The sequence below is a fragment of the Carcharodon carcharias genome, chromosome 6 (genome assembly GCF_017639515.1).
Source record: "Carcharodon carcharias isolate sCarCar2 chromosome 6, sCarCar2.pri, whole genome shotgun sequence".
NCBI classification, from domain to species: Eukaryota; Metazoa; Chordata; class Chondrichthyes; order Lamniformes; family Lamnidae; genus Carcharodon; species Carcharodon carcharias.
The window spans coordinates 78,362,471-78,434,559 of NC_054472.1; the positions used below are offsets into that span (position 1 = coordinate 78,362,471).

Here is a 72,089-nt window from a genome sequence, read left to right on the forward strand (position 1 = left end):
ACCTCTAAGTTTGCCTTTTCAACTCTCTCAGTCTCAATGGGTCTTACAGGTGCTTCCAAAGCAAGAGGAGTTCCTTCTACCTGGGGTGTAGACTCCAAGGGGAATGTTTGGCACACCTTTTCTTGTGGATAATGGAGCCAGTACTGTTGACAAATTTGGGAGAAAATGACCGTAGTAGTTAACCATTCCCAAGAAGGACTTGAGTTCTATGGCATTTTTTAGGGCTCACACCTCACGAGAAGCTCTCACCTTGTCTTCTACTGGGTGAAGGCCCTGCCAGTCAACCTTATGACCCAGGTAAGTCATTCTTTTGTTTGGAAGATACATTTTCCCCTTTTTAAGTAGATCTGGCTTGTGAGAAATGCTTCAATGCCTCTTCCAAGTTAGCTAGGTGCTCTTCATCAATTAGTCCTGTTACTAGGACATCATCGAAATAAACCACCACATGGGGTAGACGTTGGAGCAAATTCTCCATAGTCCTTTGGAAAATGGCACAAGCTGATGAGACTCCGAAGGATAACCTGATATAGTGATATAACCCACTATGTGTATAGATAGACACAAAATCCCGATGGGCCTTTTCTAGCTCGACTTGCTGATAAGCGTGGCTCATGTCGAGTTTCGTAAACATGGTTCCCCCTGCCAGCTTGGAGCACGATTCATCAATTTTTGGTATAGGGTGCCTATCAAGTCTGGCAACTTTGTTAATGGTCAACTTGTAGTCCCTGCATATTCGTACACTCTGGTCAGGCTTTACTATTGGGGCTATGGGCGCTGCCCATTCGGGCAGGTTATGGACAGGAGGAGGCCCCACTAACCTTCTAATCCTAACCACATTCGAGCAGGACGCCTTGGAGCTGGAGAAGCACCACATACCTCGGTCAGCCGGTTACAGAGAGGCTGGGGTGTCAGACAAAGGTAAGAGTGCAGTGCACAGAGGTGAGAGTTTTGGATAGTGCAAACACTCTTGTGTAGTCTCTTCATTGATGGGAGTCTCAAAACTGGAGCCCCCACTGATCATTGAAAGACGATGGCACCATGATGCAGACCTCCATTGTCTCACCAGGGTGCCTGGCATGCACAGTGACTGTGTGATGACTTTAACTAATGACGTGTCATTGTTCTGCCTTAGATTTGCCAGCACACACTTAATTGCAGGACCCCAAAGAGCCATCCCTGATGCTAGAGGATTGCTGAGTTTCACATGAACCGGTTTCACACCCGCTCTTAGAACCAAGTACCAGTGCAGATATCAGCACCTCAGTGGGCATTAGATCGTTAGCTAGAATATGGGAGCACAGTGATGAGGCCAGTCCACACTTACTTGAGGCGCAAGCGGAGTTAGAGAGTGCCCAGGGCACTGGCAGTGGGAGGACTGCTGGAGACCAGGACAATGCTGAGTCGAAGGCAGATGATGGGTCTCTGGAGTCGTCCGTTAGGTGGCAGATGCTGCATGTCTAGCGAGATGTGTGGGAGGATCTAGCAGAGATCCATGAGGGTCTGCGTGCCATGGTCTCTGTTGTGGAGGAGTCTATGCAGAGCATGAGCACTGCGTTGACCCTCATGGCCGAGCGCAATGCCTCCTCCATTGAGAGAGTGGTGACTCTCATGGAGGGACAGCTTGAGGCACAGAATCAGGGGCTCCTGGGGTTGCGCTCGACCTGCAAACCCTCACACAAGCAATGACCTCAGGTGGTTATATAAATTTTGCTTTTGACTTAATGGCCTGAGTAAGCGTCACCTTTTTTTTTTGCTGCAGGTTACGCCAATATCTGATGCTGGACATGAGTGGCTCTAAATTTTATTGCACAGGCACTGAGTGGACTTTGGGTTCAAATGAAAGTGTCATTTCAGACATCTGAGATGGAGCCAGCAGCCCTGGCATGAGGTGGAAGCAGGTCTTTGGCAGCTTAGATGAAGGAGCATTGGATCAAGGCATCCCTGGTGACCCTGTTTGAGGTTACTGAAGTCTGCCACCAAGCGCTCAGCATTCTCCTCACCATGCTCTTCTCCTGACTCACTACTGGATTCATCCTCTGTGGCCTGTGCAGCTGCGCCAACATCCTCTTCCTCCAGTGGGTACCCCCTTGCCAGTGCCAGATTGTGGAGAGTGCAGCGTGCAACCACTATCACTGACACCTGCTCTGAGGGGCATTGTAGTGCTCCCCCTGAGCAGTCCAGGCATCAGAAGCACATCTTTAGAAGACCTATGGTCCTCTCTACCACTGCCCTTGTGGAGGCATGACTCCTATTTTCACACTGCTCTGCCTCTTGGGTGGTGGAGAGGTGTCATAAGCCACCTTTTCAACAGATAGCCCTTGTCAACCAGCAGCCATCCATCCAGCTGGGCTGGAGCACTGAATAGCCTCGGAACCTGGGAGTGTCTGAGGATGTAGGTGCCATGGGAGCTGCCAGGCTACCATGCTCAGACTTGCAGAATCTGTATCCTGTGGTCACACAATAACTGGAAGTTCATGGAATGGAAGCCCTTCCTGTTGACCAAGGTACCCGACTGATCCGCTGATGCCTTGACGGCCACATGTGTGCAGTCAACTATACCCTGGACATGGGGGAACCCAGCAATCGGTGCAAAGCCTCTGGCTAACACAGCCTGGCTGGCCTCGTCCATACAGTAAAGAATAAATGCCATTACACGCCTTTGAATGGAGCTTCTGTCACCAGCTTGTTGCAACTGTGGATAGCTGATTAGGAGACTCCATAAAGATCCCCCACTGAGCCCTGGAAAGAGCCAGAGGCATAGAAGTTGAGAGCCGCTGTGACCTTCAGAGCCACTGGCATGGTGTGTCCACCCACACAGTCGAAGCTGATCTCAGGCCCAAACATCTGACAAATGGAGGTCATGGTCTCCCTGAAGAGGCGGAGCCTCCTTTGGCATTGCACCTCATACGTATCGAGGTAGCTGCATCGCTGCCTGTAAACCCTGGCAGCAGGATAGTGGCATCTTCTGCTAGCCCTTCCACCTGGCACTACCTACTGGCCCTGAGCCCCTTGTGCCTGCACCTCTCCTCCCACAAGTCGCTCCCCTTGAAGCTGCATTGGGACACCTGGCCTCCTCTCCCTTCTGCTCCTCTCTTCATCCTCAGAGGAAGTGCCTCCAGCAGACAGCACAATCCCCATTACCAGGCAGTAAACCAGCAATACCAGATATAGCCTTGTGCAACACTCTGCTTGATTTTCCTTCTCATTGAAGACAGTAGCGAGGATACTCCGGTGACACGTATAACAGTTATTTGATGTGCTACCATCAGCTAAATGCCTGCCAATAGAAGTTAAAAGGTATCCCAAGATGTTCCAACTTACTGTTAGGAATGCCATGGGAGATTCAACAGTAATTTACAAAAACTATGATGGGTCAGTTACATTTTTAAAATAATTGATGCTTTTTAAACCATGTAAGGCACAGAAATTTGAGAATTGTTTTTCAGAAACTTTTATTTACCACTTATGGAGAACAGTTGACATACAAGATCACTATTTTAATATCAAAACAACCAGCTTTTCCATCTATATTAGCTTGTGGATTTCAAGATGAATGATGTGTATACAGGGTTGCAGTTTAAGTACAAATCTTTCAAAAGTAATTTAAATAGAAACACAATCAACAATATGAGTATGTTTGGCACAGTTCAATGCAATGTAAAATGAAATAGAATTAACCAGTATATGATATTATTGCTTCGGAAAGTGTACCAGTTTTCCAGGTTATTTACTTTGTTGAGGAAAGAACCCAGCTTTGTTAGTTAACTAATGCTACATGGATCGGGACCTATTTTCTCACTTCTGACTATTGCTTTGGAGTTATACAGTGGGATAACAAATACAGGCGTAATTTCAACTTTGGTGAGAATGTAAGTAGGGAGGTATCGCATGCGGCTATCGGTTCTACACCTTGTTTAATTTTGTCTATTGCGCTGACCCCGGTTCACCCGTAATATTCAACCCTGACATTATTTTCCTATTTTAATTGAGAAATTAATGTGTTTAAAATAAATTAAGTGGAAAAGGAATTGTAGACAAATGCGTTAAATGCTCATATGATATCACATGACGTAATTTTAAGGCTAATTTTTAAGTTTTGTGTAAACTAGGTGAAATGGTAGATTAGTTCAAAATTTCTATACTGACTACTTGCATCTGTTTTAAATTTTGTATTTAAAAATAGAATTGTACCTCTTTATGCTTCCTAATTAGATGCCCTGTTTAAATTTGAAAATATTAGGGCTTCGAAAACCAGAGGGCCGGAAGTGATCATGATCAAGAGTGGGAAACTAGACTAGGGGAGACCCAAGTTTCCTTGTGGAATCCACACACTTTTGCTCCTCCTGGTCCACAAGGAAGCTGAAAGAAAATGTTAAAAGAACCAATGGTGCTGCTAATCTGACCCAACTCCTGATACCAGCAAGTTTGACTTCGCAACACTGTCCTAGGGTTAATATTGCATCATTGGAACCCAATTTGAATATTTACAAAAGAAATCTGTTAGTTTTGGCAGGTAACCTTGGATCTTGCAGAACGAGGGCAGGAAGTTGAGGGTTAAGTCCGCTATTCCATTCTAACTGCCTCTAGCCATGTTTCAGGTTGGCAGATTTGGGACTTAAAATTCCCCCCACCGTATCTGTGAAATATAATGAATGAAACCTGTAAATAATAATGTCTCATTCTGTGACTGTCAACAAAAATATGTCCAACCATATCAACAAAAAGCGTGAATTAGCCAGGGCAAAGATGTGAAGGCTCTTCCAAGCAAACACTTTCATTTCCTTTCACTCACTGCCCCTAAAAATTCTTAACATTTCACAAAGTAATTATTTTTTGGCAATCTGTAGCTTCAAAGTATGAAATTGGCAAAATAATTACTCTCCAATGGTGTACGGCCACTTACCCACCCTGCCTGGTTTTAATTATTCCATTCAAATGTGTGAGGTACTAATTTGTGCTAGCAAATATTAAAAAGCTAATTTGAGCAGATTCCAACATTTTTCAAAGTGTATCAAAATCCCAGAAAAATAAGAAACAACCTTGCTTGAAGCAACACAAGGGACCATGGCTGTTTTCTTCATTCTTTAGACAGGGAAGTAAAAAAAATCAAATTCCTAGACCTTCAAAATCCAATTCTCATTAGTGGATTTTGTTACTGCATGTTTCTGTTATAAATTGTCAGTATTCCACAGAACAGTGAAGGATTCTATAGTGCAATGGTTACAAATGTACCAGTGCCAGCTTCATATTAAAATTGCTTTGTCAGTGTATTTTCACTGTATTAAGTTATTCTCTTCTCCCTTTCATGGAGCACAGCAAAGGCAAGATATTGCAGCAAATGGAAGAATATTAAATGATTTATCCCATGAAGGAAATGTAGAGCAAAGGTATTTCTGTTACCATGCAGTTTTTAATTTTCATTTCATCAATTTTATCTGCTAACTTCTTCTCCTCTCCTGAAAGCATCGATTTTCAACTGGGAAACAATTCAATGTGTTTATTTGTATCTCCTCCTGATGCCAATTATGAATGAGCCTCACCAATAATCATTGTCAAGCTATTCTTCTATAGATAAGAGCCTTAACAGCTAAACCTGCTCCTGTTCCCACCTGAGGTTCATATATGCACACGTCCAGCTACTTTCCCCTCTGTTACCTAGTAATAATGAAGCTAAGTATAACTGCTGCCCTTATGAAGATCAGCTAACGTAGTACAAACTGAGGATCTAACCAGGGGCCTTCCTGGTATCTGTAGCTCAGCTGGAGGGAGACAAAATTGTTTTAAAGTATGGCCCATAATGTCACAATTGTATCAAGCTTTATCATCACAATTCCACAAGGTGATACCTTGGTCTTTGATATATCCTGCAGCTGCATAGAGTATTTGTGCAGAAAATCACAAATATGCTCACTTTGACAAAACACACTAATTTGCATCACCTATTTAGATTAATAACTACTGCACAATTTCAGTAATTCCCATCCAAAAAGGAGTATCTGTTTGCTTCATTAGGACTGGAATTGCACAGCCAGCAATAAAGCACACGTAATTAATGATCTGGGTGCAAATTGCACCCAAAATTGCACTGGTTTTGACATGTGTTCTTTTTTCTCACGTTTCTACTCAGTCATTTGCATTTCCACAAGTACAAAATCTGCCATCAACCAACACAATCAGGCAGCATTTTGGAACTTAAAAAAAAAATTGCTTTAAAAATATTCCTCAATATACTTAGGAGTGCAGTTTCATTAATGCAGCTGAAAATGGGCTAATCAAAAAACAGAATTTTAATAGGTGTCCAGTCCAAAATCTATGATGAAGCTGATTTTAAGTATCTGAAAATGAATTTTAAGAAACTTCACAGACCATTTGTCAGCTATGTTGTTGTACAGTAATTAGTTTCATAGTTAATTGGGGGAAAAGAAAGCTTTTAGAATGAGCTATTAATACCCTTGTGCCTAAGATAAGCTGACTTCTTAGGCCTTTTTTAAGGTCCACAGATGGTTGCAATTGGTGGACACTCACTAAGATCGTTAATTCAAGTCAGGGGTTTGGTTGGTTTAATGGGCAAGGCCTGATTGCAGACAAATGTCTTTAAACCAGCACAAAAGTTTGCAGAAACTCAAGTTGTGCTGAACAAAATTTGCACATAAATTCCACAAACTTTTGCACTGGGTTCGCCAACTTTGAACAAATTGCACTGAGCAAGTGGGTAAATGGGTAAGTAGAAAGTTAGGTGGGTGAATGGATAGTCTGGCGGTAGTCGAGTCTGATCCGGAGGGGTGGTCCATTTGGGGCTGGTTAATCGGGCCAGGTGAAGTAGTCAGGCCGAGTCAGTGGGATACTCGGATGGTAGTCAGGTCAGATCAGGGGGGTAGTCGGGATGTCAGGGGAGGTTATTCAGGTCAGGGTGGCTGTCAGGTCCGGTTGGGGGAGTAGTCAGGCGGTCAGGAGTTAGTCAAGTTGGGTCGGGGGCAGTGAGGTGGTCAGGGGAATAGTCAGGTTAGGTCGAGAGGGTAGTCGGGTCGGTCAGGGTGGTGTAGTCATGTCTGGTCAGGGGTTAGTTGGGTCTTGAGGGGGGAGGGGTTGGTCATGTCAAGTCCGGGGGTATTCGGCTGGTTGGGTGGTAGCCAGGTCCAGTCGGGGGAGGGGGGTAGTCAGGTAATTCTGGTGTAGTTGGGTCAGATCGGGGTGGGTGGGGGGGGAGGTAGACTGGTGGTCCAGGGGATAGTCGGGTCAGATCTGGGGAAAGTTGAGTGGGCCGGGTTTAGTCAAAGGGATCATGGGGTTGATGGGGGGGAGCGGTTAGTTGTGGAATTACCCAGGAGTTAGACCAGGTTTTAATCTGTCCAACATTTCCTGGGTAACTATCCAGGTGAGTACCGCAGATCTATCCCAAGTCTCCGATTCTAGTACAGTCAGAGACATTCGTGGAGGGTTCCATGGAGCAGGGGAATTGCCCATCATAAGTTTAGACTTCCTGGGCAATTCCCACACTGGTCAGTGTGTCAGGACCTCCACAGGGTCCTGAGGCGCATCTTCAGTCGAACGTCCAGTCTCCGACAATCCAGAAACCGGAAGATTTGAGCCTGTGTGTCTTATGGAATAGCAGGTTTCTTAAATAAAGTTTTTAGCACCATGTGAAGCTTTAATAGCTAGACTGCCTCAGTTATTCAGAGTGGAGATGATGAAATTATCATTTGCTATAATTACTGCTTTCTACAAGCACATCCTTTAGCTTATCTAACTGATCCTCAGATTTTAACAGTAACCAAGGTGCAAACCTATGCATACCCATATGGATAATCAATGAACAGCTTTTCTCAGTAATACTATACCATATCCATGCACAAAACCTGTGCTAAACTGCTTTCTATTCTCACCTGTATATCAAAAAGTAGCAACATTTTGCAGTATTATGCTGTTTTTCTTCATAAATACAGTGCCTTGTGTTGATATAATAATTTTTGCATTTCTACAAGAGCTAACTTGGTGAAAGTTAAAAGCAGTACAATGATAATATTAAGTGTTTTGTAAGATGATATCTTTTAAGACAAAACTTTCAGTGATAATAATGGGTATAGTAATGAAAATATGTTCTGCAAAGTTCCTTCAGCTGACTAGTAACTCTGTAGAGGAATCCTAACGTTGCGCTGCTAACATATTCTGCAAACCTAACCAATCATTTGAACCAGTATAAGTAGTTTGATGTTACTCGTGGAAAGCACTGATTGTTGCTACAGACTCCTCCGTAACTGGGTGGGCAGGCTGAGCATGGTACTCCGACTTTATATGGTGCTTCCCCAATCCAGTTTCCCCTAAAAAAAATCAAAATATGCTATGAGGTTGTGATAGTGCTTTAGCAATGAAGTTAAATAGAATGCTTTAAGGATACATAGCTAATTAAATGAACATTTGTTTTTGGATGAGGTTTTATCTTCTGGCGATACACTTCAGGAAACCATGAGCAGAGGCGGGGGGGGTGCCTTTAATCAGACAGGACTATGCTGGGTGGGTACTGTGCTGCCTTCCCACTTCTGCCCCGTTTACGTCTGGAGCAGGAAGGCTCATGGATAGCCTTCCCACCCCACTGCCAACTGAGGCCCTTAAGTGGACAACTAATGTCCATTTAAGGGCCTTATCCCAACGCTGCTGGTATTCAACCCTGTACAAAGGCCTGCTAGGTTTGCTTGTGGCTCAGGGTGGAGCACTGTCCCTCGTTGTTAGGCATTCAGTGCTTGACAACGAGGGATCTGGCATCAGGAATCCCCTGCTAAAAGCCACTCCACTGCTTTTGCTGACGGCCCCTCTCCCACGAGCTCCATCCACCCTCACTCACTTGTGGCCTTGGTCTTTGCTAATCCTAGACCTTTGTTGCGTGCGTTGCTGGTACCCACACAGGAAACCCAAAGAAGTAATTATTTCTCTGTACACTCTGTATGTTTAACATGCATCTTCATTAAAAGTTTTAAAGTGCCAGCTTGCTTCCCGGGAGTGTGTTAGAACGTAAGAATATAAGAAATAGAAGCAGGAGTAGGCCATTTGGCCTCTCATGCCTGCCCCACCATTCAATAAGATCATGGCTGATCTGCCCCAGGTCTCAACTCCTCTTTTGTGCCAGCTCCTCATAACCCTCAACTCTCCAATATTTCAACAATCTACCTACCTCCTCTTTAGATACTTTCAGCGATCTAGCCTCCAAAACTCTGGGGTAGAGAATTCCAGACATTCACTACTCTCTCAGAGAAGAAATTCCTTCCCATCTCAGTTTTAAATCAATGTCCCCTTATTCTGTAACTATGTTCCCTAGTTCGAGATTCCCCCACTGTTGGAAACATCTTCTCAACATCTATCCTGTCAAGCCCCCTCAGAATCTTGTACGTTTCAATAAGATCACCCCTCATTCTTCTAAACTCTGATGAATAAAGGCCTCACATGTTTAGCCATTCTTGATAAGTCAACCCCTTCATCCCAGGAATCAGCCTAGTGAATCTCTTTTGAACTGCCTCCAATGCCAGTATATATTTTCTTAAATACAGGGACCAAAACTGTACACAGTACTCCAGGTGCAGTCTCACCAACATCCTATACAGTTGTAACAAGACTTCCCTATTTTTAAACTCCAACCCATTAGCAATACAGGCCAATATTCCATTTGCCTTCTTAATTACTTGCTGCACCTGCATGCTAACTTTCTGTGTTTCATGCACAGGAACACCCAGATCCCTCTGTGCTGCACATTTTTGGAGTCTCTCCACATAAATAATAGTCTGCCTTTTAATTCTTCCTACCAAAGTGCATGACCTTACACTTTCCTACATTAAACTCCATCTGGCAAGTTTTCGCCCACTCACTCAAGCTATCTATATCCCCTTGTAGATTCCTTATGTCCTCATCACAACATGCCCTCCCACCTATTTTTGTATTGCCAGCAAATTTGGATACATTATACTCTGCCCCCTCCCCCAAGTCATTAGTATAGATAGTAAATAATTGAGGCATTGGAATGATCCTTGTGGCACTCCACTAGTTACGTCTTTCCAACTTAAAAAGACTCATTAATCCCGACTCTCTGTCTTCTGTGTGTTAACCAATCATCAGTCCATGCTAATACATTACCCCTAATGCCGTGAGCTCCTATCTTGTGCAATAACCTTTTATGTGGCACCTTATCAAAAGCTTCTGGAAATCCAAATACACTACATCTACTGGTTCCCCTTTATCAACTCTGCTTGTTACATCCTCAAAGAGCTCTAGCAAATTTGTCAAACACGACTTCCCTTTCACAAAACCATGTTGACTCTGTTTGATTGCGTTAAGCTTTTCTAAGTGTCCTGCTATTTCTCCCTTAATAATGGACTCTAGCATTTTCCCAATGACAGATGTTAGGCTGACTGGCCTGTAGTTTCCTGCTTTTTGTCTCCCTCCCTTCTTGAATAGGGGTGTCACATTAGCAGTTTTCCAATCCACTGGGACCCTTCCAGAATCCAGTGAGTTCTGGAATATTTCGACCAATGCCTCCACTATCTCTGCAGCCGCTTCCTTTAAAATCCTTGGATGCAGGCCATCAGGTCCTGGCAACTTGTCTGCCTTTAGTCCCATTAGTTTGTCAAATACTTTGTCCCTCATGATAGAGACTGTTGCAAGATCTTTCCTCCAATTAGCTCCTTGCTTATCTGATTTCTTTGGAATGTTTATCGTTACCTTTACCGTGAAAACCAATGCAAAATATTGGTTTAAATTATCTGCCATTTTCCTGTTCCCCAATACAAATTCTCCAGTCACATCCTCCAAGGGTCCCACAATCACTTTAGCTGCTCTCTTTCTTTTTATTTACCCATAGAAGCTCTTGCTGCTTGTTTTTATATTTCTTGCCAATTTACTTTCATAATCAATTTTCTTCCTCTTTATTAGCTTTTTAGTCATTCGCTGCTGGTTCCTAAAAAATTCCCAATCCTCTGGCCTACCACTAGTCTTTGCCACTTTGTATGCCTTAGTTTTTGATTGAATACTCTCCATGACTACCTTTGTTAACCATGAGTGGTCCTACTTTTTGACCGGGATAATTTTTGCTGAGCATTATGAAATATCTGCTTAAATGTCTGCCACTGCTCATCCACTGACCTACCCTTAATCTATTTTCCCAGCCTGCTTCAGACAACTCTTTCTTCATACCTCTGTAATTTACCTTATTTAAGTTGCGGACACTGGTTTGAGACCCAAGTTGCTCGCCCTCAAACTGAATTTGAAATTCTGCTATGTTGTGATCACTATCCCCTAGAGGATCCTTAACTATGATATCTCTTATTAATCCTACTCCATTACACATTATTAGATTTGAAATAGCCTGTTCTCAATTAGGTTCTGCAATGTATTGCTCTAAGAAACAATCCCCGATACACATCCCTGGTCACTCGTTCCCTGTACCGCCATCACCCCCACACCATTGTGTCATCTTCACTAAAACCGGAAGTGGGGTGAGGTTGGAGGTGGGTTGGGGTCAGGATTCAGACTTTAACCTCCTACCTGGCCCAAGCCCGCATGTTTTGGAGTTAAAGCTCGCCCTCCCCATAATGTATTTTGGAGGTATTTTATTTAGGAACCCATTTTCTCCAAATGAGAGGAGAGGCAGCTACTTACATCAAAGTCCCCGCAGTTGGTGAGTAAGAATAAAGTGAATGAAAACTAACATTCTGTACCTTAGCCTTCAGACCAATTAAGCTATAGCAGCAACATATGGCTGAGCAGGGATCATTCAAACATATAAATTTAGAACAGGATAGGAAGTGCAAATACAAAATGGTAATGTTTTGCCTTCACCACATGGGCACTAATCAGATAAAGTGAGCTTCCCACCAGTTTTAGAGCCTGTCCAGTTCTCATTTCTCCACCAGGTTGCTCTCCATGGAGTGTGAATAAAACTTACCCCAGAATGCAAATCGCTAGCCAATATCAACCAAATGATAAAAATCTGAATATCGCTACAGTTTGCAACTGCAGGCCAAGTTAAGTAATGCAAGTATTTGAAGCAAATCTGTACACCTACTTTGGAGAATAGTTGCATACGAGGTAAATAGCACGTCGCCATGTTGACCCCCAGACATGCATATTGTGGCAGGTATGGAGTGCACAGCCTATTCGGTTGGATGTTGCCCAAACCATCTAAAGAATAACCAGAATTGTACTCAGTTATTATACAGTATTGTTTGATAAAACCTTGTATTAAAAATAAGGCAGAAGAAATACTATAAAGATTTGTACCTGAGTGTAGTGTGTGCATACTGGTCCATAACATTTCAGGGGACACCTGGGGTTACAATCACGAGGATATGGAAAACTATAGCTCTTCACTTCATCATACCAAGGTTTTACTAGTTGTAGAATATTTCGATAACTACACAAAATAATAAACATTATCAAACTGTTAGATATGTGCTTCAAAGGCAGCAAGGTAGTAATTAAAGAAACATTTCCATTTATATAACATATTATTATATCCACTTGAGTATAACATACAGCATAAATCCCTTTGAAGTCCAGTGCCTGTTGCTATATAGAACAAAATTCCACAATAAGCAATTAGATGAATGAGCAGTTCAATTTGTTTTGATTGTTTTGGTTGAAACAGATGTTGATCAGGAAACATCCCGCTCTTCTTCAAATAGTCTCCTGGCATCGTTAATATCTATTTGAACTACTGGGACAGGCAGAGCCCTGGTTTGACAATTCAACTATAAGTGTTGTACCTTTGATAATACAGTACTCACTAAATACCTCGTTTATAGTCCTTTGGTAGTACAAAGTTGAATATTGCTGAAAAAAAAGACATGCTGTCGAAATTTTTTGTCTAACACTCATCAGGACTACTGTGTCCAGTATTAGTCTCCTTATTTAGGAAAGATGTGAAAGTGTTGGAAGCAGTTCAGAGAAGGTTTACTAAGCTAATACCAGGAATAGATGGGTTGTCTTATGAGGAAAAGTTGAGCAGGCTAGGCTTGTATTCACTAGAGTTTAGAAGAGTAAGACGTGACTTAATCGAAACCTTAATAGATCCTGAGGGGTCTTGACAGAGTGGATGTGGAGAGGATGTTTCCTCTTGTGGTAGAATGTAGAACTAGGGTTCACAGTTTTAAAATAAGGGGATGCTCATTTAAGACAGAGATGAGGAGAATTTTTTTCTCTCAGAGGGTCATGAGTCTTTGGAACTCTCTTCCTCAAAAGGTAGTGGAAGCAGGATCTTTGAATATTTTTAAGGCAGAGCGAGATAGATTCTTGATTAACAAGGGGGGGTGAAAGGTTATCGGGGGGTAGGCAGGATGTTACAATGTGATCAGCTATGATCTTATTGAATGACAGAGTAGGCTTGAAGGGCCGAGTGGCCTACTCCAACTCCTAGTTCATATGTTCGTATGTATGTAGGAGAGTAAAACCTTTACAACTTGTATTCTTGTGAACTGTCCTGATGAGTGCAAGGCAAAAAGCTTCAATAACATGTTTCTTTTTTCAGCAGTACTCAATTATTGCACTGTAGTGTCAGTTTAAAACTTTGAGCCAGGCTCCAATCTATAACTTCTGACTTGGGCAAGAGAATGACCTATTGAACTGAGTTGACAATTGGGAAATTAGACTGCAGGTCATCTATTATAAATTTCATTAAAGCAGTGCCCCATGCTTTGTTTATTAATCTGCTCTCCATGTGCCCAATGCTAATCAATTTGAAAGTAGTTCCAGATGATATTTTTCCCACTGCAAATATAAAAGATGTATTAAATGTGAATTATTATTATCTTGGCAATGTTTGCTTTTGGACGTATTTGCATGGTGCAGCCACAAAAATGCATGCAAACCTAAAGCAACTAGATCCCATTTTTTTCCCTCCCTTTGTAAAAGATCACATCATCCAAGTGTGAGCTGGTGTCCGAGATTATGGTGGCATAAGAACATAAGAAATAGGAGCAGGAGTAGGCCATTCAGCCCTTCAATCCCGCTCGGCCGTTCAGTGAGATCATGGCTGATTTTCAATGCCATTTTTCTGCATTATCCCCGTATCCCTTGACGTGTTTAATATGTAAAATCTATGCATTTCAGTGTTGAACATACTCAACAACTGAATCTGCCTTCTTAATTGCTTGCTGTGCCTGCACGTTAGCTTTCAGTGACTCATGAACAAGGACTCCCGAGGCCTTTGAACATCAACACTTCCCAGCCTCTCATCATTTAAGAAATACTCTGTATTTCTGTTTTTCCTACCAATGTGGATAACCTCACACATTGTATTCCATCCGCCAAATTTTTGCACACTCACTTAGCCTCTTCAAATCCCCTTGAAGCGTCTTTGCATCCCCCTCACAACTCACACTTCCACCTAGTTTTTTGTCATCAGCGAACTTGGAAATATTACATTTAATTCTCACATCCAAATCATTGATATAGATTGTGAATAGCTGGGGCTCAAGCACTAATCCTTGTGGTACCCCACTGGTCATGGCCTGCCAACCTAAAAATGACCCATTTATTCCTGCTCTGTTTTCTGTCCTTTAACCAGTTCCCAATTCTTGCCACTGTATTCCCCATAATTGCATGTGCTCTAATTTTGTTTACTAAGCTTTTGTGTGGAACCTGATCAAAAGCTTTATGAAAATCTAAAGTTCTGATATAGGAATACATGGGCTATAATTTTAATCCTTTTTCCTACTCTTATGGTACTGTTTTCTGCTGGCATACAGCTCCATGTGTGCCAACCATCTTCTAGTACCTCGGCCCAAGTGGCCATCTTTCAGATGAGATCCTAGATCATGTTAGGAAGCCATTCAGTCATAGAGAAGATCAAGGCTGATCCTGTTACCACATGTTGCATACATACACACCAGCTCACCAGCAGCTGTCACTGGAGATCTGTCACTGAGATCTGGGGCAGGATTTTCCCTGTGAGCTTCAGGCTTAACTGGGGGTCAGAAGACTGTACTGTATAGGAAACAGTCACTTTTTGTGATTTTTCCTGAATTGACCAATTAGTGCTTAGAAGACTGGCTCTCCATCCAAATAAGGAGGCCAGGAGGGCTCTCAAAACTGGAGGGCCAATTGGAGACCCTCCAGATTGGAAGCTGCAGCAGGATGGCATGGCATGGTATGCAGGTAAGTGAAAGAGAGGATGCCCAATGATGGAAGTGCCCTCTCTCCAATTTCTTTAAATCTTAAATATAAAAAGGCCTTAAGCAGGCCACCCCTGTGGAGGACAAACCCCTCTGCAGGGCAGGCTGTGGCTGGCCCAGGGTGGGTCTCTAAAGCCTGCACGAAGCTCTGGTTCACCGGTCTGCTGCAGGTCCACTTGTAGATAGTTGCCCTTTTCCCTACTACCTGCTGGGACCTGGAGGCTGACTGCAAAATCCTAGTCGGCTTTCAAGAATAGGCCTTAAGTGCCCATTAAATATTTGAACTGGCTACCCACTAGTTATGGGCACAAGCCCTGCTGCTACCCCATCCCGCTTTGGGAAAATGGCCTGGGAGTGGAGTGGAGCCAGGGAACTGGCACACTGGCTAGTCAGTGGCGCAAAATTCCACACCCACCTGCCTCCAGGCTCAGCTGCACTGAGGCCTTAAAAGCTCAGACCCTGAACTCAGAGCCCTGGCTGTTTTTTCCCCTTTCTCATCCAGGGGCCCTGAGCCCAATTGTGGAGTCCCTACTACCTTCTTGGCCTAGATCAACAAATGCATTGCAGAATGTGAATGAAAAACACTTTGCTCTATATGGCTCAGGATCTAGGAGGGAGTTAAATTAACTTGCATGCAAAAAGGAAAAACAAGCTTTCAGTTCAAGTTCCAAGAGGAACAACTTAAAGAGCAAACATTCACCGTCCAGAGCGAACTGATAGATTTTGCCCAAGAAATCGCAGTAAGTACGAGGGTCCATGGTCCCAGATACACATAGCAGCCCAAGACTCAGCAGACTTTGCCAGGTTGTCATCCCATACCTGTATTAACACAAAAGAAAATAATTCACTTCACAATATAAGCCTAAAAATGAATGCCATGATTTTTCCATCAATATGATATACCATTCCCTTTTGCTGAAATAGTTTTTATGTTTAATATTTTGTTTTCTGTTCTAATTTCAAATGAAGAATCACACTCATTATGTGCAAGAATAAGTTTCCTCATTTTGATAAACATCTTTGAAATTATGATAACTTTCCACTGGCTGCTGCATTTTATGATGAAGGAAGATTGAGGAACATTACGTTTAGGCCTGTTTTCATCTCGGGTGTCAGGATGTGCAATCACCCTGCGCCTGTCCAGTTGAGGTGGGCAGCATACAAATTTTGTGCTCACTCATCATCTAAATTATTTCCATTTGCAGTCCAAGAGATGGAAAAGAGGAGAGATGCAATGTTTTCACAGGGGGCCAAGTGGCCCTCGAGGCAAACAGTGAAAAAGCTGGCCACCAAAGGCAAATCCTGGAAGCTGGCCCTAAGGTTCTGCCTGCAGTGTTGCAAGAATTTCAATGACCTGACAATGTTTGTCAAGGTCAAGGAATATATCTTCACATGACATCCCTGCATCCATGACAACCTCTCATGCTGTTCAATCTACCACACAGCCATCACTCACCCATCAGCAATTGCTACCAATCAGCACTCGAGCGTGACATTCAGATACTCCACCTCACCTTTGCATATGTACCAATACTCACACCAGGGCTTGGCCTAAATAGCCAAGTGGTTATGGTACTGTGTTTGTAACCCCAAGATCAAGAGTTCAAATCTCACAATGGCAAACTATGGAACAATGTAACTTCATCTGAAACAGATGGAAATGTGTTTGTACTCAAAAGAGTTACTCACACCAGCCTCACACCCCCCTCTCATTGCCTCCACATACCTCTAGCTAATCAACTGTGGTAGGCACATTGCAAACACCTCTTTTGCAGGACAAGGTGATGCATAACAGGAAGAAGCAGACTAGAACTAGAGGGAGACAGGGTCAACCCTAGAGGGGTGTGGGGCCTGGGATAGATCACACTGTGTGGGCCGCCGTAACATTTTTAGACAAGTTTCCTCTGATGGCTGGGCCCCTGAGCGTGTGTGTGAAAAGGCGCATCAGCAGGGTTCCAGCGACCGAGCACTCGGTTACAAGCACATACTGCGCTGTTGACTGTGATAACTGTGTTGCACATAAAACTAACTACACCTTGCTTCCAAGGCTGAACTTAATTGTTAGCTCTCCTGTTGTTAAGGAAAAATTCATGATCTCTATGTGATTCCGTTATAACGTTTTTACTAGTACATCCCACATCCCAACTGGAGAAAGTTTTAAGATCAGAATTTTCCTGTCCCTCAAGCCGGCAGAATCTTCTGGTGCCACCGATGTGAATGGAGATTTCAATGGCTCGCTGGCCTTGCCATGGAGGTGGGGGCTGGTAAATTCCAGCCTAAACATTGGAGTGAGGACATTCACTACGTTCAACTTTAAAAAAAAACATTACAAACACGATGCAACAAATAATACGACTTTTAAAACAGAAGACTGTCCATCTTCCAATGTTAAACAAATGTTAGTTGCAAATGCGTACTGGAAGAAAATTAAAATAAGAAGCAGAGGGTTTCAATTGCCCCAGGGCCGAAGATAAACACAGCAAGTATGCTATGTGCTCTATGTCCACTTTAAAGATGTTAACTAGTTTGGAATAGTTCATTTGCCCCTCTGCGGTGAATGAGAGTTGGAATAAAAGTCACTCTACTGCTGCTGCCAGTACCACTCCCTTGAAAATCCAAAACATTAGCAAAACTCTCCAAATAAATTAACATAGCCCTTCAAATAACTTTGCACCAACAAAAGTAAGTCAAAAGCATCTCACCTGAAAGTTGGTCATTTAAATAATGCTATTGTGGAGAGGAGTGGGCCATGTGGTAATCCCTGAATGCATGCTCAGCTGGGAGTGCTTAAGAGAGGAGGTTGATTGTGCCTGCATGGTCCAAAATGGTGAACCACCACCAAATCAGCATTAGAAGCTGTTTGATGTCAGGATCCTCCCACTTGGCATGTTTTTAACTCAAGCACGCTGTCAGTCAAGGCACAGAGGTGGCTGGAAGCGATTTGCTGCCATCATTTCACTTCAGGGTTTCCTGAGTGCTGGCACCAGCGGTATTACAGAGCTCAATTTCATGTCCGATTTCTTTTGGTTGTTATTCCTGGTTACATCATTCTAATCATAAAGAGCATCTTAGGAATTCGCTAATAATAACAAACATAGGAAACCTTCCTACAGTGTTTATTGCCTCACAAACACATGATGGCTGGACAAAATCTTCCTCCAATATGCCTGATTTTCAAATAACAACACGAATTTGTGTTTATATAATACCTTTAACATAGTAAAGCATCCAAAAGCGCTTCACAGCAGTGTTACAAAGCAAACTTTGACACCAAGCCACATTAGGAGGTATTAGGACTGATGACCAAAAGCTTGGTTAAAGAGATGGATTTAAAAGGAGTGTCTTAAAGGAAAAAAAGAGAGGCAGATAGGATTAGGGAGGCAATTCCAGAGCTTAAGGCAGCTAAAGGCAAAGCCACCAATGTTGGACTGATTATAATTAGGGATGTTCAAGCAACCAGAATTAGAAGAGCACAGATATCCTGGAGGGTTGTAGGACTAGAGGGGAGTACAGAGATAGGGAGGGGAAAAACCATGGAGAGGTTTGAAGACAAGGAATTGAATTTAAAAATTGAAACATTGCTTAAGTGAGAGCCATTATACATCAGTAAGCACTGAAGTGATGGGTGAATGAGACTTGGTGTGAGTCAGGATATGGCAGGAGGATTTTGGAATGACCTCATGTTTATAGAGGATCAAACATGGGAGATGGGCCAGGAGTTCATTAGAATAGCCAAGTCTCGAGGTAAAAAATGCATAGATGAGGCACATATATATAAATTTTAGACTAATATCTAATGTACCTTTCTATACTGTCCATGATGAAGACCCATATTTACACTGATGATACATTCCATTATTTTGTGTGACACTACCACTGTGCAAAATGGGATAGGTTCAGAACAGATCTAATAGCTCAAAACTGGGCATCCATCAGCAGCAACAGAATTGTACACAACCACAATCTGTAATCTCATGGCCCGCCATATCCCCACTCTACCATTACCATCAAGCTCAATGAAGAGTCCAGGTAGGCATGCCAGGAGCAGCACCGGGCATACCTAAAAATGAGGTGTCAATGTGGTGAGGCCACAGCATGGGACTACATGCATTCCAAACAGTGGATTATGCATGCGATAGGCAGAGCTAAGCAATCCCACAACTAACAGGTCAGCTCAAAGCTCTGCAGTCCTGCTACAAACAGTCGTGAATGATGGTGGGCAATTAAACAACTCACTGGAGAAAGAGGCTCCACAAATATCTCCATCCTCAATAAAGGGGTAGGCTAGCAAATCAGTGCAAAAGACAAAGCTGAAGCATTTGCAAACATCTTCAGCCAGGAGTGCCAAGTGGATGATCCATCTCGGCCTCCACCGGAGGTGCACAGCAATACAGATGCCATCTCGGCCTCCACCAGAGGTCCCCAGCAATACAGATGCCAGGCTTCAGCTAATTCTATTCACTCTGTGTGACACCAGGAAACAACTGAAGGCACTGCAAATACAATGGGCCCTGACAACATACTGAAGACTTGTGCTCTGGAACTAGCTGCACCTCTAGCTAAGCTGTTCCAGTACAGCTACAACACTGACATCTACCTAACAATGTGGAAAATTGTCCAGGTATGTCCTGTCCAAAAAGCAGGACAAATCCAACCCAGCCATTAACCGCCCTATCAGCCTACTTTCAATCATCAGCAAAGATGGAAGATGTCATTGAAAGTGCTATCAAGTGATGCTTACACAGCAAGAACCTGCTCAGTTTGGGTTCCACCAGGGCTACTCAGTTCCTGCCCTCATTGCAGCCTTGGTTGAAACATGGACAACAGAGGTGAACTCAAGAAGGAATACAAGCAAAAATAGAAGCAAAACACTGTGGATTCTGGAGATCTTAAATAAAAACAGAAAGTGCTGGAAAATCTCAGCATGTCTGGCAGCATCAATGGAAAGAGAAACAGAGTTAACGTTTCAAGTCCAATATGATGCTTCTTTGGAACTCCGTCCTTCTTTGTCAGTTTGGAAGAAGAGTCATATTGGACTCAAAACAGTAACTCTGTTTCTCTCTCCACAGATGCTGCCAGATCTGCTGAGTTTTTCCAGCACTTTACATTTTTAAATCAAGAGGGGAGGTGAGTGTGTCTGCCCTTGACATCAAGGCAGCATTTGACAAAGTGTGGCATCAGGGAACGTTAGCAAAACTGGAGTCAATGGGAATCAGGGGGAAAACTCTACTGGTTGGAGTCATACCTAGCACAAAGGAAGATGGTTGTGGTTGTTGGAGGTCAATCATCTCAGCTGTAGGACATTACTGCAGGAATTCCTCAGGGAAGTGTCCTGACCCAATCATCTTCAGCTGCTTCATCAATGACCCTCCTTCCATCATAAGGTCAGAAGTGGGGATGTTCACTGATGATTGCACCATGTTCAGCACCATTCATAACTCCTCACACACTGATGCAGTCTGTGTCCATATGCAGCAAGACCTGGACAGTATTCAGCTTAGGCTGATAGGTGGCAAGTAACATTTGTGCCACACAAGTGCCAGGCAATTACCATCTCCAAAAAGAGAGAATCTAACCATCTCCCCTTGACATTTAATGGCATTACCATCACTGAATCCCCCACTATAAACATCCTGGGGGTTACCATTGACCAGAAATTGAACTGGACCAACCATATGAATACTGTGGCTACTAGAACAGGTCAGAGACTGGGAATTCTGAGGTGAGTGACTTACGTATGCTCTTGCCAAAACCTGTCTCCCATCAACAAGGCACAAATCAGGAGTTTGATAGAATACCACTTGCCTAGATGAATGCGGCTCCAACAACACAAGAAGCTCGACGTGTCCAAGAAAAAAAAGCCCACTTGATCAGCATGCCATCCACCACCTTAAATATTCACTCCCTCTGCCAGCAACACACAGCGGCAGCTGTGTGTATTATATACAAGATGTACTGCAACAAATTATCAAGGTTCCTTCGACAGCATCTTCCAAACCCCTAACTTCTACCACCTCAAAGGGTAAGGGCAGCAGATGCATAGGAACAACACCATCTACAGGTTTCCCTGCAGGCCACACGTTATCCTGACTTGGAGCTATACCATCGTTCCTTCGCTGTCACTGGTTGAAAACCTGGAACTCCCTCCCTAATAGCACTGTGGTTTACCTGTACCACATGGGCTGCAATGGTTCAAGAAGGTGGCTCACCTCCACCTTCTCAAGGGCAATTAAGGATGGGCAACAAAAGCTGGGCTTGTCAGTGATACCTACACCCCATGAAAGAATAAAAAAAATTGATGCATTTTGTATAATTGTAAAAATAGCAAAATTGATACATATATCATGTATTCCAGAATCCAATGAACATTTTTCTTATGGAGAATACCATTTCAAGTTCTTTGCACTTGACCTATTAGATTTCTATGTAATGCTATAGATGGCACTTTATTAGAATTCCCTAGGTGAAAAATTTGCTTGCATAGAAGTCTTATATTGATTCCCTAGGGGCATTAGCAGCCCACTGCTCCCCTGTCCTCTCACTGTTAATATGCCTATAGAAGACGTTTGGATTCCCTCTTATGTTAGTATCTTATGTTGAGATCTGGAACATACAACTTGAAAGTATGCTGGAAATAGATTCCTTAGGAACTTTTAAAAGACAATTGAACGTGTACTTGAAGAGGACTAATTTTCAGAGTTATAGGGAAAAAAACTGAGTTCTAAATCGGATAGTTCCTCCAAGAGCTGGCATGGGTGTGAATGGCCAAATGGCCTCTTTCGGCAATGCAAAATTCTATGGTTCCAGGCAATACACTTGCGAACATAGCCACAGGGGGAACTCGCGTTTTTCCTTACTGAACCAGGCTTGAAGCATTTGAATTTGGGCAAGGGAAATGAGCAAACTAGATTCATCCAAACACCATTCAATGGTAATGGAAAAGTCTGACATCCTACTCACAGCCTCAAATTTACAGTGCCAGAAGTGAGTGGCTAAAAAAAGATGATGGGTGGAATCCAAAGGAGGGTGTGTTAAATCTGTCTGCCAATGTTGATTTGGCCATAGAGTATTCCTATGAGTCAGTAGAAAACCCTGGAAAGTTCACAACCACACCAGTAATTGTACACTTGGCCTCAAAGGCTTTTGTCAGGCCATGGATTAGAAACACATTGTATTCCTGAAGATTTGTTCCTTGTCAGTCAGTCATCTGAGAGCCACACTTTCATCCCTTCAAAAATCTTGAATTTGGAAAACCTTACCTCACAGTGCTGCTGTGGGGGTCCTTCAAAAATACACCCTATTTGTTGTCATAACCAAAGCAAATGTTTCTTGTGTTACAAACTGGAACAAACATACCTGACCGTTAACTGCCATACCTCCAACTGAGGCTCAAAGTTATAAAAGTTCATTCACTACTCGGATTGGGTAGCCAATGCTGTTCTCAAAATTACATTTTGAATTTTCAAACATATTCACACTTAATGCTTGTTTAATGTTTGCCTACACATCACTTGAGGTTTTGGCCTAACTAGGAAAGGTGGCCCACATCCTGAAGTCCCTTTTCTTATAGTCGCCCTTCTTGGTCTACTGCCTGTGGTGTATACTGATGTATAAAGACATATTCATGAAGGAAATTCACAGAAAAAACAGATACACAGGTCCCTTTGAATGCTCAAAATCAGTGTTCAGCCAAGTGCGAGAACCTGGACCAACTTTTCTCTGCAATAGAGAAGCTCATGAACCACCCGCATTCACAAAATCTTATATGTAATCTTTGTTGCAAAATTATACAAAATCTATTAAGAAATATAAGTTTGCTCCTGCAAAAGCTTAGTAATTGGGAAGTACTTCCACTGGTGTAAAATTGGGCAGATGTTGAAGTAGGTGATGGTCCAACACTACATGCTTCCATTTCATTTCCTACCACTTGCTAATTGGTATAACAATTGCCAGAGGGTAATGAAAACTGAATGAGGGTGAATTTCTGACGGGATTCTTTTAACTGTATATCTCAACTCCAGTGACTGTCACAGAAGCCCCACTGGGAAATTTAAGTCCTTTGTTTCTATTTCTATTGATCTTCCCTGTGTTAGGATCTCTCTCTCTCTCTCCTTCTCTCTCTCTGTGCTACGTACACCTTCAAACAGTTATCTTTCTCTCCTCCTCCTTCCCAGAAAAATACTTTATTGTTCAACAATCTTGTTGAACTGTTCTTGAACTGGCCCTCTTCCCTTTCTCTCCCTAATCCAGTCTCTTCCCTCTTTTCCAACCAGTGAAGAAGACCATTCAAGTTATCCTTAGTAGCATCTAATAGGGTTTCTCTCAACATCTCTCCTTTGCAACAGGGCCCTTCTTTATCTTTAATGGGTGTGAGGTACGAAAAAAAGGAATGTCTTCTGCTTCTTTCTCACAACAAGTTCACTTTTGTCTCTACTGCTACACAGCATGGTCTTTTATTCAGAAGAGTCTCTCTCCCCCATGCCACCCTGCATCTGCTCCCAGCTCTTGCTTAGCAAGGTCTCCCTTCTTCCCCTCACCAGGTCCTCCCTCTTCTCATCAAGCTTGCTTTGGTTTTATCCCCCTTCAGAAAGCAATCTCTCCTTCTGTCTGTCAACCGGTCCCACCCACAGCAGGAATTTTCATGGGCAGGACAGAAAATTTGACAGACCAGCCAAAAGCCCATTGGCTTCTAGCGGGAATTTCTGGTCCCGCAGAGGGCAGGAATGGAAAATCCCAGCCAGTTTTAGCTCTCTGTCTCCACCCACCCACCCCTCCCCATGCACATCCTTAACAAATTATCTCTTTCTCTTTTAACCATTTGGCAATATCTCCCAATTTCTCTTTAATCACCCTCAGCGGGGCCATTTGCCTCCCTTTAAAATCTCGACAAAAGAAAAAACACATGTGCCTTTAAGCCTGAAGCTCATATTTTAACCATTAAGCAATTTAAATATGAGGAATTATCTGAGCCCTTTCACCAAATTATTTTCAAAAGCATCATTAAACTTTAAATTCTGAATCTGGCAGTAAATATTTGTAATGGAACTGAATCCTGAATACGTCAATCTACTTCATAAAGGCTCTAATTACATTTTAGGGAATAATCCTGAAAATTGACTAAATTGGAACAATGCAAGTTTAAAAGAATGCTTCCCTGGAATTTCTTTTACGTACATTTTTATTTTCTTGATTGCATCAGATTTGGGAGTCAGCCACACAGCTGTGCTGCAGACAACAGCCATGGGGTAAACGCATGTGTATAGGTCAATTCAGGTCATGTTGGGTTCAGAAGGGTAAAGAAGTTGAGTCTAGGCAACCCAGGAACACACTGAATGATTGCGGTCAGGAAGGTGTTGAGACACAGGTCAGATATAGACCTTGGGTTGGATACAGTGAAACTACAAACGTGGAAACAGAGCACACTGGGAGCTCTCTGGGTGGGCTATTATGTTTTTAAAAGCAAATTTGAGTAGATAGCTGTATGGTGAATTTGGAGTTTGTGAAGAATATGCTGCTGAGAAGCAAGACCTAGCAATGCTTATGAGACCTGGAGATCGGTGCTCAGTATCATTATTTTATGATTTTTTGTTATTCCTGTAATTCTTCACACCAAGGAAAAGTAGAGAAAAGAATGGAGTGTCTGAGAGGAAAAGAAGCAGATATTTTGTGTATAATCTTACAATTTCATACTTGCACTGGGAAACTTTGCTCTCCGTCAATGGAAATTGTAAACTTAGAACCACAGGACTATAGCAGTGAAGGAAGCCATTTGGTCCATTGTGTTTGTGTCATCTCACCTTTCAACACACTAAACCATGCTCTCTTCCAGTTTAACACGCTCGGCTTCTCATTATCTCCTCTACTATTCTTATGTTGGCTGTATTTATGTTGACCTTTATTTTCCCAGGTTTTCTTACTTATTTTGATATTCCTTCCTTATTCTTGCATAGTTTTTTCTTTCTCTTCTCGTAATATTGTCTGACATTTTATTTTAACAGCCTTCAATTTCAATTTCAAAATCTCTATATACCCTGCTCTCTCTCTAAACTCTTTTAAACCTGAAATCTCTCCATTCCCTATCATACCAGTGATAAATCCTTCCTCACTGCTCCAATTACCATTTCCATAAGGACATTGATGCCATTTCTGTTCAAGTGAAGAAATGACCCTTCAGTATAGCCTTTCCCTTTTTCACAATTGATCCAATGTCCTAAGACTTTGAAAGCTTGCCTCCTGCAACAGTCCAGCAGCCTCACACATTGGTCTTCTTAAACTTCATCTCCTTAACCTGTCCAGTACATGGTACAGGAAGCAAGTTGGAGTTTACCATCCTTGTGGTCTTGTTTTTGATCTAGCACCTAACTCTTCAAACTCCACATCCAAGACCTCAAATGTTTTACATTATGAGTACTAACATAGGCTGTGAATTCAGCTGCTTTGTATGCCAAAGAGATTTTCCACTTCTCCTGTGATATTTTTCACCCAGGCACCAGGGTGATAAGATACCATTCAGGTTCCTGATCACGAGTGTAGGAAAGTCTGTCTATAGTCCAAGTATAGAATCCTTCACTGTTACCATTCTCTTATTTTTTTAATCTATGTGGCTCATACTCCCTTGGTTAGACCATTACTTCACTGTATCACAGTGCTGCTCAGTCACTGTCCACCTCTTGTCCAACATTATATAATTATTAGTCAGTTTGAGTAAATAAGAAGTCCTCGGCACCCATGAGCTTTGTCTTTTTCTGCTGCCTCTGCAGATGGTTGATCCACACTATTCCTTTCTCCCTCTATCTTTTAGATGGCCATAGAGTACAATACAAAAGCTCCTCTGCCTCTCTGATACTGCAGAGAGTGAAGAATTGCTGTTTGAGAACAAAGACCCTCTACTGCAGAGAATCAATTTTCCTGCACTCAGTGTAAATGTACTTCCACTGAATACACAAAGCACTGTCCAGAATTTGGATCATACCCATTGCACAGCTTAATAAGGTTGGTGGTTGGAGCATGGCAAATTGGTCCACTGGCCTTGTTAGCATTGCACCAGTGAACTGAAGGCACCATCCATGGTCCACAGAGGCAGCTTGCCTGTTACAGGTGGTAGCAAGGTCATCCAGCTCGGAGGTCAGTCCAAGATGGAACTGAGAGGAACACTCCTGCATCTCTTGGTTCCATAATAAAGGTAAATTTTAAAAAACATTTAACTTATCTTTTATGTGGTCCCTTTGAGGGCTGCTGGTTTGATGTCAAGTGCCTGAAGAAACAGGCCACTGTTTCACAGACACAATACATGCTGCAGTCATTCAGTTCAGTTTGCAAAGAGACCTGAACAGCAGCAACAACAATTATATGTATTTAGCACCTCTAGCATAATTAAAATCCACAGGCACTTCACAGGAGCATACTAAAACAAAATAAGACAACAGGCCACATAAGGAAATATTGGCCGAGATATTCCAATGCCAGTAGTGGTAAATGTTGAAACATTCACCGCTGTTGCACACAACGTCCTTTCGGAGGTTCTGACATGCACACATGCACATTAATTGCCCAGGAAGATTAAACTTCCAATGGGCAGATTTATGCTGTTCAGACCCCTCTGAAAATGTCTCCGACTCTGACCTCAGTGTTGAAGACTTGGGCCTGTTGCACAATACTTACCTGGATACTTACCCTAGCATTGTCCTGCAGTGGAGAAATTTGAAAGCAAGAATGAGAATTTTGAAATCAACATATTGCTTGACTGGGAGACCATGTAGGTCATTAAGCACAGGGGTGATGGGTAAACAAAACTTGGTGTGAGCTAGAACATATCTGCAGAGTTTAGGTTGACCACAAGTTTACAAAGGGTGGACTGTGAGACCAGCCAGGAGTGCTTTGGAATGGTCAAGTCTAGATGTAACAAAAGTATCAATGAGCATTTCAGCAACAGATGAGCTGAGGTAAGGGTGGAGTCGGATGTTTCAATATTGGAAATAGGCTGCCCTAGGGAAGGCATGAATATGAGGTTGGAAGCTCACTATGAGGGTAAATATGACTCCAAGGTTACAGACAGTCAGGTTTAGTCTCAGGCTGTTGCCAGTGAGAAGGATGAAGTCAGTAGCTAGGGAACAAAGTTTGGAGCGTGGACCTCATAAAATGGTTTCAGTCTTTCCTCTATTTAATTGGAGGAAATTTCTGCTCATCCAATAATAGTTGTCGGATAAGCAGCCTGATAAGTTAGCAACAGTCGAAGAGTTGAGAGAGAGAGAGAGAGAGGCTGTGTTGAAGTAGAACTGGTTGTCATCAGCAGAAATGTGAAAATTAACACTGTGCATTTAGATGATGCCACAGAGGGCAGAGTGTAGTTGTGATAAAGGAGGGATCCAAGTGTGGATCCTTGGGGACACCAGAGGTAATAGTATGGCAGCAGGAAGAGAAACTAGGGCAAATGATGCTCTGGCCATGATTAGACAGCTAAGAATAGAACTAGGTGAGAGCTGTTGCATCCAGCAGGCCTATACTGGAGAGACAGTGAAGCGAGATGATGTCAACCATGTCAACAGATGCAGACAGGTCAAGAAGAATGAAAGGGGTAAAAGCAAAATACAGTGGGAGCTGGAAATCTGAAATAAAAATGGAAAATGCTGGAAAAGCTCAGCAGGTCTGGCAGCATCTGTGGAGAGATAAACAGTTAAAGTCCGTATGACTTCTTCAGAGCTAAAAGAAGTAGAAATATGATGGATTTTATGCTGTTTAAGAAGGAGTGGAGCAGGTGGAGCAAAATATAAGATAAGGTTCAGGTGGGAGCTAGGAGAGTTTGACAAGGATGTCATGCACACAACACAAAGGGAGTGTTAATGGTAGTGTTAGAGACTAAAGAAGGTGCTGACAGTGGCATTGAGGTAAGATAGCAGAATGTGTTAATAGCAGAACAAGGATCAGCACTTTGGAAAGCACAACATAAAAGCAAGTGTCAGATGGTCCTGTTGTGTATGTGTGTGGGGGCTGATGGTGCTGTGGTTGGGGAGAAAGGATAAAAAAATGTAAAAAGTGAATACATAAAAAATAAATTAAAAAAAAAAATTGAAATCTAAAAGGGGGTAAAGATGGAGGAGAGTTCATGGTCTGAAGTTGTTGAACTCAATGTTATATTTGGAAGGCTGTAAAGTGCCTAATCAGAAGATGAGGTGCTGTCCCTTTAGTTTGCATTGAGCTTCACTGGAACATTGCAGCAGGCCAAGGATGGACATGTGGGCATGAGAGCAAGGTGGTGTGTTGAAATGGCAAGTGACAGGAAGGTCTGGGTCATGCTTGTGAACTGAGTAAAGATGTTCCTCAAAGCGGTCACCCAGTCTGCACTTAGACTTCACAATGTCGAGGAGACTGCATTGGGAGCCGTGAATACAGTAGACCAAATTGCAGGAGGTGCAAGTGAAGCGCTGCTTCACCTGAAAGGAGGTTTGGGGCCTTGAACAGTGAGGAGGGAGGAAGTAAAGAGGCAGGTGTTGCGCCTTCTGCAATTGCATGGAAAGGTGCTGTGGGAAGGGGATGAGGTGTTGGGGGTGATGGAGGAGTGGGATGAGGTGTCACAAGGGAACAGTCCCTACAGAATACTGACAGGGAGGGGTGGGGTAAGGGTGGTGAGGGGAGGATGTGTTTGGTGGTGGCATCATGCTGGAGTTTTTGGAAATGGAGCTGGATGATCTGTTCAATGTGGAGACGGGTGGGGTGAAAAGTGAGGATGAGGGGGACCCTATCATGGTTCTGGGAGGGAGGGGAAGGAGTGGGGGCAGAGATGCAGGAGATGAGTCAGACACAGTTAAGGGCCCTGTCAACCACAGTTGGGGGAACCGTCAGTTAAGGAAAAAGGAAGACATGTCAGAAGTGCTGTTTTGGAAGAGAGCATCATCAGAACAGATGTGATGGAGGTGGAGGAACTGGGAGAATGGGATGGATTCCTTACAGGAAGCAGGGTGTGAGGAGCTGTAGTCGAGGTAGCTTTGGGAGTCAGTGAGCTTGTAATGAATATTGGTAGACAACCTATCACCAAAAATGGAGACAGGGATGTCAAGGAAGGGAAGGGAAGGGAAGTGTCGGAAAGGGACCATGTGACAGTGAGAGAGGGGTGGAAATTGGAAGCAAAATTGATAAATTTTTCCAGGTTCAGATGAGAGCATGAAGCAGCACCGATACAGTCATCAATGTACCACAAAAAGAGTTGTGGGAGGGGGCCTGAGTAGGGCTGGAACAAGGAGTTCCTGGAAATACAAGAACTGATTTGGGAGGCAACAACACATTCAAGCACTTTAGAGAGGAAGGGGAAGTTGGAGCTGGAACAACATAATTTGAGGACAGTGGGGTCAAGGATTTTTTTTTTTGTGGGAAGGGGGACAACAGCTGAAGAGAGAGAACTGTTAACAATAGCAACCACATAGAAACTGAGGAACCGGGGGTGGGGGGGCGGGGGGGTGTGTTGGTGTGGGGGCGGTGGGGGGTGGAAGTTGAAAGAGGGCTTAGGCCTCATATATACACATGTAATGGACCTGATTTCAGGCATGCACTCTGGATATATGCCAAACAGCTGCAACCAATGTTGGAGGCACTGTACCACAACATTGAAATGAGCACATTCATGCCACCCACTGTAAAAGAGGTGCAGTAGCATCGATTGGTAAGCTTGTGTTTGTGATTTTACTATTTTGGCAAAGGATTCACAAATACTCTCTCAAATCGTTCAAATTTCAATTTACGCATTCGTGCATGAACCTATGTAAACATTATGTTAACCCTCAGAACACAGACATTGTAGCTATGAAAATAAAAATTATCATTGAAGTGAACAGAAATCTTTGGTTAGATGGGCAAACCAACTTGTAACTTAGTTTTAATAATGAAGATCTAGTAATCATCATCCTGCATGATAGTGGTCAGTGTTTATTGATAATGCAGAATTAACTATTTGAATCTCTGTAATTCAATAGTTATTGCTTTCGTTGCATCTGATTTTTTGTTCTTTCTATTTCTCTCCTTGTTTCTGTGACCTTTTCTACTCAGTCACCTCTAAAGTCTGTTTTTGCTACCCTGTGTAAACATTTGAATCACTGCTAGAAATGGTTATAAATGATGCTGATGAAAGGCTGACATCCTTTTTACCATCTGTTTGTTGGTGGTCTGTAATTTGCTAAAGCTGCAAGCCAGCTGCTGTTGAATGGTCATCATTGGCAATGTCACGGGACTTAGAAACCTTCAACCAATCCAATCAAACCAAGTAATATGCATTTCACAGTTACTACTTTCAGTGCTCATTGTACGTAACATTTCCAATTGGCCTGTTTTCAACTGACATACGTAGTTCTGTTAGTTGCAGGCTATAGGCTGATAATACCATTGGTGATATGAGCATAGAACATTTCTCTGTACACAATTTTAACCTGTTTATTTTAAGTGAGTTAATATCTCAATTAAAATTGTGGACAGGGAAATCTCAACTAACATTCATCCACCAATAGCACCAACAGTTATTTATAACTTTATATTACTAAATATGGAAAGGACAAGTCTGTTCCAAAAAGCAAATTTTGAAAAACTAGTGCTGTATGTAGTTTAAAAAAACAAAACAAAATATAGAATTTGCATTCTCTTTAAAAATGCACCTGTCTTGGAGGAGATCTTATAGCACTTTGGGTAGGGGCCCTACCAGAAGCTCTGGGTTCAAGTCCCATCCCAGGACATGATGGCCAAAGAAGATGCATTCATAATGTGGCCAAACATATTGATTATTATCCTGTAAATCCTTCTGATATGCCAATGGCAGACGGTAAGAGTAGGAGAGTTTCCTGGTCAGCCAAAACTGTGTGGTAGCTGCAGCACAATAGCCTTCCCATGTTAAAAAACTCCACATGCAAGCTCTGTGACAGCATCCTCCTTGCTCTGATGCTCTGAGGGACTGCTAGAGGGAGATCCGTTCTGGACACATTTAACTGCATTGTGCTCTGAAACCGTGTGTAAGAAAATCCCAGTGTTATAAAAACCCACCTCAATCTACATAAAAAAAATGGTTAAAAATTAAACACCTACCTGTAATGCTTAATTCAGGTGAATTCTCAACAACTTCTTTGTCCTTTATTTTCTAAAGAAACATCATTAATGTTGACAGTACTAGAATGTGAAAGTAAAGCACTGGACTAACTCCAAGGAATTTGGCTGACCTAAAGACATCAACCCACAATGTTCATTCCAGAATCTTAAAATGACTGGAGGGAAGGCGGGGAAAAGCAAGAGAGACCGTTAAACAGAAACAGAGAGAGACAAAGGCACAGACACAATGACCTTGAACCTTCTCCATATTTTCAACATTTATGCTTTTATTATGCTAAAAAAAATTGTAAGGAAACTTGCATTTAGTATATTATGCCACTGCATATTATATTATTAATCTGCTCAGCTCAAGTTTCCAAGATCTTTTTGGTAACTATAACAATCTGCCCACAGAAATCCGATGGGAATCATTTGCATAGAAGCAACATTCGCCTGGTAATGCTATGCACAGGAATGTCCTACTTTTATGCCATTCCTGGAAGGCTGAGTTTTTTGATGCCACATCGGCAGAGGGCACGCTCCCCACACATATAGTTGCAATGCCAGTGACATCATTGCCAGCGACGCTCCAGACAGTTGCCTGGATCAAAGATGGCACAGATCAAACTCGGCCAAAAAAAAATTACAGCTTGAATTCGAAACTGCAAACAATGCTATATCCCCTTCTCTTAAAGCAAATGTTAGTTTTTTTTTAAAAATGAAGGTAATATTTAAGCATATTGAGTATTTGATAATTATTGCACGAGATTATGACGGATCCTGAGATAACTGTTTCAAGATGTGACTGTAATTCTCCAAAAAGCAGTGCTTTTCTGATCTGTTAGGTGCCTGGAGTCTTCTGGTAATTTAAACGGACAGTGTAGTTCTTTATATCTAACCTGTGCAGTATCTTTCCTGGGGAGTGTGTGATGAGACAATGTACAGGGCAGTTTCTTCTGTATCTAACCAGTGCTGCAAGTGCAGGAGAGGATCAGTGAGGGGTCAGGAGAGGGGGAGCAAGTAAGAGGTGGCGAGGGCTCAGGCCAGCAGTGGACTGAACAGCACAGGCACCAACCAGTACTGGCAACAGCTGAAGGACGCATACCATTGATGTCAGTGGTGGGAGAAACCAAGCAAGTACTGGTGGACACAGCTTGCACAACTGTTCCTGGCACGTGCTCAGTCACCATCAGGAGTTACAGTGTTTCTGAAATTCATTAGTTGTCTCAAATCACCACATCCAGGTGGAAGTGAAGAGTTTGACAGCTTTGAAGATTCCTCAAATTTTGCTTTCTGAATTCTGGCTTCACAGACTTACTTTTCAAACTGAAGCCCCCATCCTCCATGCACCTCCCCAGCCCGCACACATATGTAAGCACACACACACACAAGTAACACAATGTGTACTGCAGTTTTGCACCCCAAGCCACCCCGTATACTCAGAGTAATTCTGGAGAATTTATGACATTCCCCATGGCTATATGACTCTATGCCATCCTTAATGGTAGAAGAACAGCAGTCTGTGGAGGCAATAGGGCAACATGACAGAGGATGTTGGTGCTGAGCTACATCCCTCCAGGCAGCAAGGCTGATATTCCTAGATGGCTAGGAATATATCCCTTCTGTTTTCCACCTCTTCTAACAGTATTCTAAAGAGAAAAAAAATCAGGCCTCTTTAGGGAGATGGTGCAATGTTGTGATGTCCTGCTGTCTTGTTTCTAGAAACACAGGGACATAGGAACAGGAGGAGGCCATTTAGCTCTTCGAGTCTGTTCCAGCATTCAGTGAGATTATAGCTGATCTGTGGACTAAATACAAAGGCAGGTGGCATCTTTGCTCCATGTTCCTTAACATCTTTAGATAACAAAAATCTATCAATCCCAGATTTAAAATTTGCAATTAATTTAGCACCAAATGCCAATTGAGGAAGAGAGTTCAAAACATCGATCATTCTTTTTGTAAAAGAAGTGTTTCTTAACTTCTTTCCTGAAAGGTCATGTCTAATTTTTATCTCAGCGTCAGGCACGGTCGATAAAGCTGGGAGATGTCCTAAGTGGATGAAATGTAAAGAAACAAGGAAACAATATGCTTAAATTCAGCGGATTGCCACATCTGATCTGAGCTTTCAGTACCACTGGTGGAGGAAATGCGGCCGGCGACAGCCCTGCCCGCATGGAGGGCGGTCCCAACAGAGGAGATCTGCTGAGCCCCGACACGACTGACCCAAGCCATCCAGTTGAATCCTCCGGGCAGACTGCGTAGATCCCACCCATTTACCTCTTAACGGTTTCACACCTTCTTGAACTCTCTCTTCAAAGTTCATGGACTGCAGCGGTTCAAGAACCACCTCCAGCTTCTCAAGAACAACAAATGCTGGCCTAGCCAGTGATGCCCACCTCCCATGAATGAATAAAAAAAATCACCACAGCCTTCCCTTCCTCTCCCCAAGTCTTTACAGAGGCTCTGCCATTTCTGTACTCAAGTTTCCTAGAACCTAAACTGGTCACTACACTTTTTGGACTTTTTTTTCCCAAACTTGCATCGCCTCGTATGCGAACATGCAACAACAGCAATGTAAATTAACTTATCCAGAAAACCTGCAGGCAAACCCATCTTCTGGTAAATGGTGTAACTTCCTGATGCGACAACATGAGACAAACATCAAGACAATTCATGGCCCGTGAAAATGGGAGAAATACACAGGCACCAATACTGTTGGATCAAAACAAAAAACCGCGGATGCTGGAAATCCAAAACAAAAACAGAATTACCTGGAAAAACTCAGCAGGTCTGGCAGCATCGGCGGAGAAGAAAAGAGTTGACGTTTCGAGTCTTCATGACCCTTCAACAGGACAGTTCTGTTGAAGGGTCATGAGGACTCAAAACGTCAACTCTTTTCTTCTCCGCCGATGCTGCCAGACCTGCTGAGTTTTTCCAGGTAATTCTGTTTTTGTTTGTAATATTGTTGGATCAGTGGGTTCTCGAGGAATTGATGGTCAATGGACTAGGGTGCTATTCTCCCACTTCTAGAATGATTTGACTCTAGCACCAAAAGATCAAATAAAAGCCTGATCTCTGAAATCTTTAAGAGTTGTATTTTTTAATTCATTCATGGGATATGGGCTTCGGTGACTAGGCCAGCATTTATTGCCCATCCCTAATTGACCTTCAGAAGGTGGTGATGAGCTGCCTTCTTGAACCGCTGCAGCCCCTGTGTTGTAAGTACATCCACAGTGCTGTTATGGAGAGAGTTCCAGAATTTTTACCCAGCAATAGTGAAGGCATGACGATATATTTCCAAGTCAAATTGGTGAGTGGCTTGAGGGGAACTTCCAGGTGGTGAAGCGCCCTTGTATATGCTACCCTTATCTTTCTAGATGTTAGTGGTCATGGGTTTGGAAGGTGCTGTCTAAGGGGCCTTGGTGAGTTCCTGCAGTGCACCTTGTAGATGGTGTGCACTGTTGCTAATGCTGTCGGTGGTGGACGGAGTGAATGTTTGTGGATGTGGTGCCAACCAAGCGAGTTGCTTTGTCCTGAATGGTATCAAGCTTCTTGAGTGTTGTTGGAGACGCATTCATCCAGGCAAATGGAGAGTATTCCATCACACTCCTGACTTGTGCCTTGTAGATGGTGGACAGGCTTTGGAGAGTTGGGAGGTGGGTTACTCGCTGCAGGATTCCTAGCCCCTGAGCTGCTTTTGTAGCCACAGTATTTATATGGCTAGTCCAGTTCAGTTTCTGATCAATGGTAACCCCAGGAGGTTGATAGTATGCAAAATGAGTTCAAGAAGCTTCAATTCAGTCACAGTTGGTGGTAAAAATGCCTACCACAATTAAGCAATTTCTCTTAAAGAGACCACAGGGATGAGTGTATTTATAGGAAATGTCATACTGGTTCAATGGTAGGCTACCAGCTTGCCAAATTGACTGATTTTAAAGTGCAGAAGTGTTTATTTCACTTAAGTTGCTACATCAGAAACCCAGAATGCTGCAGTTATAGGTCAGTCCCCTTATAGCAACTGGCTCAGAAACTCCTCCTCTTTACTGATGGCAAGCAATCTTCCAGCAAGCAATAAAAGGTATTGTTAAAGCTAATTTTTCTTTCAATGAAGTGTTTTGCTCAAAGTGAGGTAGGTTACTGCTGGAGAACAGAGCATTTTCCATTTTGCAACACCAGATGAGTTTCAAGCACTTTTTGGCTCAGCATAGAGAATACAGAACCAGGGTAAAACTCAATTCGCTCCATCTCAGTAATGTATCAGGAAAGAATCTCCACCAGTGTGGAGTTGCACAATCCTAACACATATTGTGCATGTGCTGCCAACAGGCAGGAATTTGAATCCAAAGCAGGTTTGCTCTGTCCGCATTGGTTTGGGGCTGTCTAAACCTGCTTGACAAGGATCCTTGAGAGAAGAGCTTTGTCTCATGAGTCTAAATTTAATCTGAAGCCAGGTCCCAGAGATGTAAGGGAACTGTGCCAACCTCCTATATCCCTATTCCTAATTTGTTTTATCTGGTTAATTTTAAAGTGACACCACCTTCATGAAACTGTTGGAAGCTTTGTCTCTGTTTATTACAATAATAAACCAAAGGACCATCAATCATTTTGTATCTATCATGATGCAAGTGTCAGTGACAAAATGATGTATGTACTTTAACAGGATTTATCTTATAATATGTGCTTAAAAAGCAATAAAAAGCTATTTTAATCAGTGAATGCTCCTATCAAATAGATAACTATAAAGAAGATACATTCTATTCACATTCTCTTTTTGTCGGGCAAGCAAAAATTGATCTCACTCACTGATACTGAAGAAAATTTGAATAAACATCTTTTAAGCCCCTCAAAATTGCACATATTTGTTAGTGAAAAATAGAAGGATTTTAGTGCTCGGATTAGTTGCTTATATGTATATATATATTCTTTCACAGAGTGTGGGCCTTGCTGGCTAAGTTAGCATTTATTGCCCATCCCTAAATGCCCTTGAGAAGGTGGTGGTGAGCTGCCTTCTTGAACCACTGTAGTCCAAGTGGCACCCACCGTGCTGTTAGGAAGGGAGTTCCAGGATTTGGACCCAGGGTCAGAGAAGGGACGATAGTTCCAACACTTCATATTATTTTGATCAGTGCAGCTTACGTTCTACAAGGTGATATGAAATGTTTTAGTCCATCACTGCTACCCGTCCCTGGAGACAAGCTGATAGGTGCATTCTGAAATACTAGAATACATTTTCAAGAATTCCTGCGTCTCCTGCATCCCTTAACCCATAAAATGGCCAAGTTGGTGTATATGGTCTCAGAAAATTGAACTTGAAAAGCCCTTTCTGTAGAAATATTTTTTTTTCAGATAATGCATTATTTGTATTCATAGTGCAATCTCCTTTACGGACTTCACTGAAGAGAACTGAATTCTTAGACCAACCAATTCGAGCATTAACAATAATTCATGTTCTGTGTGGCCGTGATTCTACCGCATTTTTTTTTTACTTATTCCTTGGAAGTTTAAAATAAACCTAAAGAAAAAAGTAGAAAGAACGCTGTTTATTATTTTCTATATTCTGCTTTTTAAAATGTCTGTCCGGTAGGGGGTGGTGAAGCTACTAAGAACTTCAATCTGTGTTAGAAATATGAGTTACCGACTCTTGACTGAAACCCACCAATGATTTACTGTACTGACTGGTGAACATGTATTCCAGCAGAGGCGGGATTATGCTCAGAAATGGGACAATGAACTCACCATGTACTCCATGTTTGCAGCAGGTGGGTTGACTTGACTTCGAACCTTATTGTGGTAATCGAGAATAACTGACATGTCAGCCTGCGAGATGTATCGCCTCCGTCTGGCTTTCGGGACATTCCCAGGTGCCAGGTATTTTGTCCAAGACGATCCATTCTCGCTGAAATTTGATGAAAGGAGCGTGCTGGGGGCATCTGCTGAAACAAATGCACTTGTCCCTTGCAGAGCGCACAGTAACCTGATCAGACTCAGTGTAGAGCAGAGCTTCATGATTCCCAGTTGAAGATTGAAAAGCGGTACACTGCAAACCAGATGTTACACTTAATAAAGAACAATGTGTGCAGGTTGTTCAACATTAACGTCAAGCTTCAAATTGGTGATTCAGTGGGTAAACCCTGGTCCTTTGTTAATACGCTATCATTCCAGTATTATTCTTCGAAAGCAAATGACATGGGCACATTCAGATAATCATTTAGCACCTTTAAAATAATAATATTTACCTTGCTGGCCAATGCATATTTCGATAAACACGGCTTTTCCTCGAATCCCTTATTTTGATGTTAGAAATGTATTTAGCGTAAAATAAATTCAGCTCACCTCTTGCATGCAGTCACTGGCAAAATGTAGGTCGAGTCCTTCCAAAATTCAAAGTCCGTCTGGAAGGAAGCTTGAAAAGTATTTTACTCGTGCGATCAGTGAGGTAAGACTGGCAGTAACGTGGAGTGGAAGGCACCCTATAAGAGAGAGGGGTTTCTGCTGGTCTGTCCTTACTGTTCCTGGGCTTTTATATTCGGTAAAACGTTTCAGGAAGGCAAACTCATTCTCCTCGATGATGGTGTCTCTTTAACTCTTCACGGCCCCTGAATCAGTGCATTATCATCTGGAAACCCAATGCCTTCATTGTTGCTCTTTTCACTGTTGCCAGACTCTCATCATGAGCTTTTCCAAACCACATATGTGTGTAATTTGGAAAGCTGGCGGGGGAGGAGGACATGGTACTCCATGTCAGTACAAAGTGTGAATCGTGTGTCATTTTCTGGATCCTCTTTTTTTTCAGATTGCAGACACATTGAACAGCATTTTAAACACAGATCATTTGAAAATTGTCCAAACTTCAGCTGAAGTCTTATAGAAGTCTACACGTACACAAAACACATTCGTACCCCTTAAAAATATTTGGAATTAAATAATGTTTAGTGCAGCCCTCTCCAGGATGACGGTGTAGTTCGATTTCCAACGGTTACATTTAACGTATTAGTTATAGAAAACAAGACCATCTGTTTCAGCACCTGCCTTGGATGTTTTCAAACGTGGGAGGAAACGGATTGATAGACTGATGTCTCTGCTCGTATATTTTTGAATGGTGCGCTGTGGCGCCAACCGCACTGCAAAGCGGGACACAGATCTTATTCTTCGCAATGACAGTTTAAACCACGCGGAATATAACTGAATTCGGCAGCGACGCTCCACACACCCCTTTTATGCCGCTTGTGCAGTGGGCTGTAATATAACATTGCAGCAACAATAACAAGGGACCAACAAGAGAATGGCAAACTTTTATTACATGGCTACATTTAACATGCGTTTGAAGCCTCGATGGGAGATGAGCAGCCCATGTGCTAGATAAAATCCAACAGGGGACATGTTTCACACGAACCGGGGGTGGGGGGCCAGCGAAGGTGCAGTCAGTACATTACAACACCCGAGAAAGCAACACAGATGCAGGATTTGCAGCCTGCAGACCTAAGAAAAACGCTGGATCTAGAAATGCCAGACCCCGGCACAGTTAGCAACTTGTCATTTTTGCCAGAGAATGAGAGCTTCAAGCGGTTCATATTTCACGCTGCAAGTCAGAGAAAGTGCAGCAAAGTGACGCACCAGCCGGAGTTGAGAAACGAATGTCCTTTTACGCACAAAATGTTTTATATTTTCATATTCGCACTCCGTTGCGTAAAGGCACCAAAATAATGCAATCATGTTATCCCAAAACACAGAAGGGGGCCACTCAACCCATCGTCCCTGTACCCACTCTTCGAAAGAGCGACCCAATGAGCCTGAGCCTGCTCCTACCCCAGAGCCCTGCATAAGATAGAGCGCGTTTATTCAGCGGGCACATTCACCAAATCCAAGAGCTGATTTTGCGATGCACAACTAGAATGGAGGTGACCTCGTCCAAATAAAACATTTAACTTTTTCCTCCTATTGTGTTGTTTGAAATTTTGGAATCTTGGCCAGTTAATGCTCGACTAGATCAATGTTTTTCTCGACTGTTAATTCTCCATCTCAGTAAAAATTAAGACGAAAGAACATTTTAGACACCAGTGGAGGTTAGAAGCAGGTTATTGGTCACTTCCTAAAGCATTCTTGGGCTGAATTTTATCCGGACGGTGTGGGCCACGGGTTGAAACAATGGGCAGGATTTTTCATTTTAGAGGTTAAGCGCAGGGGTGGGCAGGTTTGGCGATGCCTACTCTGCTGCTCGGAATGGCAGGAAATCGTCTCCAATTCATGCTTGGAAGCCCATTAATTATGCACAGGCGAGTATGGAACCAAACCACCTGGCGGGTTGGGAGCTGATTCGCCCACTCCACCATTACCTGGCGGGTTCGAAGGTCCAGGCGCTATATTTAAATGCCGTCTGAACACACACATCTCATTCTCTTCAGCCCACCTGTCTCCAAGATATGCACAGAGAGGTCTTCGATCCAGAAGAGGAAGGCAGCAAGCCTCAAGAAGAAAGCAGCACCCCGCTTCAGACACCAGGCCCTCGAGGCCTTGATCAGAGGACTGCGGGCAGACAGGCAAGTCCTGCATCCCAGGGATGCATCCAGGAAGCACAACAGCATCGCAGTGGACACCACCATGGCTGGCAACCATGCCCAAAATGCCATCCAGTGCAGGAAGAGGATGAATGATCTCATCTGCTCTGCCAGGGTAATTCATCCTTCAACTCGCTCCAATATCAAACTTGCGTCATAGCATCATGCACTCAAATGGCCACTCTCTTCCCCATTAGCAGGGGACACATATCAACACCCATTCTCTCATGGAGACTTTCACATCACCATTGTCCCATCTATCATGTTGCTCATACTGTATCTTCTGGCTCTTCTGGGGAGGGCTCATCACACATAGGGGACATATATCTCACCCAACCTCTGCTCCATCCCTTCTCATCACATGTCTTTCTTTTGTCTTCATCCAGGGCAAGCTGGCCCACAGCAGAAAGGAAAGTTCGCAGGCTGAGGGAGGGATGGCCAACATTATTGCCCTCACGCAATTCGGGGAGGATGCTGTTGAGGTCCCTGGGGAGGGCAGAGATCACTCCTGTGGGGAAGAGGAGATTGGATTGTCCAAGCAACCTAGTACAGATCATGGTTCCTAGTACAGATCACACCTCCATCAGTTCACCACAGCCTGACAAACACACTGAATTACATGCAGTTTTATCTTCATCACCCTCATCAACTAAAACTCTATTCTCTAGCTTATAGGCACCACAAGGATGTCTACCATAATTCTCTGCCCCAGGCCACATCCAAAGATGAAGTTGAGGAAGAACAATCATTGCACTCCACCAGCACAGAGGCACACACCTCAATGGGGCATAACCCAAGATTAGGCTTGGGCTCACCTACTGGAGAACACCTCACTGACACGCCCCTGCAGCAGCTGGAGGCAAGGACAGCCCAGGTCTCTGGCACTCAGAGAGCTGATGGAGACCAGCCATTCTCTCAGTCCGAGTCAGATGATGAGCCTCTGCAAGCAGCCGCCAACTCAATGCTGGAGATGCAATAATGGGGAGCGGAACATCAGGCAGAGATTTGGCAGTCATTCAGCAGACTAGAGCAAAGGGTGGAGGAGTCAGTTTGCGTTCCGTCTGATGTCGTGGCCCTGACATGCGAGCACCTCGAGGTCACCACGGGAAGGTTGGCATCCACCATGGAGACCTTGCTCCAGCAGGTTTTGCTGGATTTGCACTCCATGGCCACACACCCTGGTAGGCACCATCAGGATGTAGGCAACATGGGGACAAGGCACCCTGACTTTCCTCCAGGTACAGCATCTGTACAGTATCTCAAGGAGTCAGGGTGGGGTCCTCAGGCACCCACAGGGAAGATGAGCATCAGCCGGACACCCCAGGGCCCTGCTCTCAGGACACTCCAAGTGTGTCCAGCTGCTCCAATTGTCCTTTGCTTGTGACACCATCCACTCCAGCTTCTCAGGCTGCCGAGGGCGCTTCTTGCCCCTCAGCATGTGACCCTTATCAGGCCGGGGCCCTCCAGGCCTCGGGCCACCAGAGGACATTTGCCAAGGCCAGCGCAGACATCAGGACATAGCAGTCAGCAGGCTGCTTCCAGCTCTGCTGTGGATGTTGGGGCTGCACCCAGGTATTGCATTAGAGTTAGGAGAAACTCTGAAGTCACTTTTGGGTCACGGGTGTGCTACCACTGCAAAAATATTGCACTTTTGTTAATATTTTTGATGTTTCTGTGAATGGCTTGGTCACCTGAAGACATTGATTATGTACATTTGAATCCTCTTATTTTGAGGTTTATCCATCCTCCCACTCAGTGATAATCTCCCTCTATGAGATTAACATTCATGTGATGTCAGCCTCACTGAAGATAGTCTCCGCACAATTGTGTGATGTCAGGGAGATGTGTTAAAATCTTTTATTAGAAGTGTGTGATTTATGTGCTTCTAACCCTCTTCCTGATGGGACACCATTGTGTGAGGGCAGCTCATCAGCCTTGAGGGAGTAGCAGCAGTTGTGACTCCTCAGTGGTAGACATGGACAGGAGGAGGAGATCCCCAGCCATGTCATCATCTCACTGGCCACTGTGTTTTCATCATTATCTGGTGGCGACTGCTTCAAGTCAGTTCTCACATTGCTCTTGTTGCTGAGTGGACTCTCATTTCCCAGAGCGAGTGCATACACAAGGCACCACAGACCTTTGCAGAGATCATAGTCTGGTGAATCATAAGGCCAGAAGGTGCAAGTGTGAATGCAGGACTTGGTTTTCAATGTAAATGGTTGGACATCCCCTGAGATGAAAGGGGATGATGACATTGAGAACTAGGAGAAATGTTGCCACCTCCCCTTGCCTAACTTTACTCCTCCTGGAACCTTTCAGTGAGTAAAGTACCACAGGCATGTCTCCCAGATTTTGCTTTCTCTATGGTGCCATTGCATTCATACTGACCCTCAACACCCTCTTGAGGCTCCTGGCCCTCCAGATCTCATGCTCCAATGAGCTCTCATCCTCCTCCATTTCGCCATCTGGCAAGGGATCAACTCTTTGAATTGCCAGATTGTGAAGGGTGCAATACACAGCAGTGATGTGTGAAACCCTATTGGGAGTGTATTGGAGTGAGCCTCCTGAGCGGTCTAAGCATCTAAAGCACATCTTCAGAATGCCAATGGTCTGCTCTATTAGGAAAAGTGTGGAGCTGTGAACAGCATCGTCTCTCCTCAGAACGACTCTGAAGGCGATGCCGCTGTCATCACCCAGAGTTTCAGTGGGTGCCCCTTATCCACAAGCAGCCACCCCTGCAGATGTTCAGGCCTTTCAAAAATCTGAGGCACCTGGGAATGACTCAAGATGTATGAGTCATGGCAACTCCCAGGGTACTGTGCAAAAAAGTGCAGTATGTGCTTCCAATGATCACACACCAGTTGAACAACGATGGAACAGTATAAACATTAGGGCCTGCTGCCATGGAGCCCTTAAAGTCACATGGGTGTTCCTCACACACAGCCTCACACCTGTCCCATTCAGAATCGCTTCTATTTTCAAACTAAAACTGTACAATAACTCCAGTAGAACAAGATGGTGGCTGTGCACTATTATTTTGAAATGAGCTTTGACGCTCCCTCTCTGACTGCCCATGTATCTGATATTTACCTGGAACCTCATGATGTGAAGGTAGAGCTTCCTGCTGTTTTCTCCAGCCTCTCCAATAATACTGGATCCCATAGATGCTGTGGTGGACATTCCTACCCTCCCACCTGAGCCCATCACAACCCGTGCCCCATGTGGATCTCTATCCTCCCCATCTTGAGGCTGTGGGTGAGGTCACCTACCAAGGTGAATCCCCCCAGGAAAGCTTCACTCACCCGACCCCCCACCGCCCTTTATTATTTATTGTGTGTTCGCCAATTGCAGGTTGCAGGTGCCTTCCATTACAATCGCCATACCACCTGCAGCCCAGTACAGAGACAGACAAACCCATGGACAGTGACTGTGAGAACCCTGCACACCAAGCTGTGCATTACTTCTACTGAAAACAGAGCCCTTGGCACTCCCTGGAGCTGGAGTACACTGTGCCACCAATGATTACTCCTGCAGCAGCCCCCTTGTATCCCATGACTGTCTCCACTGTCTAACTGTTGACTGTGGGGTTCACAAAGCCCCAGGGGTGTCTCTACTCTCTGATTGCTTCCCACTAAGCCCCAGGGGTGTCTGCACTCTCTGACGCCAGACTACAAGCCCCAGGCCAAGAACTTTGACATTCACATCGTTGCCCATTGCCATGATAACTGAAGACAACACTATCTCCCTTCCCAAACCGTGCCCCCCCCCCGCTCCACTTATGAGTCTGCATGTGGCCCATTCCTCTTGTGGCACACTAACAACACCCATCTTTCCTATTCCAGAGGCTGCATTCATCCACTTCCATTCATACATGTGGTATTCCTCTCACCCTCTTGTTTGTTAGTGTCTCAGTTACCCTTGTCGACCTTCAGATTCCCGACCCTCGGACTGCTCCCTGCCTCCCATCACTCCCCCTCATTTTGCACTACCTTGCATAACCTTCCTGCCCCTTTGCCTTCTATCGTGCCCCCTTCTCCCCCTCCCCAACACCTTGCATAGCCGTCCTTCCCCATTTCGCTCATGTGTTTACCCTTCCCCACCATACCCCTCTGCCCCCAAATCCCTACCCCGGCCGATATGTTGCTTTCTGAATGCTTAGCACACAACTGCACCGCCACAGTCCCCGCTCACCGCCCCCCCTCCACCCCCACCCACCCCCAGCCCTTTCCCCACTGTCACAATACTGATCAGTGTCTGAAAGTTGAGCCCTACTGAGTACCACTGTATAGTGGTGTCCTTGTGACCATGGAGGCAAGCGCCAGAAGGAGAGCAACCGTTCAGCCCCAGCAGTGTGGCGTTCCACTGGCGTCGCAATGAGACTGGAGCAGTGCTATGGAAGGTAAGCTACGTATGTTGCACTCACTTCGAGGTCGTGAGCGAAGTGAGGTCCCATGTGTGCACGCAACTCTTTTTCAGACGAGCTTCCGACCAACGTGATTTCCCACTGGTGTGATGCAAGATTGGAAGATGGCACATGATTCGGACAAGAAGCTAAGTTAATGAGCATTCATGAGATGGAAAGAATACAAATGGCATTCACACTACTAGTCAGCGGGATACTTGACCTGCCATAAGCCCGCCATCAGGAGAAATTCTAAAATGCTTTTATACTGGCGGGTTTCCAAATTTTAGCCTGCCGCTGAATTCTTCACTGTCCCTCGCCACGAAACCCGCCGTGGGCAGAATGTGAAAATTCTGCACAATCAATGTGAGGCGCAGGGGCCTCCAATTCCCAGCCTGAGGTGGTAACAGAGAGAGCAAGTGGCAGGTGCTGGCACCATATTTATAGGGCAGCTAGCTCTGCATTCACTGCTGCTTGAACAAAGGACTCTTTCCTGTTACCTTCAGTTCTCCTGTTTCTACTGCCTTCAGGCTTCCTGCTGCTGCCCCCCTCATAGAAACATAGAAAATAGGAGCAGGAGTAGGCTGATCATCGAACTCAATAACCTGCTTCCGCTTTCTCCCCATATCCTTTGATCCCTTTCGCTCCAAGAGCTATATCCAACTCCTTCTTGAAAACATACAATGTTTTGGTCTCAACTATTTGCTGTGGTAGCGAATTCCACAGGCTCACCACTCTCTGGGTGAAGAAATCTCTCCTCATCTCAGTCCTAAATAGTCTACCCTGTATCCTCAGACTGTGACCCCTGGTTCTAGACTCCCCCACCATTGGGAACATCCTTTCTGCATCTACCCTGTCTAGTACTGTTAGAATTTTATAGGTTTCTATGAGATCCCCCCTCATTCTTCTGAACTCCAGCGAATATAATCCTAACCGACTCAATCTCTCCTCATATGTCAGTCCCGCCATCTCAAAAATCAGTTTGGTAAACCTTCACTGCACTCCCTCTATAGCAAGAACATCCTTCCTCAGATAAGGAGACCAAAACTGCACACAATATTCCAGGTGTGATCTCACCAAGGCCTTGTATAATTGCAGCAAGACATTCCTGCTCCTGTACTCGAATCCTCTTGCAATGAAGGCCAGCATACCATTTGCCTTCTTTACCGCCTGCTGCACCTGCATGCTTGCCTTCAGTGTATAAAGACACCCAGGTCCGTTGCACATTCCCCCTCTCAATTTATAGCCATTCAGATAATAATTTGCCTTCCTGTTTTTGCTACCAAAGTGGATAGCCTCACATTTAGTCACAATATACTGCATCTGCCATGCATTTGCCCACTCACTCAGCTTGTCCAAATCACACTGAAGCATCTCTGCATCCGGCTCACAGCTCACCCTCCCACCCAGCTTTGTGTCATATGCAAATCTGGAGATGTTACATTTAATTCCCTCATCTAAATCATTAATATATATTGTGAATAACTGGGATCTCAGCGCTGATCCCTATGGTACCCCACTAGTCACTGCCTGCCATTCGGAAAAAGACCCGTTTATTCCTATTCTTTGTTTCCTGTCTGCCAACCAGTTTTCTATCCATCTCAATACACTACCCCCAATCCCATGCACTTTAATTTTACACACTAATCTCTTATGTGGGACTTTGTTGAAAGCCTCCTGGAAGTCCAAATAAACCACATCCACTGGCTCCCCCTCATCAACTCTGCTAGTTACATCCTTGAAAAATTCTAGTGGATTTGTCAAGCATGATTTCCCTGTCGTAAATCCATGCTGTCTCTGTCCAATTCTGCCACTGTTTTCCAAGTGCTCAGCTATTAAATCTTTTATAATGGATTCATTGAAGGCTCAAAGCAACTAAAGAGTTCACTTGAAGGCAACATACAAAATCAGAGACAGAAAAACACGGGTGGCACCAAGTTCAGTGATGTCTCCCTGCAAGCTCTCCTCTGGACTGCAACGGCAAGTCCGGAGGTCCTCTTCTCCAGGGACTGGAGGAGACGGGCCCACCTAGCGAAACAAACCTGGACAGAGATTTCAGAGGAGGTCAGCAGCCCTTGGGTCATCCCCAGAACCTGGAACTTGTGCTGCAAGTGCATCAATTACCTTATTGGTTCTGCTAAGGTGAGTGCTCCATACTTCTTTTCCCTTTGGGGCTTGTATGTGGCAACACAAGATGGTATATATGCTGGAGAAGGAGTGGGCCAATCAGTGGCAATGGAGTCAGGCAGTAGCATTCCCTGTCAGAGGCAAGGTTACATTATAATGTGAGGTACCCATCTGTGATTGATGACTCCAGCAAGGTCCCTCTAGAGTGGCTGCATCAGGAGGCATTTGTGTTTCAGCTCATTGGGCATAGGCACTGTACTTCTCTTTGAGGGGAAACGAACAGTCCACCTTTTTGTGTTCACAGGAAAGGATGGCACACAACATTAAAGGGAGGGCCAAGACCAGTGGAGGGCTGCCGTGCCTCCACATCCTCATCCTCATGTAGGAGGAGGCTTTGGAGTTGGCAGGCCACCAAGCTGTGTGATTGCTGATGGTGAGATAAGAGTGCCAGGTTAAGATGGTGAGTTAATGAATAACAGTGCATGAGAGTGCATCTGGCACACATAAGGCATGGTGATCATGTGACTAACACTGGACATATGGAACTTTAGAGCAAACATAGCTGAGAGGAGGAAATGACAAGCCCTTGACCTTTAAATGTCAGCAGGTCAGGGTCATGAGGCACGAAGCAGTCGAGAGAGCAGCGGCCAGCCAGTCAACACTGAGAAGGAAGAGGACTCCTCAGAGGGTACACTGTAACATCATTCCCCTGTACCCTCACCACCACAGATGTTCCCACGTTGGTGGATATGCATTCACGATTAGATTCAGGGTCACAGCCTGGTGAGCACATCACTGGTGCCCAAGCACCTGAGAGTGACTAACAACCAAGGCCATTCACACTCGGAGGACTGTGGGAGGCCAGGCCTGTGCTGGACCCCAGGCTGATGATGTGCCTCTGAAGTTGGCCACAAAAGGCAACTGCTGCAGCAATAGTGCGAGATAATGGAACATTGTGTGGAGATTCCAGAGGCTTTGTGCACCCATGTATGTATCACAGAGGAGTCCATCCAGGCCATGAGTTCTACCATGTCTCTGATGAGTATATACTTGGCTTCCTCCACTGTGTGTTTGGTGAACCTCATTCAGAGCCAGATCCAGCAAACCAGTCAGTGGGTGCTGGAGATGCAAGCAGACCTGCATACCATCACCTTGGTCACAAGTTCAAACCCAGGAGTGGCAAGGTGAGAGGGGGAAAGGTGCCTGAAGTCTTCAGCAGGTCCTTGTCCTTCTCAGGTCAGCAGGGAGGTACCGGTATGCCTTGCAAGGGAGGAGAAGCAGCTGCCTTCCTTCTGCTTCTGGGGCTCCTCTCAGGGTGCTATGAGTGTGGACAGCGGCTTCACAGCCCCTCTCCATCGCCTTTAACAAATTGCGATGACAGATGAAGCATTTGCACCCCAGCATGCTGGAGCCCTCCAGGCCTCAGGCAGCCAGAGGCGGCCGCCAGGATCATCCCAGGCCATGGGGCTGCAAGGTCAGCAGCCTGTCTCCACTATAGCTGCAGGAGCAAAGGTGGCACCTTGTAGAAGCTCTTCTGAGAGTTAAGAAGAGCACCTAGCTGCACTTGGGGATCATGAGTGATTTAAATGTATAGATGTTAAGTTTCCTTTCTGCTGTATGCCTCAATAAATCTTTCATTCACTCTTCCTGCTTCTTGTTCTCATTCTTGGTGCCCTGTGAAATCACATTGCCCCATTGTCTGGTCAGCTGACTCCTCCACACCCACATCATTGTAGGAGGCATCATGATTATCGATGTCCTCATTATTTAATGCCTCATCCCTCTGCAGTGCCAGGTTTTTCAGTGCGCAGCAGACCACCACCATACACGAGACCCTTGCTGAGGCACACTGAAGAGCTCCTGCAGATTGATCAAAATGCCTGAATCTCACCTACTGAAGGTTAATGGCCTGTTTGATGGTTGCTCTGGTTGCCCTGTGACAAGTGTCCTATCTCTCCTCTGCGTCCATGCTGTGTTCCTCACAGGTGTGAGAAACCATGCCTTTTGTAGGTATCCCTTGTCTCCCAGTATCCATCCCTGAAGATGCACAGGCATTGGAAAAATCGTGGCACATGGGACTACGAAAGAGTGTGTGTGCTGTGGCTGCGTCCTAGGAGCTATGCGCACATGTGAAAGATCCATTTTCGATGGTTACAGATCATGTGTATATTGATGAAGGCTAATGGCTGGTCTGTGGGAGCCTTGATGGCCTTATACATGCAGTCAATGACACCTTGCAGCTGGGTGAATTAGTGATGTCCCCAACTCAATGGAACTCTCCACCTGAGTTTCCAGATCAGCATGGTTGCGCTCATGGCCGTCAATCCTCTTGAACATTGCATTAGCCACGAGATGGATGCACCACTGTTCTGCAGCCTGGAAGGCCCCACATAGATCCCCAGTGAATGCCTGAATAGGGCCAGGGGAGTAGAAGCTGAGAGCCGAATTCATCTTTAGGTCCAGTGTCAGGGTATGCCCACCAATTCTCATAGATCTCAATTCGTCCTGCAGCATGTCACAGAGATCAGTGATGGCCTCCCTGGAAAGCCACCATCTTCACTGATACTGAAGCTGTGACGTTTGGAGAAAGTTCAACCTCAGGCTGTAGACTGGGCATAACGTCTGTGCATGTGACTGTTGGTGTACCCTTCTGCACTCTTCCCTGGCATTCATTCTCATACCAAGGCTGACCCTCTTGCTGGCCATGAGATTGGTGATATGCCCTCTCCACGCCATCACCCCACTCCCCGTCACCCACTCCATCCCCAGTGCCTGGACCTGCCTCACTCTGAGCTACCAACCTTCCCAATGGGAGGGCCTCAGGAAGCCTGCATGAATGAGGCTTATGGAGTATAGCTGGCTCCTTCATCTGCCCCCACCACATGTCCCTGAGTCCTCTTCTTGTGCCAGGTGCCACTGCCCCTAAGTGCCCCAGCCATAGGTTCCCACGTGGCACCCCTTCCCTACCTTCTGCCGATGTCCCTTGTGTACTACCCTTCCTGCCATGCACACTGGCTCTCACAATGGTTTCCTGAGAGACCCAGTGCATATCATTCGCTTCCTTGCCATCCCTGGGCTCACTGGCTCCTCACTTCACCAGGTGGGGCTCCAAAGTCCTGTGATCCCCATGCATCACCTGATAAAATCGAACTCACCCTGTAAAGTTTGTGATGGCATAGTGGTATTGCTGTTTGACTAGTAATCCAGAGACCCAGGCTAATGCTGTAGCGACCTGGGTTCAAATCCCACTAGATGGTGGAATTTGAGTTCAATAAAAATCTGGAATAAGAAGTCTAATGATGACCACAAAATCATTGCCAATTGTTGTAAAAACCCTGTGGAAGGAAACCTGCTGCCCTCATCTGGTCTGACCTACATGTGACTGCAGACCCACTCTTAAATTCCCTCTGAAATGGCCTAGCAAGTCACTCAGTTGTTACAAAGTCACAAAAAAGGAGTGAAGCTGGACAGACAACCTGGCATTGACTTAGGCACCAGAAACGACAATGGCAATCTCAGCCCTGATGATCCTGCAAAGTCTTTCTTACTAACATCTGGGGGCTAGTGCTAAAATTGGGAGAGCTGCCCCACAGACTAGTCAACCAACAGCCTGACATAGTCTTCCTCACAGAATTGTACCTTACAGATAATGTCCCAGACACCACCATCACTGTCCCACCAGCAGGGCAGGTACAGCAAAGGTGGTGGCACAGTGGTATATAATCAGGGGTTCTTAACATCGACTCTGGACCCCATGAAGTCTCATGGCATCAAGTCAAACATGGGCAAGGAAACCTCCTGCTGATTACCACGTGCTGCCTCCCTCTGCTGATGAACCAGTGCTCCTCCATTTTGAGCACCACTTGAAGGAAGTACTGTGAGTGGCAAGGGTGCAGAATGTACTCTGGGTGGGGGACTTCAATGTCCATCACCAAGAGTGGCTCAGTAGCACCACTACTGGCCGAGTCCTAAAGGACTTAGCTGCTAGACTGCGCCTGCGGCAGGTGGTGAGGGAACCAATAACAGGAAAAAACATACTTGACCTCATCCTCACCAACCTGCCTGCCGCAAATGCATCTGTCCATGACAGTATCAGTAGGCATGACCACCGCACAGTTGTTGTGGAGGCGAAGTCCCACCTTCACTTTGAGGATACTCTCCATCCTGTTGTGTGGCACTACCACCATGCTAAAGGGGATAGATTTTGAACAGGTCTAGCTACTCAAGACTGGGCATCCATGAGGGGCTGTGGGCCATCAGCAGCAGCAGAGTTGTACTCAAACACAATCTGTAACTTCATGGCCCGGCATATCCCCCACTCTACCATTACTATCAAGCCAGGGGATCAACTCTGGTTCAAAGAAGAGTTCAGGAGGGCATGCCAGGAGCAGCACCAGGTATACCTAAAAATGAGGCGTCAATCTAGTGGAGCTATAACCCAGGACTACTTGCATGCCAAACAGCATAAGCAGCAAGTGATAGACAAAGCTAAGTGATCCCACAACCAATGGATCAGATCTAAGCTCTGCAGTCCTGCCACATCTAGTCATGAATGGTGGTGGACAATCAAACAACTCACTGGAGGAGGATGTTCCACAAATTTCCCCATTCTCAGTGATGGGGGAGCCCAGAACATCAGTGCAAAAGATAAGGCTGAAGCATTTGCTACAATCTTCAGCCAGAAGTGCTGAGTGGATGATCCCTCTCGGCCTTCTCCAGAGGTCTCCAGCATCACAGATACCAGTTTTCAGCCATTTTGATTCACTCCACATGATATCAAAAAATAGCTGAAGGCACGGGATAGTGCAAAGGCTCTGGGCCCTGACAATATCCTGGCAATAGCACTGAGGACCTGTGCTCCAGAACTTGCTGGGCCCCTAGCCAATTTGTTCCTGTACAGTTACAACACTGGCATGTATCCAGCTATGTGGAAAATTGCCCAGATATGTCCCGTACACAAAATTCAGGACAAATCCAACCCAGCCAATTACCACCCCATCAGTCTACTCTCAATTATCAGTAAAATAATGGAAGGGGTCATCAACAGTGCTATCAAATGGCACTTGCTTAGCAATAACCTGCTTACTGATGCCCAGTTTAGGTTCCGCCAGGGTCACTCAGTTTCTGACCTTATTTCAGCCTTGGTTCAAACATGGACAAAAGAGCTGAACTCCCGAGATGAGGTGAGAGTGACCACCTTTGACATCTAGGCAGCGTTTCACCGAGTGCAGCAACAAGGAACTGCAGCAAAACTGGAGTTAATGGGAATCAGGGGGAAAACTCTCCACTGGTTGGAATCATACCTAGCGCAAAGGCAGATGGTTGTGGTTGTTGAAGATCAGTCATCTCAGATCCAGGACATCACGTAGGAGTTCCTCAGGGTAGTGTCCTCGGCCCAACCTTCTTTAGCTGCTTCATCAATGACTTTCCTTCCATCATAAGTGGTGATGTTCACTGATGATGGCACAATGTTCAGCTCCATTTGCGATTCCTCAGATACTGAAGCAGTCCACGTCCAAATGCAACAAGACCTGGACAATATCCAGGCTTGGGCTGATAAGTGGCAAGTAACATTTGTGCCACACAAGTGCCAGGCAATAACCATCTCCAACAAGAGAGAATCTAACCATCGCCCCTGACATTCAATGACATTACCATCACTGAATCCCCCACTATCAACATCCTGGGGGTTACCATTGAGCAGAAACTGAACTGGACTAGCCATATAAATACTGTGGCTACAAGAGCAGCTCAGAGGCTAGGAATCCTGCAATGAGTAACTCACGTCCTGACTCCCCAAAGCCTGTCCATCATCTATAAGGCACAAGTCAGGAGCATGATGGAATACTGCCCACTTGCCTAGATGAGTGCAGCTCCTACAACACTCAAGAAGCTTGACACCATCCAGGGCAGAACAGCTTTCTTGATTGGCACCACATTCACAAACATTCAGTCTCTCCACCACTGATAAGCAGTGTGTACCATCCACAAGATGCACTGCAGGAATTCACCAAGGCTCCTTAGACAGCATCTTCCAAACCCACGACAACTGCCATCCAGAAGAGCAAGGGCAGCAAATAGATGGGAACACCACCACCTGAAAGTTCCCCTCCAAATCACTCACTGTCCTAACTTGGATAAATATAGCCATTTCTTCACTGTTGCTGAGTCAAAATCCTAGAACTCCCTTCATAACAGCACTGTGGGTGTACCTCCAGCACATGGACTGCAGCGGTTCAAGAAGGCAGCTCACCACCACCTTCTCAAGGGCAACTTGGGATGAGTAATAAATGCTGGCCCAGCCAGTGACATCCACTTCCTTTCAATCAATAAAAAAAAACGTGGCCTTTCAAATACCCCAATGGGTGCCCCAATGCCTTGATGTCAGAAGCCTGCTCTCCATGGTTCTCACCACTTGTAAAATCAGAAGGTGACATCACAGCCTTGGACTTCCAGCCTAACTCAGTCTGCTCTGATTTGACAATCCAACTCCTGGCCCCCAACCTCCTCGCCGCACCCCCGCCCCCCCCGCTTCCAAACACACATTTTGTGGGCCAGTAAAATACTGGCCAGTGTTTCAAACATTGAAAGGTTGACACATAAGGGAATCAGATCTCTGTGGTGTAAGAATGAAAGACTTTGCTTTTCATGTACTTAAGATGTCACAGTCAAGTGTAGTATTTTTGAAGTGCAGTCATTGTGGTGGTGCAGGGAAAGGCAGTAACTAATTTGTACAAAATAAGATCCCACAAACAGTGGTGAGATAATTGATCAGATAATCTGGCCTAGAAATTTGACTGTGCTTGGGTATAAAACGAGTGCTGGGGGATCCAATATCACATGTGACATGAGGCAACTTAGTCTGTGTTCGATGTGAGCCTTGCACCATGACCAGAACTCTCCCAGCTCCACGTAGGTGGCTTTGGAGTTGGTGGGGTGGGGGGGCAGGAAATTTAGAAATAAAGGCACCGGGTCTGCTCCCTGACATCTTCCCGCCTCCAGGAGCTTTTCCCAGAAGCAGGCTGGCAGCAAGAATGGCAATGCACCCAGCAGTGGCAGTTAGCCATTCAGAAGTTGATGAGGCAATTTGCATTTTTCCACACTATTCCAACGTTCCCAAGGGCAACTGGGACACCCTGAATGTGAGTGGCTCACCAGCTCACAGGAGGCGAGTGCACTGCGGGAGGACCCAGCAGCTTCAGCTTTATGAGATCAGTGAATAATCAGAACAAATTGGAAAGCCTGTTGTCAAAGGTTGGCTGATACCTGCCATTGCAGCATTCTCTCTCAGAACAAGGCTCCTTCTTCCTTAACTCATCTCTTTGTGGTGCTTCCTCTTGAGCCCCAGTCATTGTAGCTGCCTCCCACTGCAGTCACAGTGTAGGCTGCTGGGCTCCCTCACATGCTGGCCTGCCTGTCTCTTCAGCTTGCCCACCACTCCTAATTAGATGGTTGAATATAGATACAGATTGTTAATTGGCTGTCTCCTGTAAAATTAAGCTGGATGGTGTGCTAATGAAATGGGGTCAGGACTGACCTTCAAAAAATGTTTCAGTAGAGAACGTCATGGCCCATATTGGTCAAGGAATTCTGTAGTAATCCAGAAAACCGGTCTAACATTGGGAACGTAATGAACATAACAGAAATGGGCTCTCTTCCAGAATTGGGCTCCTATTGAGCTTGGCTAGCATCGTGCATGTTGTGGTGAGTTTTCTTGGGAGCATAGCTTTAAAGGATCTTTAAAGGATCCATTAGTTGCTGCCACTAACAAGATAAGTCAAAAACATTCTAATCATATGAATATGGGGCCAGGAACAGGAGAAGTACTTCTCCTGGTTCCACATTTAAACTGTGGGCCACTGCCAACCCACTCTTCTAACTTTCTCAAGTGCCTCACCAGCTGCTGCCCAAATTTACCTCCAGCCTTTGGCTGGTGTCAGAGCTGGTCGAACTTGATCCCTCATATAATAATTTAAAAGCAAAATACGGTGGATGCTGGAAATCTGGAACAAAAAGAAAAAACTGCTGGAAAAACTCAATAGGTCTGACAGCATCTATGGAGAGAGAAAAAGAGTTATCGTTTCGAGTCCGTATGACTCTTCTTCAGAGCTAAAAAGAAGAAGAGTCATATGGACTGGAAGCGTTAACTCTATCTTTCTCTCCACAAATGCAGTCAGACCTGCTGAGATTTTCCAGCAGTTTTTCTTCTTGAACCCTCTCTTGGTTGATGAGTTGCCTCTAGGACTACAACTGCTTCCAATAACCATATGAAGACACGGAGGAAGTTAGCATCATTGTGCCACTGTCCTTTCTAAGCACCAGCTTCCACAGTTGCAACAGGAGCATGATCAAGTTTAGTTGTGGTACAATTTTGAATTTTAATAGCTTTGGCTGATGGATAAGTGTTGGCCAGCATCCTGGGGGTTACCATTGACCAGAAACTGAAGTGAACCAGCCATATAAATACTGTGGCTACAAGAGCAGGTCAGAGGCTAGGAATCCTGCGATGAGTAACTCACCTCCTGACTCCCCAAAGCCTGTGCACCATCTACAAGGCATAAGTCAGAATGTGGTGGAATACTCCCCACTTGCCTGTATGAGTGCAGCTCCAACAACATTCAAGAAACTCGACACCATTGATTGGCACCACATCCACAAACATGTACTCCCTTCACCACCGACACAGTTGCAGCGGTGTGTACCATCTACAAGAGGTACTACTGGAACTCACCAAGGCTTCTTGGACAGCACCTTTCATACCCACTACCACTAACAAGGCCACCAACCCAGTATGGGAGATGGTGACAGCTGTGGTCAGAGCCAATGCCTTGCAAAAGAGGACAGTCACCCAGTGCCAAAAAAGGATGAATGATCTCCTCTGTTCTGCCAGAGTGAGTCACTCTTCTCATCACTCTCAACTCACACACTCACAAACCCATTACACATCCACAGGGAAATCACTCATTGCCAGTTCAAGGGACAACACCATTCACTCTCACACACATACCTTCATTTGCCCTACAGGTTTTGTCCTTATCCTGTCCATAGCACTACTAACTACCTACAGATGCCAGGCATCCTTCTCATCTGGCCTGGCAGGCATCCTGCTTATACTCTCTCCATCTGTATTCATGCAGGACAAGCTGGCATAGAGCAAAAGGGAGAGGTTGCAGACTGTTGGAGGAATGCCTGATATCAAGGTCCTCACAGGCTTTGAAAACAGAGCCATCCAGCTGGCTGGCAACATTCTGGACCATTCCTGTGCTGACCGTGAGATTGGCAGTGCTCAACCAAGTGAGAATCCAGCATTGCAACATCCATCAGACAACCACGCTGTGAGTCAGTCCCGCTGTTCCACAGTCTCCTGCCATGCACTAATTATCCATCCTTGCTTTCACAGGCACATCTGGGAAGCAGCTGAGGGGGTCCACAGGCCAGGTCATCGACTCAAACCCTGAAGACACCTCTGAAGAAGAATCTGACGACACCCTCATTGAAGGCCTGTCACAGCACTCACCCAACCCTCTACCAAAGCAGAGACACACACCTCGGTAGGATCTAGCTCCAGAGTAGCCTTGGGGTCACAATCTGGTGACCACATTGTACTGCCTGATTCACAGCAGAAGGTGGCAGGGACTTCCCGGGTTTCCAGCACTCAGAAAACTGCTGGAGGCCAGAAATCTGCTGAGTCCATGACAGATGAGGAGCCTCTGGACTTGGTCATGTCACAGTTGCTGGAGCTGCAACGGCAAGCTTAGGAACATCAGGAAGGGATGTTCGCTGCACTCTTCAGTTTGCAAGGCACGTTGGAGGAGCCCATCCACCTTCAGTTTGAGGTGATAGCACCGGCATGCCAACGCACCAAAGTCAACACTGGTAGGATCCAGTGGCTGCCATGGACACCTTGATCCAGGGCATCCATCCTGCACTGCTGCATGGGCTGAACTCCATCACTGATGCCATAGTTGGCCTCCAACTGTGTCAACACGAGAGAGATGTGGAGCAGCTCAATCTCACTCCAGCTTCCCCTTCTCCTCAAGGAGTCAACTAGGGGATGTCGGATGCCCATAGGGAGGCGGACCGGCAACTTGACACACTGGGGTCATCCACCTGGGTGACTCCAGGAATGTGCAGCCCATCCAAATGCCCTCTTCCTGTGACCCCAACAGCTCCAGCTCCACAGGCCGAGGAGAGTGCCACTGCCACTCAGCAGGACCCTGAAAGCAGGCCAGGGCCCTTCAAGTCTCGGCCCTCCAGATGACGCCCTTCAAGGTCATCACAGACAGGCTGTAGCAGTCAGCAGGCTGCCTCCATCTCCTCCTGTGGATATCAGAGGAGCACCAAGATTCACTGCGTGGGCACAGGGGTTAATGTTGACTATTGTAAATAAACTCCCAATACTGTCACCGTGTCTATATCTCCATGTTATGATGAGCAGTGTTTATGTCAGTCTGAAGTGAAAGCTTGGTTCCTGCACAAGATTAAGGCAGGTGTCTCCATCCCGGGCCCTGTGCTTTGTGCAACCTTCCCAGCACACTGATGGTGCACATTTACAGTCACTGGACACATCAGTCATGCTTCCACATCAATGGGGCTTATCATTGCTGCCAGAATGTCCTGGGCCAGCGGCACTACACTGAGTTCCATCATTCTCTCTGTGTGTTCCCAACACTTTGAGGCGTGGCTGTTCCCCCATCTCATCAATACCTGTGCCTGGTGACAGTGTGGCCCTGGAGGGTTCAGCTCACAAAGGATGCCATAGGAGGCTGTGTCTCCATGATATGATCCTGTTCACAGAGCGCAAGCAATCTGCCATCAGCCAGACAGAAGTCAGACTTTCACAGAGGCTGTGTGAGGATCTCTGGAGTGTCCGCACTGCATGTCGTCATCATCCTCCTGGAATGTAGGGACTATGGGCATCTGCTGTGTCTCCATTACAGGAGCCTTATCACAGAGGGTATGTGCGCTGCCATCAGCCAAACAGGAGTCAAACATTCACAGATACAATGTGAGGATCAATGGTGCCTCCTCACTGCATGTCATCATCATCCCCCACGAATCTGATGACTATGACTTCTCGAGTGCACCTGCCTTTTCTGGCCAATGCAATGGCCTCATCACTGTCATCCTCGCCTTCGAGGCCCTCCACACCCTCACTCCCATCAATGTCCTCCTCATCAGAGGAGACATACAGCTCCTCCATCTCCTCCTCAGAGAGCCCCTCCCCCCATTGCAGCTCCAGGTTGTAAAGGGCGCAGCAGGCGATGATGCTGCGTGACACCCTCTGTGAACTATATTCCAGGGCTCCACCAGACTGCTCCAGGCACCGGAACCTCACTTTCAGCATCCCGATGATCTGCTCCACCAAGTTGTGAGTTGTAGCATGAGTCTTGCTAGACCTTTGCTCTGCTGCAGTCTGAGGCCACCGCATGAGTGTCATTAGCCACATCCTCTGCAGGTAGCCCTTATCCCCGAGGAGCCAACCCTGCAGCGTCTGTGGACCCTGGAAGGAATCAGGGATCTCAGACTGATTGAGAATGTAGGAGTCATGGACACACCATAGGAATTGTGTGCAGACCTGTAGGACGCGTTTGTGATGGTTGTACACCAGCTGAACATTCAGCGAGTGGAAGTCTTTGCGGTGGATGTAGTTGACCGCTTGTTGCCACGAAGATTTGAGTGCCACATGAGTGCAGTCAATGGTACCCTGCACCTGTTGCAAGCCTGAGATCTTTGCAAATCCCAGCGCTCTTGCTTTCTGGCTTGCCTGATCCTGGGCGAAATGTATAAAGTTTTGTGCCTTTGCAAATATGGCGTTGTGACCTCCCAAATGCACTTGTGCGTGGAGGCTTGTGAGATCCCACAGAGGTTACCTGTGGAGCCCTGAAAAGAACCACTGGAGTAAAAATTGAGCGCCATTGTCACTTTCATGGCCACTAGCAGTGGATGCCCTCCATGTCCCTGTGGTGCCAAATCTTGCAGCACATGGCATACATGACCAACCAGTTTCTTAGACATGCACAGTCATCATCGACACTGGTTTTCAGTCATCTGCAGGAGTGAAAACTGCCATCTATAGACCCTGGGTCTAGCTAGGCACTGCCCTGCAGCGGCTCGCTGTGGCTCTTCAGTGGCGTACGCAGGGGTCCCAGCCGTCTCTTCATCCTGAGGGTGCTGCTCTTCCCTATACTCAGCCTGATGCCTCCATCACTCTCTCTGGCCCCATTACCTGTAAGCCATGAGGCATACAGCTAGGTCACCAGGCTCCATGCTCCTGATATACTCCTCCTGCAGGGTGAAAGAGAGAGAGAGACGCGTAGGTTAGCTTGGGTGTACTAAGAACATCTCTTGATTAAGTCTGAAGGACCCTTAATGCATCCCGGAGAGTGCTGGCCACCACTTGGATGTCCAGAGTTTAATGTGCTGCATGGCTGCCCGAAACCCCACCCACCTCCACCCCACTCTATCTGACTGATTGGCGGCGGCTTCACCCACTGGACTGCATGCTGTGCTCTCAGCTCAGGAGCAGGCATTCTGCTAACTTGCACTGCAAGGCTGCACTGTTAGACTGAACCATGGGGGAGACTGGTCCAAACCTGGATGATGACATTGCAAAGGGCTGTGGGCGTCTCCACCAGTGACTGCTCCATGGCCAGCTTTAGCAATGAGATTGTACAACTTGCCCAGTTGTCCAACTGTTCTGCAGTCCAGTAAAACAGTCATTAATTTGCATCCTATGTCTGAAGGATGAAAAGTTCAGGAGCATTTGGTGATGCTTTCATGCCTCTGCATTGTTTGAGTGGGCAGATATGCTGCAGGCCTGACTCCAAGCATGTCAGTGTGGCTGCACCTGAACTGTCTCTGCTGTGGAGGAATGGTCACTTTATGCAATGTTTCCCTAATGTGTGGCCGCTTCCCTCCACCCCCACCCGCACATGCTTGTGAACTACCATCAGACCGTGCTGCCTGGCCCCCACCTCACCCCAACTGCAGTGCAGCCCTTGCCCCGGCATCGCACTGTCAGCCAGCTGGGAAAAAAGTGAAATGCCTGTGCCCTCGCCTGAATGCGCGGCGCCTCTTCTTTGAAGTTGAACAGGATACCCTCGCGAGCACTGCACAGAGTAAGTGTGCACTCACTTCCGAGTTCCCCTCGAAGTTCAACTCGGCAGGTACATACCTTTAAATGATATTGTGAAACACACCAGCGTGCAATGACGCCGACATGCCTGGATGATTCAGGGTGGGGGGATGATTCTGGTGGACAGGCAAGATGATGAGATGCAAATGCATTGAAATTAGTTTCCTGACTTTGGACGGTGGGAAAGGCAGCCAACCATTGACGGGCAGAGCAGACGATCGCAAACTGGTTTCATGACAGTGCAAAACTGATTTTTGGCCTTCTTGCCATATTGTCCGTTTATGCTCGCCATGATGCCTGATGCCAATGGGGGTGGATAATTCCAGCCTATAACTTTGTGGAAATTCAAATAATGCCAGATATTTTTTTAAACTGATTTAAGTTTCAGGTCTTCAAGTGGAATAGTAGGGTTCAATCCTTTTGTTAACCACCGTAGGTATAAACTGAATCTTGATGAAGGGTATGCTGTCAGGACATGGGTGACACAGTGCTGTGGGATAATACACATTGAGACTTGACTCTGCAAGGGCTTCAAAAGCATTCCAATAGAATGAAAACATAATAAGATTTTCAAATATTGATGTTCTCCTGCTAATATGCCATAACTTTGGCAGATCAGCTATGGAAATCTTTGGAAAAGAACATGGAACTACTCAACTCTTTTGTCCAGGGTTTCCATGGTTACAGGTGACGAGTGGGAGAACTCCCACGAGAATTCACTCCCCAGCTTTCCGGTGGCATTACCACAGGCCATTTGTCTAAAGTAAAACATTTTTTATCAAGACCACTGATTTATGAAGTTTAAATATGTGAACCTGCATTTTAATTAGATTATGTAGGAGGGTTAATAATATTTTTAGGCTCAAATTCTATGATTACGTGCACATTTATAATAATGATTGAATGATCATTTAATCATGAATAGTATTTTTTGTGCTTGAAGTTGTTACAACAATATTTTCCTACAGTGATTTGTGTGTATGTGAGAAGCCAGAGTCATGAGATCTGTTACATCTACCTGAAGATGTATGGGAGACTTCAGTTTAGCATTTTATCTGAAGGTTTAATGTGTTTTTTTGTCATACTTAAGTTGTTACACACCTGACATCACCCAATATTTTATATTTAACTCCTGGTTTTGCACTCAGACCATGGAGCCTTGCCTGCTGGGAGCACTTATCAGAAATACAGGCATGTGCTGTGCAAATTAATAGGGGTTAGGACATTTCTGATATGCATGTCTGGCGGTTGCGGGGAGCACAAAGCAGAAAATTACCTTCTTTGTTCCAGATGCAAAACATTCTTTAAGAAGTGAGAGACAGAAGGCCAGCCATTCAATCTGCATAGTTGACTTCCTAAACAACAACTGGACTCTGATTGACCTTTACAGGTTGATGGAGAAAGAGCAGGGGAGTGACTAATCAGGTAGCTCTTTCTAAGAGCTGGCACAGGCACAATGGGTCCAGTAACTTCTGTCTGAGTTTTATGATTCTGTGGGCTGGATTATACGTTCTCTTGCCAATGGATTTGTAGGTGGGGGGCATGTAAAAACCAGCGGGTGCCATGCCTGCCACCCACCCACCCACCACCCATTCATTCCCCCACCACAAATAAAAAGTGGATGGGAGAGCAGGCAGGCAGTCCATCTGCCATTGGACCTATTGGGGCCCTTAGGTGATCAGGGGGAGGTAATGGTGTAGTGGTACTGTCACTGGACTTGTAATCCAGAGACCCAGGGTAATGCTCTGGGGATCTTGGTTTGAATCCCACCACAGCAGATGGTGGAATTTTAGTTCAATAAAAATCTGGAATTAAAATTCTAATGATGAGTATGGAACCATTGTTGTAAAAACCCATCTGCTTTACTAAAGCCTTTTAGGGAAGACCAGTCCTTACCTGGTCTGGCCTACATGTGACTCTAGACCCACAGCAATGTGGTTGACTCTTAAATGCCCACTGAACAAGGGCAATTAGGGATGGCAATAAATGCTGGCCTAGCCAGTGACATCCACACCCCATGAATGAATTTTAAAAAATTAATTGGCAACTTAGGGGCTTCATCCCATTTCTGCCAGAAGCCCACACCAGTCAGGAAGGCAGGAAGCTGTAGCTGCACAGGCTGGTGTTGGGAAGGGGTTGGGGGAGCATATTTGTGGGTCCCCTGGGCTCATTGGAGGCACCATACACCCTTCAACCTTTCCCCCAAGGCCTCTTGAACCCAGCACCACACCTCCCTCGCCTGGGCCTGCCAACTTGGCCCTGACAAGAGCCTGGCAGTCTGGGCTCCCATCAGTGTGGTGGGGCTGCCTATAGTCCCAGCAGTGGTCACCACTCCCAGTGGCACTGCTGAGTTACAGAGCTGCCGGCCATCCTTTTGACCAGCAGCTCTCTAAGGTGGGACTGCCTCCTGAGAGAAATGCAGAAGTCCCACCTCCAACCACTAAATGCTACTCCCAGTGTTAAATGCTGCAGGGCAGCCATCAGGATTGTGGACAGTCTCCCTTCTAACTTTTTAGCTGGGGGACTATGGCACCTCGTTAAATCCAGCCCTACAAGTCTATGAGGTGACAGAACCTTAAAATTAGAGCTAGGCCAATCAGGGGTGATTTCAGAAAGTACTCCTTCACATAAATGTAGTGGAAACCTCTCCTACAAAGCTTGCTCAGTCTAGGCCACATGAAAGTTTAAAAACTGAGACTGATAGATTGTTGTTAAGTAAGGATATTAAGGGTTACAGAACCAAGATGGGCAAATACAGTTAAAATACAGATCAGCTCTGTTCTAATTTCCTACTGGATTTTAATTTTAATTTTAATTTTTACTGATGCACAGTAGCAGCAGTGTGTACCATCTACAAGATGTGCTGCAGGAACTCACCAAGGCCCCTTTGGCAGCACCTTCCAAACCCACGATCACTACCATCTAGAAGGACAAGGGCAGCAGATACATGGGAACGCCAGCACCTCCAAGTCACTCACCATCCTGACTTGGAAATGTATTGCTATTCCTTCACTGTCGCCGAGTCAAAATCTTGGAACTCCCTCCTTAACAGCAGTGTGGGTATACCTACACCACATGTTCTGCAAGGGTTCAAAAAGGCAGCACACCACTGCCTTCTCAAGGGCAAGTAGGGATGGGCAATAATTGCTGGCCTAGGCAGTGGCACCCACATCCCATGAATGAATTTTTGCCCATTCACTTAACCTATCTATATTCTTTTGGAGACTCTCTGTGTCCTCCTCACAACTTCCTTTTCTACTTATTTTTGTATCAGGAGCAAATTTGGCTCCAATACTTCCAGTACTTTCAGTAAATAGTTGAGGACCCAACACTGATCCCTATGACATTCCACAGCTTATCACCATGAAAGTGACCCATTTATCCCTATGCTCTGCTTCATGTTAGTTAGCCAGTCTTCTGTCCATACAAATATACCACGCCCAATGCCATAACCTTTAAGTGGCACCTTACCAGATGCCTTTTGGAAATCCAAATATACTGTATCTACTGGTCCCCCCTTATCCACTCTGCTTGTTACATCCTCAAATAACTTTAATAAATTGGTCAAACACAATTTTCCTTTCACAAAACCATGTTGACTCTGCTTGATTGTACAATGATTTTCTAAATGTCCTGTTACTACCCCATTAATAATAGATTTTACAAATTTAAGATGTTAGGCCAACAGGCCTATAGTTTGCTGCTTTCTGTCTCCCTCCTTTCTTGAACAGATGTGTTACATTTGTGGTTTTCCAATTTGCTGGAACCTTACCAGAATCAATGGAATTTTGTAAGATTACAACCAATGCACCCACTACCTCTGCTGATGCCTCTTTTAAGACCCTAGGATGCAGGCCATTAGGTCCAAGGGACTTGTCAGCCTTAAGTCCTATTTGTATTCCCATTACTTTTTCTCCAATGATAGTAATTGTTTTAAGTTCCTCCGTTCCTTATTCCTCTTGATTTTCTACTATTCCTGGAAAGCTTTTTATGTCTTTTACAATGAAGGCAGATACAAAACACTTGTTCAAGGGCTCTGGCACTTCCTTATTTCCCATTATTAATACTCCAATCTCATCCTCTAAGGGATCAATACATACTTTAGCTAACTTTTTTCTTTTTATATAGTTAGAGAAGCTTTTACTGTCTGTTTTTATATCTCTTGCTAGTTTTCTCTCATTCTCTAATTTTTGTCTCTTTATGTTTCTTTAAATCATCCTTTGCTGGTTTCTAAAACTTTCCCAGATTTCTGGCCTACCACTAATCTTCACAGTATTATATGCCTTTTCTTTCAATGTGATACCAACCTTAACAAAAATACCTGGAAAATCTCAGCAGGCAGCAGGTCTGGCAGCATCTGTGGAAGGGAACACAGTTAACGTTTTGAGTCCGCATGACTCTTCAACAGAACTAAGGAAAAATAGAAAAGGGGTGAAATATAAGCTGGTTTAAGTGGGGGGGGGGTGCGGTGTTGGGACGAGAGAGCTGGATAGAGGGCCAGTGATAGGTGGAGACAACCAAAAGATGTCACACACAAAAGGACAAAGAGTTGTTGAAGGTGGTGATGGTGGTTTTTGTCTGTCACATCTTTTGGTTGTCTCCACCTATCACTGGCCCTCTATCCAGGTCTCTGGTCCCAACACCGCCCCTCCACCCACCCCGACCCTCCCCCCCCCCCCCACCAAACAAGCTTATACTTCACCCCTTTTCTATTTTTCCTTAGTTCTGTTGAAGAGTCATGTGGACTCGAAATGTTAACTATGCTCCCTTCCACGGATGCTGCCAGACCTGCTGAGTTTTTCCAGGTATTTTTGTTTTTGTTTTCGATTTCCAGCGTCTGCAGTTTTTTGCTTTTATGATACCAACCTTAATTCCCTTTGTTAGCCACGAATGGTACATCCTTCTGATAAAGTCTTTCTTCCTCAATGGAATATATCTTTGTTGAGAGTTCTGAAATTTCTCCTTCAATGCCTGCCATTGCTTTTCTACCACCTTAGCTTTTAACCTATCTACCTGGGCCACTTTAGCCAACTCAGTCTTCAAACCCTTTTCATTGCCTTTATTTAAGTTTTACTTTAGCAGGAAAGTTGGGTGAGCAGCAGTTTAGTACGATTAGGTTTGAGAGAACAGGCGGTGGGTCTCATGGACAAGATAAGCTCAAAGAGCGCATGAGGAGAGATATGAAAGAACCTGGTGAAATATGTAAGTTTAGGGCTTGGGGCAGGGTAGGGGAAGGGGTGGAGGGAGCATTATAGAAAGTTTAGCCAGGTTGGTTAGTGAATGGGAGAGGTGTGGCAGAGGCAGCTGATCAGATGATCGCAATCTTAGTGACAAAGAAGTCCATGAGCTCCTCGCACTTATTGTTGAAGGTGAGGATGCAAGGAACAGGGGAAAAGAGTTTAAGAGGATGATATGCAGTAGGGAAAATAGTTTGGGGTTATATTGCATTTCAGGATGATCATAGAACAGAGAAGCAGTTTTAACAGATGAAAACAGCACTTGATCGTGTTTTGAGCGGCCCACCCATATCTGATGATGGATAGCTAAACCATTTGTCTGCCATATCCTTTTAAGCCTGCGCCTTTGGACTTAAGGGAGTGACGATGAAGTTGTATCAAGGGACCATCCAGGTTGGAATTCTGAGGGTGCAGTAAATAAATTGGGAGATGTTTTTTCCAGCAGTGGAAATGGAAGAAGCAGGGGCATGGAAGGAAAATGTGGGTGGAAAATGATAGAAGGAAGTGATCAGGAATGGCCTTATCTGTAATTGATATGATGGAACTAGCAAGACCACGTGAGATGGCAAGGTCATAGGGATGGCCATGTGCATGGGATAGGGAGTTTACATGGAGGAAGAGATTTAGAGAAACTAAGAGGGCAGTGAACTCAGAGGGGAGAGAGCATGATGCATTGAGATGGAGACTGAAGTCACTGAGGACAAACCGTTCAGTGCAGAGATAAAGAGAGGAAAGCAGTAAAGATATCTCAATGAGAAAAGTTTGATCATTCTTGGGAGGACAGGCATTTTTTTAAAGAATTACTTTATAATACTAGCTTCCATAAAGTGCCCCAAGTTATTTGTCTTCCAAATTCTACTATTCTACTTGCTGAACAAACAAAAGTTGGGTTAAGCCCTGTAGCACTACACAATTGGCTGACATTGGCAATAAAACATTAAAAGCATAATGTTTCCTTTGAATAGAAAATTAGACAGATTTTTATGAGGCACAATTCAAAGATGCATGTTTTGCCATGAAATACCATGTGCCAGCTATCACATGCTGATTCTGTTTGCCCAATTACAAATAAAAAGCAGAGTTTCACAATCAGAGCAATGTGAAGTCATTGTCTCATCTGCGTCAAACTTTGATGAGACATTTGAATTTAAGCACAAGGAGATCAACAATTCCCAGGAAAGAATTGTCATGTACAGAATTCAATAGATGTGGCATAATGGATTAAAGAAATTTTTCTTTCCCACAGTAAATGAATTGTGGGCACAACAGAATAAGGTCAACAGTGGATCAGTCTGTACTGAATTCACAGCTGATTTTTGTAGGCAAACGCTGGCATTCAGTGGCACAGTGTTTGCCAATAGAAACAAAGGCAACATATGATGCATTACAAGCATAACATAATGGACGCATTTCAGAGTGGATGAATGCTGGGATATAGCGTAATTCAGTGAACTGTGGGCCAGGATTTTCATAAGGTATCACGATCATTCTGAAGTGCTGAAGGGTTAGTAACTTGGCATCTTTTTCACAGTAAGAACTGCAACAAACTAACAGGTTTGTTTTTTTTCCACCTGAACACACCCATACCTCTCCCTCGGTTATTTGAAACCACCAATGGAAAAGCAATAAACAATAAAAACAACAAGCTATAAGCAGTGGTGACTAGGAAAAGATAAGTAATTATTTAAGTAATTATTCATCCAAACACTAATTTGTCATTTTTACGATATAAGAATTTCAGCAGACAGGACAAAAAGAGACTTGAAAAGCACATTAAGTAAAAATAATAAATTGGAATGTGTAAATAGAAATGTTTGAATAAATAATAATTTTTAAAGAATTTCTATTGGGACAAGTATATAAATAGATATGGCCAGATCAGAGTGAATGTAGCTGTATCCACAATGTGGACCTGCCTGGACTCATATACCGCAAGGTGAATGCATTTGTATGAAGAGTCCAAAGGTTGCACTCCTCAATTAGAAAGTTGGGCACCTGAAAATCAAATGAACACGCTTGTAATATTTGGGAGAGAGAAAGATTTCTGGAGCAGACGTTCCAGACGATATTCACAAATTGTTAACAGCAGAGTAGTTGGTAAGGGTTACTGAGTGAATATCGTTAGACAGGCAGGGTGTGACCGAAGAGGATAGAAGAGGTATCGCCTTTGGAGTTGGATTTGTTTATTAAGCATACCCATTTATGATGTGGACAGAAAATAAATTGTGGACACAACTGAAGGGTGGTAAACATAAAGCACAACCAGGAAAGGTTGAACCGCTGGGACCCTATTCTTTAGAAAGAAAAAGGCTGATGGAGGTTGTTAATATTATGAAAAGATTTGATAGGGCGGACATAGAGAAGCTGTTTCCTTTTGTAGAGGGGACCAAAACTGAGGCCATCAATGTCCGACGGTCACTAATAAATCACCTAGAAATTACCTAGAAAGTGGTTAGATTGTGAAACTCCGCATCGCAAGAGGTTGTTGAGGCAAATAGCATAGGTGCCTTTAAGGGGAACTAAGGTAAACATATGAGGGATAAAGATTGCGTTGTTAGGGTAGATGAGTCTATATGCGTGTGGAGCATAAACATTGGCATAGACCTGTTAGGTTGAATGGCCTGTTTCTGTGCTGTACATTCCATGTCCACAAGGCATTGATAAGCTCATGGCCACCTGTTGGGAAAACAGTAGTGTTGGAAAAATAGTTGAATGGTGATTGTGAGCAATTCAATACTCAGGATTTTCTGTAAATGTGTTCCAGGGTCCCCACTGGTAATAAAATCAGAAAACGCTGGAAATGCTGCAGGTCTAGCAACATCTATGGAGAGAGAAACAGAGGGCGGAATCACCCTGTCCCTTTGGCAGCAGGCGTCATGGCGGGTGGGGGGACAGTTCGGCGTGAAGGGCAGAAATCGGTTTCACGTTGACATGAAATCCCAGTGGGATTATCTGATGGTGGTGGAACGCGAATCCTGCTGGAGCCCGACGTGAACCCAATTTGCATCCTGGAAATGAGATGTAATGTAAGGCACGACCAGAATCATTCCCCCATGCCCAATTTACCATGGTGCGGGCGGGAAACATGCCTGGACAAGCGAGATGTGCAGAAGTCAGGAGTCACCTTTAGGGTCTTACTCAAATCGCGCACATCCAAGGAGAAGAAGGTGCTGGAGCTCTACAGCTACCAGACCATGGAGGAACATATGCGTCGCATGCTGGATGGATTCTCATAGACATGACTCCACCGTGAAGCAGCTCTCAGAAGGTGGAGATATCCATTGCTACTTCAGGCCTGCTTCGGTACATCATGGTTTCAGCCATGGCTGCTATGGATAATCAACGAGGGGGTGAAGAGGAAGATCCAGCTGTGAGTGGGAAAGGTAGTTCTAGGTGTGGCTGGAAGAGGATGGTGTACCAGTGGGAGGGTGAATTTTGGAAGGGGGGTTGGTGAAGGTGTTGGGGGAGGTGGTGGGATGAAGTTGGGAGGAGGTGGAATGAAGGTGTCAGGGGGGTGAGGTTGGGAGGGTATAGACAAAGGTGGCGGGGGGTTTAGATTGGAAGAGGGGATGAGGGAGTACAGGGGAGGAGGATGTAAGGGGGAGAATGCTGCAAGTAGGGTGGTAGGTGAAAGGGAGGGAGTTTAGAGAGGGGAAGGTGTCCAGGATGAGGAGGGGTTTCAGAAGGGGGAAGGTGTCCAGGGGATGGGGTGGGTTCGGAGAGGGGAAGGTGTTCGGGGAGAAGAGGGAGCTCTGAGGGGAGAAGGTTTTCAGTGGTGAGGAGGGAGGAGGAGAGAAGATATCTGGGGGGGTGGAGGGAGTTCAGAGAGGGGAATGTTTCCTTGGGGAAAGGAAGGAGTTTGGAGGGAGGAAGGTGCTTGGCGGGGTTGAGGGATTCGGAGGCGGGAGGAGGGAATAAGGGGGGGGAGGCAGTAAGGGTGGAGGGTAGAGTAAGGGGGGGCCAGATGTCCAGATGAATTTGCAAGGTAGGGGTCTGTGGAGTCAATGACTACCTCCTGGAGAGTGAACTGAGTATCGGCGTGTAGGAGGAAAACGTAAGGGTGAAAGGGGTCACAGGGAGCTGGGAGGGTGCATCGGTAACAGTAGAAGGGAGGCAAGGGTGGTTGGTGGGGACTCGAAGGCAGACATGGACTCTAGAAGTGGGAAGGAGGAGGTCGGGATGGTCAATTTGGATGAGGGTGGGATTCTCAGGAAGGTAGGGAATGTAAATTTTCACCCGGACATCCTGGAATGTCAAGGGTTCGGGTTGGTAGATGATGATGGGGAGGTGGAAGGTGATGCTGTGATGGGGGAAAGGACATGCTTGACTGGAGGAGGGGAAAGGGCGGGGAGCTGACATGATACTTGACCATGACCGTGGTTGTCGAAATCGAAAGTGAGCGGAGCCTCGTGTTGGACGGGGAAAGGTGCTTCATGGGAGTGTGATCATTGGGTGGGTGGAGATGCAGGTCAGCTCAGATGGACAACTGAAAGCAAACCCCAGCAGGCAGCATTGAAAATGCTCGGGACATTGAGATGAGTGTGATGGATGAAGACTCTGCGTGTGTGTATGTGGGAGAGAGTGTGTGGAAGAGTGTTCGCACGAGGCTCCAAAAGGCCCTGCCCCACACACACTTCTCCCTCCAGAATCACTCATGGCCCAGTTGCATGCAGCTGAAGTGCTATGGGGTGGTGGAGGGGGGAGTTGGGGAGGGGGGTAGTGGGGGCTGGCGGGATGCAGTGGGATGGCCGTGAAGCCAAAAGACACCATTGCACATTATTTAGTGAAAGAATATATTGTCAGATTATAAAGTGACACAATGTGTTTACCTGTGCAACCACTTGCGATCAGAATTTCTTAACTTTACTGGGCCTACCACTTCTTCTAGGAAGTGCCCTGACATCTGCTGCAGGGGTGAAACCAACCTGTGCAATGGTTGGCCCTGTTGCCTCTGATGACTTTGGCGTGCATCCTCTGGATAGCAAAGGCCTTGAGGGCCTCGGCTTGTTTTGGCTGTCTTCTTGTGGACCAGCTGCGGTGACAGAGGATGAGGTTGAGAGGGTCACATGCAAAGGGGACTCGGAGGGAATGGACAGCCTCTGAGTTTCCTGAGTGGATGACCCAGTGGTGTCCAGCTGCTGCTCTCCTCCCTTCGGGTGCCCAAGGCCCCCAGCCTAACACCTTGAGTGGAAGGGGCACCAGGAGGGATGTTGAGGTGCCCTGTTTCACTCTCGCGTTGCCACTGCAGGAACGCACCCATGGCTACCGCGATGGAGTGTAGGTCTGCGCGCATCCGTGCATTGTACTGGACCAGGGTCTCCATGACATCTGCCATTCTTCCCATGGAGACCTCCGTACACTCACATGTGGGCACCACTTCATTAGAGAGCAAGTGGACGGACTCTTCTGATTCGCATGCCATTCTGTTGAGGGCTTCCGACAGCTCTGTGTGATGTTATCCTCCATTCTGCTGACTCTCCATGATCAGTTGGAAGGCCGAGTGCAGAGGCTCATCACAGATGCCTCTTCTCCAGCAGTCCTCTGACTGCCAGGGCATTGGCTGAGCCTGCCTCCTCCTACTGTGGACACATGCCCTTGCGGTGACCACCAGATTGTGAACCTGAGCCTGCTCTAGATCTGCTCTAGACTGAGGTGTGTGTCTCTGCATTGGTGGAGAGTGTGGGTAAGCACTGTGGTAGATCTTCCAGGCTTCTTATTTCCATCTCTTCAATGGAGGAGGTGTCCTCTTCGCTGGAGGTGAGGATGTAGATGGAGCTGAGGGACTGGCTGGCTGAGGGTGTCGGTCGCGTGGCAAAGCTCCCAATGTAGACATAATTAGTGCATGACAACAGACTCAAAAGCAGGAGAGAGAACACTTACAGTTGCATTGGGAGTGAGATGATATGGTGCAGGATCCTCACGTGGGTATTCACCGCCGACTTCACCATTGCCACAGGCATGGTCCATGTCCTCAACAGTCAGCACGATGGCACGCTCCTCAAAGTGAGTGAGGGGCCTAATGTAGGCCACTCCACTACCCCCCCGACAGTCTGGGACCTCTCCCTGCTATTGTGAACCAGCTTCACATGCATTAAAACAGATGGACAGAGTGTGAACAGGACACATGGCACTGTGTGGAATGTTTGTATGGCGAGTGGAGCCATGGAAGGGATGAGGGCGCGAGATCCAGAGGGTATGAGCCTGATAGAGATGTGAGGTTGTGTGTGAGAGTTAGTGGTGTTGCCACTCAAGGTGTGAGAGCCCTGTGGATGTCTGATGGGTTTATGAGTGTGTGAGTTGAGAGTGACGAGCTGGTTGACTTTATCTGGTGGAATGGATGAGGGCATACAGCCTCTTCCTGCACTGGATGGCTGACCTCCTCTGTGCTCCCGTGATGCTGACCACTGCTACCACTGCCTCGCAGGCCAGATTGTTGACTCTGGTGGACCTCCTGTGGCCAGAGTGGTGGTAGAGGCCATCGCAGTGGCCTTCCATTGCATCCAGCACTTACCCCAGAGAGGCTTCACTAAATTTGGGGGCTGTCACCTTCTTTGCTTTCAGGGCCATCTGATGCTTGGAGCAGTCCTGATCTGTAATCATGGACCAGGATTTTGCCCTCGTCAGGCAGACTTGGCAGGGGCGAGCGGGAACGGTTGGAAGGCCGACTGCGATTTAGGCCAATTAAGGTCCACCCAGCATGAAACATGTGCTGCAGTGCTTAGCGCTGTCTGTGTTGTGTGGGGGTGGGGGGGTTGGTGGGGGGTGGGTGGGGGAGGAGGGTGAGTGGTGAACTTCATGCATGTGCACAGGAAAAGCTCCCTGAGGCACAGAGCTGCCTCAGGGTGATAAAGATCTTGAAAAATAAAAATAAAAAGAATTTGAAAATGTTAAAAACATGTCCCGTTCACCAGTGAGCTGCTCAGCCGCAAACTCTATTCCTACTACCCAGGGATCGATAAAATTCTGCACCAAATGGCAAAAAGGTTGATGGTTCAAAGTCAAAAGGATTGGTAATGGGACCAGTATACGAACAAACACATTCCTAGGGTTGTGAATCACAGATCATGAACAACTGCTGCCTGAATGCAAAAGGAAGAGAAAAATAAGCGAAACACCAAACCCAACAAAGAAAAAGGAAAGGAAATGGGGGCAGTGGTAATGATATAGAAGTGCTGAACTCACTGTTGAACCCAGAAGGCAGTGAAATGCCTAATCGGAAGATGGGGTGCTCTCCCTTAATCTTACGTTGGGCTTTATTGGAACAATGAGCATAAATAGGAGGACTTCGGAGTAGGAGGATGAATAGCCAAAGCTTGTGGTTCATATGGGAATGATTGGCATTGATGGACGTAGGTTCAAGGTTTTATAAAATAGATTTAAGAAATTCAATTCCACACTGAGGAGCAAAACCTCCTCTGG

At 45.3% G+C, this 72,089-nt stretch overlaps 1 protein-coding gene and 1 long non-coding RNA gene across 3 annotated transcripts; one reads left to right on the forward strand and one right to left on the reverse strand.

Moving 5' to 3' along the window:
• Positions 1 to 3,443: 3,443 nt before the first annotated feature.
• Positions 3,444 to 38,003, reverse strand: LOC121279326 (peptidase inhibitor 15-like). Of its 2 annotated transcripts, none has more exons than XM_041190484.1 (6): positions 37,545 to 38,003; positions 36,948 to 37,248; positions 15,853 to 15,971; positions 12,262 to 12,394; positions 12,047 to 12,162; positions 3,444 to 8,318 (listed from the first exon to the last, which is right to left on the reverse strand). In XM_041190484.1, the coding sequence occupies exons 2-6, from the start codon at positions 37,215 to 37,217 to the stop codon at positions 8,183 to 8,185; spliced, it is 774 nt and encodes a 257-aa protein (XP_041046418.1). In that variant the 5' UTR covers positions 37,218 to 37,248; positions 37,545 to 38,003; the 3' UTR covers positions 3,444 to 8,182. The 2 variants fall into 2 exon arrangements, with proteins under 2 accessions (XP_041046418.1, XP_041046417.1); XM_041190483.1 differs by lacking the exon at positions 37,545 to 38,003 and adding an exon at positions 37,448 to 37,484.
• On the forward strand, positions 35,261 to 39,061 carry LOC121279327. Its single transcript, XR_005943362.1, has 3 exons — positions 35,261 to 35,289; positions 36,907 to 36,970; positions 38,942 to 39,061. It is a non-coding gene; the product is annotated as an uncharacterized LOC121279327 (long non-coding RNA).
• Positions 39,062 to 72,089: the final 33,028 nt, after the last annotated feature.

Coding starts and splice junctions, on each gene's coding strand:
- LOC121279326 (XM_041190483.1), bottom strand. Junction 12,395..15,852: donor CTATCAGTTCGCTCTGGACG/GTGAATGTTTGC, acceptor TATTTTGTGTAG/TTATCGAAATATTCTACAAC. Junction 12,163..12,261: donor TATGCACACACTACACTCAG/GTACAAATCTTT, acceptor GTTATTCTTTAG/ATGGTTTGGGCAACATCCAA.